Source organism: Stenella coeruleoalba (assembly GCF_951394435.1).
Source record: "Stenella coeruleoalba genome assembly, chromosome: 8".
In the NCBI taxonomy this organism is placed as follows: Eukaryota; Metazoa; Chordata; class Mammalia; order Artiodactyla; family Delphinidae; genus Stenella; species Stenella coeruleoalba.
The window spans coordinates 94,645,202-94,713,363 of NC_137154.1; the positions used below are offsets into that span (position 1 = coordinate 94,645,202).

The following is a 68,162-nucleotide window of genomic DNA, read 5'->3' on the forward strand; positions in this document are numbered from 1 at the left end:
GTCTTCTTACTTGGCTTGTACTTCTCTCCAAGGCTGCAGCTGTCACACCTAGCTGACAACCTCCCTGAGCTCTAGATCAGGCATCCGACCACCTTCCATACACCTCCACCTGGGTGTCCTCCAGGCACCTCAACTCAGCAAGTTCAGTGATCTCCATCCCCTTCCCACAAATCTGCTCCTCCCACCCCCACTCATGCCCAGCTAGTGACAGTGCCATCATCCACCCAGCTGCCCCAGTCAGGACGCACCCTTAACGCTGCTCTCCACCCCCCTCCACAGCCCTCCCAGCCAAACCATCACCCCCAAATCTCCTCTTCTGTCATCTTTTGCCTGGAATCTTATCTCAACAGCATGTCAGAGACATCCAAAATACCTCCCAGCTGTTCACCCAGCACAATCTCTGCATTGCAGCAAAAACCATCTTTATAAGATACAAATTTGATCACGACACTCTCCAGTTTAAAACCCTTCAAGGGCTTCCTTTTAGCCTTAGGATAAAAATTAAAGTGCTTAAAGGGGCTTACAAGACTTTTCATCTGGTCCCAGCTACTCCTCCAGTGACTCCCTCAAAATCCACTCTAACCTTCCGATGGGCCCATTCTCTAATCTTGGTCCCTTACAGCCTAGAACAATTTCTCCTCTCCACCCCCACCCCCACCCCCACCCCCCTGCCTTCACGCTGCTAACTCCTACTCAAACTTCAGGTCTTCACTTATGCACCACTTCCTCCAGGAAGCCCTTAGGGACTACCCAAACCCATGTAAGTTGCCACTTCTGTGAGGAGCCTCTTTGGTGAGTCTGATCTTAGTTTCCTCATTAATAAAATGAGGACAATAATAACAGTACTCACATCACAGAGGTTGTCATGAAGATCAAGCAAGAAAATATACATAAAGGATTTAGCACAGCATCTGGCATGTTGTAAGCACTCAGTAAATAACAGCTGTTATTATTACATCTTCTACTAAAATCCTGATGCAATGAGTAGTGACCTCTTCAGTATCTCCCACTGGGCCATAATTTCAGGGAGAACAATGTCTCGTTCACATCAATGTCCAGCACTTAGCACAGTGACTGATGCAAAGGCATTTAATAAACATTTATTGAATAAATTAATTCGGGCCATCATTATTTCTTGTACGGATTAGCTCTCCTTCAGCCTAAGGAGAGGCTTAATTACCCCGCAGTCAAGCCTCCACCTACTCTTTCAGTAATTTTTCTACAACTAGATTGAATTATGCGACTTCCCTACTCAAACCCTGTCGGAGATTCCTCCTGTCTGTGGAGATCACAGGGCGATTGCTCCTTCACTTCTGTACCCCACCCCTTCCACAGCAAACCCTCCTGCCCAGGGTCCTGGCTGTGCTGAACCCCTTGCTGCTTCCACACCCTCCAGCCTCTATGCCCTCAGCCTCAAATATCCTTCCAACACCGTGTCCCAGATGACACAGCTGGGGATCCGAGGGCAAAGCTGGCCTCGAAGATGTATATTGTTTGGCTCACAAAGTGCATTTTCCTAATATATATTTAGTTTAAAATTTGAAAATAAGATCATTTTACCAAAAAATTCAGATTTTTGGCTTCTCGTGAAAAAGCGAGGAGGCGTGGCCATACTAGGTCCCCACCTTCCACAAGGCAACTCTTCCAGAGCTGCATGGGGTGGCCCGGTAGATGGAACTCGTGCTGCTACAGTCTTTCTAGTTGGCCCAGTCTCACTCACCTTGTTTTACTACTTTTGTTATCTGCCTGGACCCTGGAGACACCGGGGTCTTCAGCCCCTGCCGGCCTCACAACTTTTTTTTTGGCTACACTGCGAGGCTTGTGGGATCTTAGTTCCCCGACCAGGGAATGAACCCAGGCCCTCCGCAGTGAAAGTGCCAAGTCCTAACCACTGGAGCGCCAGGGAATTCCCAGCAACATTTTGATCCCATCCAGCTGCAGTGAGGATCTTGGCTTTGTCTCCTTAGCAGCCACCTAGATGGCCCCCACTCCTGCTCCTCTACCTCTCCCACACCTTTGCTCTGCCTTGACCTCATTGAACACCCGCTCACTCAGTCCTCTTTCCTGTCACATCTATCACTCCTTCTCAAAACTAGCCTAGACCTTATTCTCCATCCCTTGAATCTTGTCAATACCCTCAACTTTCCCTACCTTGGAAACCCTGAGTCAGTACAATGTGACAGTTTTATCATTTCTATGCTCTAGCTGTTGAGTAATTTGAACAGTTCCCAAAATGTCAAGGTCAGTAGGATGGTTAATTTTATGTGTCAACCTGACTGGGCCATGTTGTCCAGATATCTGGTCAAACTTTATTCTGGATGTTTCTGTGAAGGTGTTTTTTGGATGAGATTAACATTTAAATCAGCAGATTTTGAGTAAAGCAGATTACCCCATAATATGGGTGGGTCTCATCCAATCAGTTGAAGGCCCTAATGGAACAAAGATGACCTCCACCCTCTCCCCATGAGAAGGAAGGAATTCAGCCAACAGACTGCCTTTGGACTCAAAAACTGCAACTCTTTTCCTGAGTCTCCAGCCTGCCGGCCTCCCCCATCAGATTTTGGATTTGCCAAGCCTCCACAATTGCATGAGCCAATTCCTTAAAATAAATCTGTCTATATATACACATCCTGTTGGTGCTGTTTCTCTGGAGAACCCTAACTAATACAGTCCGTGCCCCTGAAGACCAGTAGTCCTCACGCTGAGCTGGGCTGTCACCTCCAAACACAGCCTTCCTCAGGGCTGTTTGTAGCTGTGTCTTCCTCTCCCACAACAGCTAGGCCCCAAACCCTTCTCCCCACCGAGTATCCTACTTCCCAGGGAAAGCAGAGACATTCAGGAGGGAGCTCCCTTAACTTACTTCTCTCATCCCCCAACCTTTCCCAACACAATCCCCCCCCACGCAAAGTATAAGATTTCTCTGCACCATTGCCCCCATTCTTCTCTATCTGGAAAGTGTCATTCCTACGGCCAAAGGCTAATGCCTCCACCTCTGATCTGAGTCCCATCTTCTCCCTCCTCCAGGAGCCTCCCCATAAATTATACCTCCCTCTCTCCTGTATCTTTAACTTTAAAAACAAAACAGGTGAGACTTTTCTGTACCCCCAATTCCCTCCAGTTATGTCTCCTTCCCTTCCCAGCCAAGCTTCTTCAAAGAGCAGTCTACACAGTTCTGACTCTCCCTCCTCCCACTTATCCCTGGACTCTCACAGTCTGGCTTCTGCCCCCCTCACCTGCAGGAACCTGCCCTGAAGGACACACACACCCCTCAAGATGCTAGGCTCAGGGACATTTATCAGTCCTTGCCTTCAATCCTGACCTTCATACCGTTTGACACCTCCTTTGCAAAACCTTCCATCCATTTTCTACTGGTTCTCCTCCTAATGCTCATTCCTCCTTCATCAGCTTCTCGCCCTCCATCTGTCCTCTAGACACTGTGTTTCCCAGAATCCTGTCCTTGGTTGTCTTGTCCTTCCCTTCCACTACTCTCTTCAAGGACTCTTTTCTACATTTATGATTTTAACCATCGCCTGCCTTCCCTCTCTTCATCCCAGACCTCCCCGCTGTGCTGCAGCAAATGTCATTTTCATCTGACTTGCCCAAGATATTGGTATTAGTTATCTATTACTGCATAACAGCTTATCCCCAAATTTAGTGGCTTATAAAAGCAAACATTTATTCTGAGAATCAGGAATCTGGGAAAGACTTAGCCGGGTGTCTCATGAAGTTGCAGTGAAGATGCCAACCTGGGCCACTGTCATCTGAAGGACTGACTGGAGCTGCAGGCTCTGCCTCCAAGCTCGCTCATTCACTGGCTGTCGGTTGGAGGCCTCAACTCCTCTCTGGGTCTTGGCAGGAGGCCTCAATCCCTTGCCACGTGGACCTCCCCATGGAGGTGCTCCCATGCCCTCCAGGGTGAGCAATCCATGAGAGCAAGGAGGAAGATGCAATGCCTTTTAGGACCTACTCTCAGAAGTGACCTACCATCACTTCTGTCATATTCTATTGGCCACATAGACCAACGCTGACACAACGTACCAGTCTTTTACCCACTGCCAATTCATTCTCCACACTGTTTCTAGAATGATCTTTAAGCAAGTAAAACACCTCAAAGGCTTTCTGTTTTCTTCAGCCTAAAAACCAAGCTCCTTAGCATAACATACAAAGCCATTGGTGACCCAACCGGGTAGCTAGTGCTCTCACCAGGTCCATCCTTTAATACTTCTTTCTAGCCAAGATGTATGGTTCACAGTTCCCAGGAGGTGTCAGGATAATTCACTTCTGAGCCTTTTCATGTGCTGTTCCCTCTTTTTGGAATATCCCACTTAGGAAGGCTAACTCTGAAACTCTCCAAAATTCAGCAACTTGAGAACAGGAATTGTGTCTTGTTATCTCTGTATCTCATCACCTAGCGTAGTACCCACCATAGAGGAGTTGTTCGACAAATGTTTACTGAATGAATAAGTGTGTGAGAAGGCAGTTCCTGCATGCCTAGTACCCCTGTGGCATTTGTGGTATCCAAGAGCAGCTTGTCCACCTCTCAATCACTCTCCCCTCTCAGACTAACTTTCCTGCCCAACCATCTCCCTGTGCTTCAATGACATGGTTGGAAAACACATTCTGAATTCTAACCCACCTCATTTCTTGCTCACTCTGTGACCTTGGGAACATTATTTATTGCCTCTGAGCCTCTAGTCTTCATCTGCACCAAGGGTTAATAAAAAGGAGAGGATAAGATAAATTACTTAAATTAATATTAATTGAACTAGATACTGTGCTAGGCACTCTTAAATAAATTAGCTTGAGCGATAGTCATAGTATCCTGGTGAGACAGACTTTATACCCTTTCTACAGAAGAGGAAACTGCAGCTCAGAGTAGTTATGTAGGTAACTCAGCCAAGGTCAGAAAACTGGAAGATTTGAGGCAAGTGGTTGTATCATAGGCAACATTAGAAAAAAATAAAGAAGCATCCAGTTGTCTTCCATCACTGAACAACTGAGATTTTCTTACTCTCACAGCTTTTTCCAGCCTAGTATCTCAAGGATAGAGGCTCTGACATTTCCCACCAGAACAACATTTGGTGAGCACTGCATCTTACCCCCAGGTTCAAGTCGCCAGGGTTTCCCCCGGTCTGCTCCTACAGATTCTGACAATGATCTCAACATTCCTTCTGCACCTTTATTTTAGAGCATATTTACACCTGTCATATCTTACTAGATAGATGGGAAAGACTGAGTCTTCCCATTTTACAGGTGAGAAAATTAAGGTTCAAAGTAACTCACCTAAAGTCATATGGTATCACTCCTCAACAGGACAGTAGTCCCCATCAGAAGTTGACATGCCCATGGAACCAAGGGGACATGTTCTAATTGACTGGGAAGCAGAAGAGTGGCATTAGGGAAGGAGAACCATTAAGTATATCAGACAGACCTGAGTTCTGATCTGAGCTCTTTTGGTTGCAAAACTACCATAGTTCAATTTAAAAAGAAAGAAGGAAGGAAGGAAGGAAGAAAGAAAGGAAGAACCACAGTTTAGAAAGAGTAGTTCTGTTTTAGGAGCTAATCTTTGTGGCAGAATAGAGAGATCAGGAGCTCCTTGAGGGCAAAATTTTATCTTACCTTCATATCCCTGGTGCTTAGCACAGTTCCAGGGACATAACTGGTATTTAATAAATGTCTGTTGTCTTGACTAGGGGATTTGGAAGGAAGGAGGCAGGGGAGGGAACTTGAGTGAGTTGAGAATCAAGAATCCAAGGGGGAGACAGCCTAGAAAGAGTGGGTCCAAGAGAGAGACTCCAGGCATTTGTGGCCCTGGTTCCCTTTCTCCAAGCCATGAGGAAATCCTCCAGAGGAAGAGGGTGCTGTGGCTTTAAATGACTTCAGCGTTGTCAATGAATCTGCTCTGCTAAAAGAGTTATCCTCTTGCTCCTGCGCTTGAGCTCCCCCTTCTCTCAGCTCCCCAAACCCTTCTCGGCTGCTATGATGGGATAATTAGATGCGAGCGCTCAGCACAGATGATGCTCCAGTTGCTTAGCAACTAATGGTTTCCATGGAGACCGCAAAGCACAGCCTCCAGAGCAGCCAGTGAGCAGCTCGGCAGGGCAGGGAGAAGACGCAACTCTCAGCTCCTCCAGAAACCTGGGGAGGGCCAGGGGTGGGGAAGGGGGGGGATTGGAGGGAGAAAGGAGGGTTTAAAGGCACAGGCCCCGCTTATCCTTTTAAAATCTGGTCAGAGCTCTGCCCTCCCCTACCCAACTCCATCCCCCTCATAATTTCAGATGGGGATGGGGGCTTAGGAGTGGACCCAACACGACGCACTCTGCAATAAACCCAACCTCTTCTCCTTTCTCCTCCTGGTTTGTGACTGAAATGGGAAGGAGTCTCTTCCAAGCCCAAGTGTAAACATCCTCCCAGTTGGTGATGGGATTTGAAGAGTACTAAGAAGATCCTTCACCCCTGGAATTCCACCATTTAGTCTGTTCCCGCTCTCCAAAGTTCTCAATGTGCAAAAGATCCTCTTTCAGTTTGTAGAACGATGATAAGATCTGATCTAAAAGGGGACAAAAGCCAAGGTGCAGGAAAAACAGGATTCAGTTCTTCACCCAAAGGCAGCCTGTCCTGGGAGACTGGGGAAAAACACCTGCTCCTGATCTCCATCACAGGATCCAGAGCGTGTGTGTGGGAGGGGGGAGGCAATACAGAGCATCTGGCGACTCAAAGTGTGGGTCTCCCAGACTAGCATCAATCAACGTTACCTGGAAGCTCGTTAGAAATGCAGAATTTCAGGCTCCATCTCAGACCCACTGAATCAGAAACTGCACCTTAACAAGATCCCCGGTGATTCATATGCACATTAAATTTGGAGAAGCGCTGGTCTGAGGCCCTCCTACTCTGCTTGGGTCCATGAGTCCTATCTTTATTGTCACCGCCTGCTTACACCCCAGGCCTTGAGCCTACCTTCCCACCGTGGGGGTAAGGACACAACCCCACCGGCCCCTTACTTCCCTACCAGGACCCCGGCCCTCTTCCAGGACTGGGGAAGCTAGAGTGGCTCCTGGAGCAGAAAGACACACATAACACTCTCTGAGGAGGTCTACGACCTCTCCTGACAAAGTATTCCATGTTCCACAAGTGGTTCTGCTGCTGAGTCTCAGTTTCCACATCCACAAAAGGTAGCCAATGACATCTACCACCCAGGATGGCTGTGAGGGTAAGTGTGGAGCAACCAAAGACCCTGCCTGGGGCTCAGGGTAGGTGCCTTCTCCTCTTGTCTTCTCTCCACTCACAATTCCTCCTTCACGTCTCTCTAACGCTGATGGTGCCATCAGAGAAGTTGTGTCTCTTTTTCATTTTCTCCTACCAGGTCTCTCTTCTTTTATATTTTATTTATTTATTTATTTATTTATTATTATTATTATTTTTGCGGTACGCGGGCCTCTCACTGTTGTGGCCTCTCCCGTTGCGGAGCACAGGCTCCGGACGCGCAGGCTCAGCAGCCGTGGTTCATGGGCCCAGCTGCTCCGCGGCATGTGGGATCCTCCCGGACCGGGGCACGAACCCACGTCCCCTGCATCGGCAGGCGGACTCTCAACCACTGCGCCACCAGGGAAGCCCCTATTTATTTATTTTTAATTTATTTGTTTTATTTATTTTTGGCTGCATTGGGTCTTCGTTGCTGTGTGGGGGCTTTCTCTAGTGGCGGTGAGCAGGGTCTACTCTTTGTTGTGGTGTGTGGGCTTCTCAGTGCGGTGGCTTCTCTTGTTGCAGAGCACGGGCTCTAGGCATGCGGGCTTCAGTAGTTGTGGCTCGCGGGCTCAGTAGTTGTGGCGCACGGGCCTAGTTGCTCCGCGGCATGTGGGATCTTCCCGGACCGGGGCTCGAACCCGTGTCCCCTGCATTGGCAGGCGGATTCTTAACCACTGCGCCGCCAGGGAAACCCCTCTCTCTCTTCTTTACTCTCAAACAGTTCACAAAGGTTGCTGACCAAGGCTGACTGTGCCCACCCCCACCCCCACTGGGTGGGTCAGTGCCCACCTCTCCGAACACTGGAAGTCCTCCCCGGCATCCTTGGTCCCACTCTCCAGAAGAATGGGAAGCCCTGTGCGCTCCCGGGCACCCACACCCCTCTGCCTCTCGCAGAGCTCAGGGCCTGGGCCTCAGTGGATGCCAAGAACTGGAACCCCTGGCTCTGCTGCCCCCACCCCCTACTACCTGTTTCTCTCAGCTTCTCTCCCATTCCTACCCAACCAAGGCCCTTTCAGGAGCCCCTCAGGGTTATTCTCCTCTCCCTGCACACCAGGGCAAACTCAGAACTTGTCGTCCTCCTAGGAAGAGCCCCGCACCACCTGAGGGGAACGGTCCTCTACAGGCTGGGCTCCAGATGCACGTGAGGCAGGGACACTCACGCCCTTACACGTGGGTGCCCCAGAAGAAGGGGTTTTCCTCCCCCCACCTTAGTTACCCTGCCCCTCTGCAGGTGACTAAACCACCAAGATCCAGCCAGGGCCTCCCCCTTCTTGGCCTGAGGGTTAGCTCCCCATCCTGAAAAACCTGTCTGGGGGCCTCCCCTGAGGCTGTAGGGTCCAAGGGGCAGGTTGGACAGGATTCCCCTCTAGCCCCTCCTACCCCCAGGACAAAATCAGAAACCCCGGGGGAGGGCTGCACTTTCCTTAGGAAGCCACAGCCTGCCAGCACCCACCACAGCTCCAAGCTATGGCATCTCCGCTGCCTGTCCGGACCTTGTCCTTGATCCTGATTCTGCTGGCTGTCCTGGCCCCCAGGGCTGCAGGTTTCTACCATCTCTGGCCGGGGTGGGGAGGGGCTCAGGGGTCTGGAGAGGAGGGACTGTGCCTTCCAGGGCTCTCAAAGAGGGCTGGTCTGGCCAGTTGGGGTTGGGGGACTGGTGATGGCAGTGACCAGGCATCAGTCACTGGGGCCCAGGGCACACTCCTGGTCCCAGATCCAGGAGGCAGGGAGGTGTGGGGAAGAGTCCAAGGCTATGGATATGGGTGGGGTTGGGCTCTGCCCGCTCCTGGCACCCAGGGTCTAGCGGCTTGGTGGAGCACCTAGCTTCTGCAGCTCAAGCCTGCCACCTGGTGGTCGCACAGGCAAAAGACTCGTGTTCTGCAAACGCACTGCAGAATAGGACTCTTCATCCTTAGAGAGGACCTCCAGGGGTGGGGGGCAGATCTATTGATGAGAGGGGGATTGATCCTCACCTGTATCCCCTCCTTGCCCCCCAGCCGACTTCAACATCTCAAGTCTCTCTGGTCTGCTGTCCCCAGCGCTGACGGAAAGCCTGCTAGTTGCCCTGCCCCCCTGTCACCTCACAGGGGGCAATGCCACACTGATGGTCCGGAGAGCCAATGACAGCAAAGGTCTGCTACCCACTCCCAGGCATACCCTAGTCCCCAGAGATCCCTTCCCAGGACACCCGGCATCCCTCCTCCCACTCATCCCTTCCTATTGACCCCCTTCTTGGGCCACCCATACTCTAAATACTGCCCTTCTCCTTGGGGTCTCCAGAAACTTGACCCTGCCTCACACCCCCAATTTCCTGCCCAGTGGTGAAATCTAGCTTCGTGATGCCTCCATGCCGCGGACGCAGGGAGCTGGTGAGCGTGGTGGACAGTGGGTCTGGCTTCACGGTCACCCGGCTCAGCGCGTACCAGATGACAAACCTAGTACCAGGAACCAAATACTAGTAAGTACCGGACCCTGGCCTGGGGCATCTGTGGGAGGGCCTACAGGAAGAGAAGCTGGGTCCTGACTTTGGTGTTGGTTGTGGGAGGTGGTCAGCATGGGGGAGAGTGAGGGCACAGCTAAAGGGGTCAAGAATGCACCTCTCCTGGGCACAACAGGAGGCATAGCTGTGAAGGGGGAGGCCTGGGCTCCCTCTTACCCTAAGTCCCAGATACTCACTGAGGATTCTCTCCTCTCTACCCCAAATCTCACCACAAAAGCATTTCCTACCTAGTGACGAAGGGGGCATCCACTGAGTCCAGTAGAGAGGTCCCAATGTCCACACTTCCTCGTAAGTAACATCTCAGGGCCCCCAAAGGCTTTCCAGGCCCCTCCCACCCCATCCCGCAGCTGCCCCTCCCTGTGCTCCCTTAGCTCCTTTGCTTACCTCTACCTTCACACTGAGCCCTTGGCATTTTAAGTGGCCGTTGACTCATCTGGCCGCACCGCTAAACTTTGTGGGTAGCGACTGTGTCTGATTAATTTCTGTATCCTCAGTGCCTGACACAGGAGATGCTTCGTAAATGTGTTTTTGATGGATGTCTGGATCCCTCCAACGAGTCGTTGGTTGGTTGGGTGAATAAATGACTGAAGGGATGGCTGGTTGGATGAATGGATGAGGGACTAGGCTGGGAGCCTTGGGAAGGATGGGGGCCGCTCCTGACCACAACGGCCTCCCTCCTCTCTTCTGACAGGAAGGAAGGCAGAATCTATTGGGCTGGGAATGGCCCGGACGGGGGGCATGGTGGTCATCACGGTGCTGCTCTCTGTAGCCATGTTCCTGCTGGTTCTGGGCTTCATCATCGCCCTGGCACTGGGTGCCCAAAAGTGAGGAGGACAGCACCAGGCAGCAGGCTCCTCCAGGAAGTCCAAGGCACCGTCCATTCCCCCAGCTCAGGGCCCTGCTTTTGCTCCTGTCTCCTCTGCTGAAAAGACTGCCTGCTCCCAGGCCACAGGTGTCAGGCTCTGGCTCCTCTGGTGCCATCAACTCCCCTCCCTGCCCCCTCTCCACTGCAGCTCTTTCCTCCCTCTGTCCCCCTCCTTGTCCCCTAAGGCCTCACCTTGGCCCAACACTCCCTATTATTCCCCTCATCCCACTCGTGTCAGAATTGGTTTTCCTCCCATTTCACCTCTTTAACCAATCCCTACCCCTGACAGACAGGAATTTTTCCTTCCCTCAGTGAAATTAGTTCCTACAATAAAACCTGATGCCATGTTGCTGTGTGTGTTTCTCTTCAACGCGCTCCACTTTGGGGTGAACCTACAGAATCTGTGTCCAGGCTGCAGCTGCTCCCAGTCCTCTCTCTGCCCTGGAACCCCAAAGCTGCTTTTCCCAGGAGGCAGGAAGGGGTGGATGGGATAAGAATCCAAGAGTCAGGGACTTCCCTGGTGGTGCAGTGGTTAAGAATCTTCCTGCCAATGCAGGGGACATGGGTTTGAGCCCTGGTCCGGGAGGATCCCACATGCCGCGGAGCCACTAAGCCTGTGAGCCACAACTACTGGGCCCGCGAGCCACAACTACTGAGCCCGCGAGCCACAACTACTGATGCCCGTGTACCTAGAGCCCGTGCTCCACAACGAGAGAAGCCACTGCAATGAGAAGCCCGCGCACCACAATGAAGAGTAGCTCCCACTCGACACAACTAGAGAAAGCCCGTGAGCAGCAACGAAGACCCAACACAGCCATAAATAAATAAATTAATTAAAAATAAAAAAGAATCCAAGAGTCAGGGTTCTCAGACTCATACCTGGGCTGTGGGTTTTGCACCTTCCAGAGCAGGCCACCCAAGCAGGGGCCTGGGGTGGGGGTGAGGCCGAGGCTGGTGCATCACATGGGGCCCTGAGGGCCTTTGTGGGGACCAGCAGAGCAAGGGGAAGCGCTGGGGGAAAGAGAGGCTCTGACAAGGAAAAGACAGAGGGCCACTAGAGTGAGACCCAAGGACAGGGTGCTGGGGGCAAGGGGAGTGGAAAATAGACGAAAGAGTCTCTAGGAGGAGAGAGCAGAGGTGGAAGAACCCTGCCGGAGGGGGCAAGAGTGGTACTGCGGGGTAACGGAGGGAAAAGACGGGGAGGGCTCATCCTCATTCACTTGTGTCCTCGCCAATATATATTCCTTCTAAGGATCTTTCCCTTGCTCTTAGGGTAAAGACCAAAATCTTTGAGGTGACCTTCAAAGACAGCCCTGGGTCTCTCCCCTAACTGCCCCTCTGGCTCTCACCGTGTGCCTTCTAATGTCCTGTGTTTCCTCTTGCCTCAGCACCTTTGCACAGACTATTCCTTAAGCCCAGGCTGCTCTGAAGACTGCCCCCACGCCCACTCCATTCTATTTGCATAGTTAAGCCAGCTTCCCCAGGGAAGCCTTCTCTGACCTCCACCCCCCATTAGGTTGGGTTCTCCTATCCCATCTTTCATAGCATTACTATGTTTATTATTATGTTTATGTGATTATTCACTTGTCTCCCCACCAGACTTTATGTTCCCTGGGAGTTGTCGCTTTGCTCCCAAGGGCCTATAGTACCTTTGCGGTGCCCGGGACACAGTGGATACTCAATAAATATTGTTGAATAAGGGAACGAAAGAATGAATTAACAAGCCCCTGAAGAGAAGGCGGGGGCTAGGAAAGTGACAAAAATTCTGCAAAAACAATAAAAAATGACACAGAGTTAGAAGATGCTGGAACAATGGTCTAATGATCCCTTTCTAGAGTAATCCAGGAGCCCGGGAGAGGGAGGCAATGGAAGAGAAGAACAACAGTATCTATTAATTCCACAAACACTAACTTAGCTTTTTTTTTTTTTTTTTTTGCTGTATGTGGGCCTCTCACTGCTGTGGCCTCTCCCGTTGCGGAGCACAGGCTCCGGACGCGCAGGCTCAACGGCCATGGCTCACGGGCCCAGCCGCTCTGCGGCATGTGGGATCTTCCCGGACTGGGGCACGAACCCGCGTCCCCTGCATCGGCAGGCGGACTCTCAACCACTGCGCCACCAAGGAAGCCCGATACACTAATTTTAAAAGGGCTATGGGGGTGGGGGTGTGATGAACTGGGAGATTGGGATTGACATATATACACTAATATGTATAAAATAGATAACTAATAAGAACCTGCCATACAAAAAATAAATAAATAAAATAAAATTCAACAAAAACCAAAAAAGGGCTATAGGGGACTTACTTCCCTGGCACTCCAGTGGTTAAGACTCTGTGCTCCCAACGCAGGCGGCATAGGTTCGATCCCTGGTTGGGGAATTAAGATACCGCATGCCACACAGTAATAGCCTAAAAAATAAATAAAAGGGAAACTAAATAAAAATAAAAAATAAATAAAAAGGGCTACAAAAGAGTGGATGCATTACAATAACATTTTTTATAAGACAAAAATGAAACACTCATAAGGAAAAAGATTGGAATAATATACATCAGAATGTAATTAATTATTATCTCTGGTTGATAACAAGAATGATTTTTATTTTACTGTTTTTTCTTTGTGCTTTCTATACTTCCAAGTTTTATGTATCAAACATGTATTATTTTTATCATTAGGCAAATTGTCATAAAAGTTATTGTTATTATTGATATTAAAGGTAGAGTCCCACTAAGTTTTTTAAAAGAAAGCTGTTGTTTTCACCATAGTTAAAACAATATTTATTGAGGGTCTCCTATGTACCAGGTACTACTCTCAAAATTTCTGGTTGGGACTTTCCTGGTGGCTTGGTGGGTAAGAATCCACCTGCCAGTGCAGTGGACACAGATTCGAGCCTTGGTCCAGGAAGATCCCACATGCCACAGAGCAACTAAGCCCGTGTGCTGCAACTACTGAAGCCCGCACGCCTAGAGCCTGTGCTCCGCAACAAGAGAAGCCACCGCAATGAGAAGCCCGCGCACCACAACGAAGAGTAGCCCCCGCTCGCCACAACTAGAGAAAGCCCATGTGCAGAAACAAAGACCCAACGAAGCCAAAGATAAATAAATAAATTATTTTTTAAAAAAATCTGGTCTAGTAGACAAGCAACAGGCAACACAGTATAGGGTGGATGAGCTCTGATGGGAAAACCCAGTATGCACAAAGGAACCAGAGGGGGCTGCCCCACCCTCTGGCCAAATCTGAACAATTTAAGAATTAAAACAAATAATTACAGTACTGAATTATGATCCACTCTGTAAAATAAGAATCAATCCTTTGGAAAAAAAAAAAAGAATCAATCCTTTGAGTCCATACTGATAACAAATAAACAAAATGAGATAAGGAAAAGCTCTTCTTTACAATAGAATGCCAACTAAATAAATGGAGATGGAATGATTGATTTAGAAAAATCAGGGAATTCCCTGGTGGTCCAGTGGTTAGGACTCAGTGCTTTCGTTATGGTGGCCCCGGGTTCAATCCCTGGTTGGGGAACTAAGACCCCACAGTCAAAAATAAATAAATAAATAAAAATCCTCATTTCAAGTCCATGATAGTAATGATTGATTTAGGCAAGAATCGTAAATAGACACTAGAATCTGTGGGTCCAAACTTGATGAGAAACAGGATTTCAGATCACTTTAAAGTATCTCCCCACAAATTGCTTACTAATTACAAAAGAAAAAAAAGGTAACTTCACAGTTGAGAAACATGATGGATACCACAAATAATGAGTCAAACTGACATCATGGGCCTCTTGATGTGATGTACTAAGAAGGAAACAACATCACTTCTCTGGTATTGTTGCCAAAAACACATAATCTAATTATGGGGAAATTAGGGACATTCTACAGAATAAATGGCCTGTACTCTTCAAAAATGTAAATGTTATGAAAGATTTAAAAGTCTGGTGGGAGGGTGGTGGGATGAATTGGGAGATTGGAATTGACATGTATACTCTAATATGTATAAAATAGATAACTAATAAGAACCTGCTGTACAAAAACTAAATAAATAAAATTCAAAAAAAAATTAAAAATAAAGAAATAAATAAAAGTCTGAGAAACTGCTCCAGATTAGAGACTAAAGAGACATAAATATTAAATGCCCTGCATGATCCTGAATTGGATTCTAGACCAGAAAACAAATTAAATAAAGGACACTATTGGGACAATTGGTGAAATCTGAATAGAATGTGTATATTAAACATAGTATTGAATCATTGTTAAATTTTGATGATTTTCTTGTTTCTGATTATGTAAACCAATATGTTTTTAGGAAATACACATTGAAGTATTTGTGGGTAAAGGGACATGACGTCTGCAAATTACTCTCAAACAGTTCAGAAAAAATAATGTATGTCTTACATACATGGAGACAAAAGCAAAAATGTGATGAAATGTTAGTAATTGGTGAGTTACAGGATTTAGGTGTACTGGATTTTTTTATAGTATTCTTGGGACTTTTCTGTAAATTTGAAATTATGAAAAACAAAATTTAAATATCACCATTCAAAAAAATAAAATTATAAAAAAAATCACCATTTAATCCTATCTCCACCATGTACTTACAGATGTAACCTTGGATAAACCATGAAATCTTCCACACTTCTAGAAAGTAGCTATTAATACCACCACGGGATCATTCTTCAATGGTAGACTGATTTACTAAATAAAAGAGCTTGGTGCAAATGTAGAGGGGAAAGAGGGCCTGGGGTACCTCCCTTCTGGACCCCCAAGGTTCCCAAATGAAAGCGGCGTGGGGGGGGGCTTGCAGAAAGACGTGGCAAGAAGCACTCCGTGGAGGCTCGAGAGCAAGGGTGTCAGCTGGACTGGGCACACCTGAGCGGGCTCCGACCCAAGTCAATCAGAGCGCGGGTATTTGAGGAAGTGCTTCCCAGGCCTCAGCCTCAGTCTCTCCAGACTCTCCCACCCTGTGCCGGCTCTCCCTCCTCTAGCTAATCGTGGACCTGAAGCTCCAGCACCTAGACTTCTGGGCCAGCCTCCATGGCCAGGTCCCGGGATTGCTGGACTGGGACATGGGGAACGAGTGCTTTCTGGCCTTCACCACTACGCACCTGCCCTTAGCGGAACAAAACCGTGAGTGTCCGAGAGGGGGGTCGTGGGGGATGGGCGCGCCGCGGAGGGTCGGAGGCTCGTGGGCGCGCCGGGCCGGAAGCTCCCCGGCCTTTGACTTGCTCGCCACTCGCCCCCGCGAGCCCCGTGACTATGTCGCGTTCGGGGCCCCGTGCCCCCTTTGTTGAGCTCTGGAGCTCCCACCCCACCCCAACTTTTTCCGGGCAATGGAGTCCCCGCCTCGATGGAAAGCCCAGGGAGGGCAGGGGTCCTGCCTGAACACAGCCTTTCAATCCTACCCCACCCGCCCCGGCTAAATCCCAGAACTTTCTAGGCCTCTTCTCGGCCTTTTCTCCGTGGCGCCTACGCCATCGGGGCACACTACGTTTTCGTTCATCTTTCTCTTAAAATCTTTTTAAAATCGGTTTTGTTCGTGGCTGTATACCACCTCTTAATACATTGTCTGACACCTAGAGGTGCTCAATATTTGCTGAATGGATAGTTGACCGTTGTCTTTTAAAAACTTTTTTGTTTGGTCCTCAAGTGTTGAGATTTGAGGTAATCACCTCCTACATTCATGGTACATGATTGCCATCTGTTTGGGCAAAGTACTTGGATTAACTCATTCAATCCCCACCCACTTTTGTCACCTCCCACACTCCCATGTATCAACCCTAATCCATTTAATGTCTTTAGATAGGTGTATCTTTGAAAACTGTTTAGCATTATTTTGCTTTTATAGGTGACCTTAATTTACATAAACTCATTGCTTTTTTTTTTCCTCATTCAAATTGTTTTTGAGAGTTATTTCAGTTGCTAAATGCAAATCTGGTTCATCATTTTTTTTTTTTTTTTTTTTTTTTGCGGTACGCGGGCCTCTCACTGTTGTGGCCTCTCCCGCTGCGGAGCACAGGCTCCGGTCGCGCAGGCTCAGCGGCCATGGCTCACGGGCCCAGCCGCTCCGCGGCATGTGGTGTCTTCCCGGGCCGGGCCACGAACCCGTGTCCTCTGCATCGGCAGGCGGACTCCCAACCACTGCGCCACCAGGGAAGCCCTGATTCATCATTTCTGATTGCTGTGTGGTAATCTATCATCTGCATACATTACTTTTTGCATTTTAATTCTCCTTACTGATGGAGACAAAACTCCATTGGAACTCTTTGCAACCATAAGTAATGCTGACAAACATTCTTGTATCTTCACTGATTCAAGAACTATTTATTGAGCACCTCCAATTTGCCAGGCACTGTTCTGGACACTCATGTGATACATCATGAACAAAACAGACAAGTCTTCATGGAGCTGACATTCTACTGGGGCCACACAGGCAATCCACATCAAAATAAATAAACAAACAAACAAACAAACAAATAAATGGTATGTTATAAGGTGATAACTGAGATGGGGGGAAAAAGGACATGGTAAGAGGGCTCAGGAATGGGGGCTGGGAGGTGGTGGCAGCTACAGTTTTAAATAGGGTTGGTCTTCATTGGGAACATTGTATATGAGGGTTGGTCTTCATTGGGAACATATGAGAAGAGCAGAGTTGAAGGAGGTGAGATAGTGAGCCGGAGGATACTTAGAGGAAAAGTTTCCCAGGCAGAAAAAATAGCCAGTGTAGAAACCCTCAGGAATATGTCTGGAGGAACTGGTAAAGAGGCCAGTGAGGCTGGATCAAAGTAAATGAAGAGGAGAGTTCAGAGGGTGTGGGTCGTGGAGCGGAGATCAGGAAGAGCCGTCTTCCCCTTTGAGGGCGTTAGGGTTGATTCCAAGTAAGATGCAGCATGGTTGAAAGGTTTGGAACAGAGGAGTGACATGATCACCAGCTTAGTGAGTGACCTGTGCTATTGCATAGTGTGCCTATACTTGGTTTAACGTCCTGCTATCACTGTCTTAAGATTTTTAATAATTTTTGAACAAGGAGGCCCACATTTTCCTTTTGCACTGGGCCCTGCAAATTATGTAGCTGATCCTGAATGATCTATAGTCTGAAAAGATCACTGTGGCTGCTGGGTTGAGGGTACACTGTAAATGTAGAGCGACTGGGAAGCCAGGAGACTAGTTAGGAGGCTACTGTAGTAATCCAGACAAGAGCCGATGGCAGACTGCACCACCAAGGTGGTGGCAGAGGATGTGGTGAGAAGGTAGAACCAGGTGGATTCGCTTGATGGATTGGATGTATGGTGTAAAAAAGAGAGATTAGAGGATGACTCCTCCAGAGTTTTTGGCTGGTCAAGTGCAAGGATGGAGTTTTCTTGTAGTGAGATGGGGTAAGCTCCTGATAGGATATTTAGGGAGGAAAATCAGGAGTTCTGTTCTGAACACTCTGAGTTTGAGATATTTTTTAGATATCCAAGTAGAAATGTTGAGTAAGCTGGTGGATATATAAGTCTGCAATTCTGGAGAGAGGTATGCAGATATAAATTTTGAGAGTCTTTGGTACATGCCTGGCATTTAAGGGGTGAGAATAGAGAAGAACCAAGGATGAGCCCTGGGGGGCATTCCATTCTAAAGAGATTGGAGAGGAGATAAACCAAAAAAAAACTGAGGAAATGACCATTAAGAATCAAAACTGGTATTGTGGTTTCCTGGAAACCAAGTGAAGAAAGTGTTTCAAAGAAGGAGTGGTCACAGGACAGAACACCGCTGTGAGAGATCAGGTCAGAGGTGGGCTGACTATTGGATTTAGCAAAGCAGAGCCTTGATTATATGGTTTTGCTGGAGTGCAGCCTTGATCATAGTGGTTTTGGTGGAGTGGTGGAGAAGAAAGACTGATTGGCAAGGGTTTAAGTGTGGAAGGGAGAGGAAGTGGAGACAAAGTACAGGCACTTCTTTCGAGGAGTTCTTCCTCAAAGGAAAGCAAAAATATGGAGTAGTGGCCTGGCACAGAAAGTGGGGACAAAAGAAGTTCTTGTTTTTAACAAGATGAGAGAGTTAACAGCATATTTGAATGATGATAATGGTCCAGAGACAGAAATTTATAACAGAAAAGAGAGGAGACAGGAATTCCCTGGCCGTCCAATGATTAGGACTTGGCGCTTTCACTGCTCCCTGGTTAGGAAACTAAGATCCCACAAGCCTCCCGAGGCCAAAATAAATTTCAAACACTGTCCTTGAGGGGCCACCTGTGTCAGAGAGAGCAGGGGAGGGAGATGGACAGGGGCACTATCCTTTGATCCCACTGAGATCACCCATCTGTTGATCCCATCACCCTTCCCCTGCTCTCAAAGAGCAGAGTTAGAGGGGATGTCCTCTCTGTAACTAACCTGGAATCCCCCAAACAGGCTCACTCTCTTGCATACACCGTTGACTCCTTTGGCTCTCTATGGCTTTGGAACACTTGCTTGGCCAAACCACACCCTGATTAAATCCAACCAAACAAGTGCTCCAAAGCCATAGATCAATGGATTGGGGTTATCAGTTGGTATCAAAAGAGATGGCTGGAAAGAGGAGGTGGTGCATTTTTACATGGTGCAAAAATGAGGTTATGGAGAGGTTGCAGTTATTGGTTTAGGTTATGACAGTGAGGACTGTCTACATTAGGTTGGAAGGCAGAATTCTGGGAGGAGAAGAGTTCAAGAAACTAGAGCCCAGGTTATTAGGATAATCATCTATGTATCTATTGAAATAGCCAAGATTTAAGGCAGGAGTAGCACTAGTGACAGTGAGCCAGGAACTAAATTCCTCTAAATGAGGGGGAGTGGCCGAGAATTTGGTAGATGATGGTAGCAATGAAAATTAGTATATAAATTCTTCTATTAACTTGAATAGACACACCCAGGATTAGACAGTAAATTGTAGTGCTGCCTGATTATTCTTCACCAGCACCAGTTGCTATTCAGATGTAATAAAGGATCCTATTTCACTGCATCTTTGCCAACACTTGGTATTACCTCTTTTTATAATTCTTGTCAGTTTGATGTAAAGTATTATATCATTCTTTTATTGTGTTCCTATTACTAGTAAGGCTCAGCATCTTCAGGTAGCCCCTCCTTCTGAATACTGATTCGTATCTTACCCATGTATAGATTTGTCTTAGCCTTTATTTTTTGATTTGTAGGAGCTGTCTATCAGAGAATTGAGAGTTCTGGAAATGATTTTTTTTCTGGTTTATTGTCTATTGATTTTTTTTTTCCCTTGTGAGTTTTACTGTGCAGAAGCTTTCAATCTTTTTTTTTTTGTGTGGTACGCGGGCCCCTCACTGTTGTGGCCTCTCCCGCTGCGGAGCACAGGCTCCGGACGTGCAGGCTCAGCGGCCATGGCTCACAGGCCCAGCCGCTCCGCGGCATGTGGGATCTTCCCGGACCGGGGCACGAACCCGTGTCCCCTGCATCGGCAGGCAGACTCTCAACCACCGCGCCACCAGGGAAGCTCACCTTTCAATCTTTATGTGTTATAATATCTGCATTAAATGTATAGGTTAATTTGAGGATAATTGGCATCTTTATAGTATGTATTATATGTCTTTGTTTATTGAAGTTTTTTAGGTCCTTAAGTAGTAGGTACATCTTTTTCACATAAAGGTCCATTCTTTGATGAGTTAACCCCTAGATACATTATAACTTTGGTTGCTATTGTGAACAGCACCTTTTTGAAAAAAAAAAATATTTTCCAGTTTCTTAATGCTGGTATAGAGGAACAGTGGTGATTAGTATGTTGGTCTTATATCCAGCAAACTTGCTGGACTCTTATTGGTTCTAATAATTTATATATCGATTTTGTATGGTTTTCTGTTAATCTATGTTTTTTTCTGTAAATAATTATAGTTTGGCCTTTTTCTTTCTTATATCTCTTACTACTTTTTCCTTTTTAGAATACTGTGTTGAACATTAACGATGTAATGGGCATCCTTTCTAATTACTGAGCTCTCTAATAAGTATATCATCATTTTCCAGACAAAAACCTAGATTCATCTGTAATATGACGACACTCATGGGGACAATGATAGTTCCCCCTAACTGGACCAGAAGCCAGCTTCATGTCGAGCAGCTAGCTCTAATATATACCTGATTTACTCTAAGCCCACCATGTATTCATTCATCCAGTTAAGTTGAGCTCCTCCCATGCACTAGGCAGTGAAGGAGACAGACCTGGAGATAGACACTAAGCAGGTAGTTACAATAAAATGTGTGCTATGGGAGTGTTTGGACAGGTAGTCAGAGAAGGCCTGCTTCAGAGAGAGGTTTAAACAGAGACCTGATGGGTGAGTAGCAATTAACTAGGCAAGCAGGAAGAGGGAAGAGTGTTTCCAGCAAAGGGAACAGCTTATGGGAAGGCAGAGGATCTAGATGTGGTCTGTTGGAGATGGGTGGAGAGCCTGGGAGGAATGACTCAACACTGATGAGGAGCCAGGGCCTTGTAGACTATCTCAGGAATTTAGATTTGGCCCAAAGGCAATGGAAAGCCATCAAAAGGTTTTACACTGAAGGGTGGCATGATTGGATTAACATTTTGGGAAGATCACTCAAACTGCAATACGGTAAGTTAAAGAAAAGAAGATAAGCAGACCTTTTAGGTTATAGGCTCGGACTAGGATGGTAGAACTTGGTGATTGATTGGGTGTGGCTGTACGGGAAAGAGGAGTCAAGAATGATTTCCACTCATGGACACAGAAAACAAACTTATGGTGACCAAAGGGGAAGTGGGGGGGGCGTGGGGGGATAAATGAGGAGTTTGGGATTAACAGATACACACTACTGTACATAAAATAGATAACCAACAAGGGCCTACTGTAGAGCACAGGGAACTATGTTCAATATCTTGTAATAACCTACAATGGAAAAGAATCTGAAAAAGAATATGTGTATATATATGCTTGTGTGTGTGTGTGTGTGTGTGTGTGTGTATAAAACTGAATCACTTTGCTGTACACCTGAAACGAACACATTGTAAATCAACTATACTTCAATTAAAAAATGGAGAAAAGCTTCTCTGGTGGCGCAGTGGTTGAGAGTCCGCCTGCCGATGCAGGGGACGCGGGTTCGTGCCCCGGTCCGGGAAGATCCCACATGCGCGGAGCGGCTGGGCCCGTGATCCATGGCCGCTGCGCCTGCGCGTCCGGAGCCTGTGCTCCACAACGGGAGAGGCCACAACAGTAAGAGGCCCACGTACCGCAAAAAAAAAGAATGATTTCCAAGTATCTAGCCTGGACAGCTGGTTAGATGGGGCCATATGCTGAAACAAGGAATGCAGGAGCAAGAGCAGGAAAATGCAGTTGAGTTTTAGAAATGTTGTTCAAAATGCCTGTGGGTTATCCCATGGGCAGTTCTAGTTAAGGGCTAGCAGAGAAGTCTGGGCTAGAGATAAAGATTTGTAAGCCTTGAGTTTATAGATGGTGACTGACTAAAGTAACAGGCATTAATGAGATGGTTTAGGGGCCGTAATGTGGGGTGAGAAGAGAAGAATGCAGAGGAGAATGAAAAGGTCAGAGAGGTAAGGGGAAACCAGTAGAATATGGCATCATAACTTCCCAGGCAGGGCCCATAGCCACCTCCCAGGGAAGCTTCAAGGGGCCGAAATGAAAATCCTAGGATGTTTTGACTCTCTTCTTTTCTTTTTGCTAGTTGCCAGATATAAACTCCGAATAGTTGAGCCACCAAAACTACCTCTGGAAAAAAAACCCAACCCTGATAAAGATGGTGAGTAGATGGGAGTGAGTTCTCTGACATGGCCCTGTGGCCTGGGCGGGACACCCAAAGCCCATGACCTATGGCCCTCAATCTCCTTTTTCTCTGCACAGGTCCAGATTTCGAGCCCAACCTGTGGATGTGGGTAGACCCCAACATCGTGTTCCCCCCTGGAAAGCTGGAGGTCCGAGAACCCAGTAAGGGGAAGAATCTGACAAGCATAGTCCCTTCCCCTCAGCCACCCCCAAAAGAAGAGGACTTTGCCAAATGCCCACAGGCCACAGTGGTGGAGTCACCATCACTTTCTGGAGACCAGTATCCCCCTCGGAAGCGGTTTGCCTCTTCCAACAGCAACTGGGAGGTAGGGATTTCTGGGCTGTGGGATGGACTTGGCATGTAGGCAGGGTGGGCACAGGGATGATGCAGCAGAGAGTTCTGTTTTCTTAGGGTTAACGAAGGGTTAATGGGTTCAGAAATTAGCTGTGCCCCTGGGTTGGGGAGAAGCCCAGATGGTGGCCCTAGACCACCACCCCTTCCTGCCACTGCACCCCTGGAGTAGAGGCTGTGGAGTCAGGACCAGTTCCTACTCTGTACTCCTCTAGCTCACAGAAGAGAAGGAGGCTGAGGACCAGGATGACAGCTCCTCTGTGGCTCTCCAGTCCCCTCACAAAAGGGCCCCCCTCCAGAGTCGGAGGCTTCGGCAAGCCAACAGCCAGGAGGGGGGGCTGTGGTCCCGGCCCCCTCTCAATTACTTCCACCTAATTGCACTGGCATTAAGAAACAGTTCCCCCTGTGGCCTCAACGTGCAACAGATCTACAGTTTCACTCGGTATGTGCCGGGGGCCCTGTGAGGAGGGCGAAGGGGAGGGGGCAGGGCCCTGCTCTGATACCTTCCAGGCCCTGGGCTGCTGCTTCAGTTCCCCCATCTGGGTCTGAGAGGATGCTTCTCCTTTCCCAGGCACTGGTTCTGGGTTGCCCCCGACTGTGTGTCCACACCTCACATAGACAGAAAGATAGTCACCCCACCCCCTTTCACATCTAAGAAACTCCACCCTTTTTATACCTTAGTTCCTTAACATATAAAATCACCCAGGTCATAAATTCTCCCATCTTCCCTCTCAAGAACACCCAGTATAAAATCTGGTTTCCCCAACAGTTTCTCACATGCCTTCCCTTTGGACTGAACTGCCTGGCACAGCCTGTTCCCCAAGGACCCGGGGAAGCCGGGCTGAGAAGGGATTTACATTGAGCTTTGAGAGTCGGGTACCCATGAGTATGATGAGTTTCTCGGACCTTTTCCCTCTGTTATCAGAAGAGTCGCAGAGTATTAATCCTCAAGAGGCGTCCTCCTTGACCAGGATTCCTCTGACAGGAGCTTGTTGGCCTGATTTCTGCTCTGTTCCTGTTGCAAGTCAAACTCCTGAGCCCTCGGAGGGAGGGAGGAAAGCGAGCCAGGGAGTGGGGGCAGTGAACTGGGTCTTTAAGGTGAGGCTCTGCACAAGCACTGCGCCAGGTGGAGGTCTGACACATGCTTAGTCGGCAGGGTGCGTCGTGGGCCAGCTTGCCCTTCTCCGACGTGAGAGAAGGGCTGAGGCTCCTGGCCCCCGGGGAGAACATTCTCCAGGGTAAGGCATCTCCCAGAGAGACCACACCTCTCCTTACTATTCCTCCCTGTCTGCAGACAGCATTTCCCCTTTTTCCGGACGGCTCCTGAAGGCTGGAAGAATACCGTGCGTCACAATCTCTGTTTCCGAGACAGCTTTGAGAAAGTGCCGGTCAGCATGCAGGGTGGCGTCAGCACACGGCCCCGATCCTGCCTCTGGAAGCTGACCGATGAGGGACACCGCCGCTTTGCAGAGGAGGCCCGCGCCTTGGCCTCCACTAAGCTGGAAACTATCCAACAGTGTATGAGCCAGCCAGGTGTGAGGCCTCGTCACACATGACCCAAGGCCGAGCGTGCAGGGAAGGAGCCAGGGTCCCATGGGGGGCAGGGCGTGGGGAGGGGGTGGCACCTTCTGTAGGAAGGGGAGAGAACAGCAGTGCTCTGAGACCCTGGGGTGGTACCTGCCTCAGGGGTCCCCCCACGCACAAGCACGGAACCTGAGGTGCTGGGAGCTGATGGAGAAACAGCTAAGGTGTAGCTGGCCCTACTCACAGCCCCGCAGCCTGGGGAAATGGTAACCACACAATGTGAGAAGCATGGTATAAAAGGTTCTCTGCAAAGGGGGCTTTTTATTCTCCTGGAGACCAGGTGGCATTTGGGCCTTGAGAGAGGAAAAGTAGATCATTTGCCGTGAGAGAGCTTTCCAGGCTTAGGGAACAGCGTCTGCAAACGGCAGATAGATCCCTTTGACTTCTTTCCTTACAGGTGTGATGCCCTCCCTCTTCGACCTTTAGTTCCACAAACCATCGGTCAGCCCATGCCTTATTAAAGTTATCTGCAGCATCCTGGTGTGTCTGCGGTCCGAGGGTGGGGCAGGAGTGGGGGCGGAGGCGGGCTCTGAGGTTGGAAATGGGATGCCCTCAGAGCTGATGGGTGGGGCAGTTGCCTGGTGCACAGCAAAGGGAGCCCATGCTCTTCTTTCGTCAAAGGAACAAAACACTCAACCCTCTTTAGGTCCCATTTTTCTTGGGAGATGCTAGCATAAAGCAGCCAGGCCCGCAAAAGGCCCCCCCAAATCACCACCCACTCAAACGAGTGGATGTAATCAGCTGGGGACAAAGAGGAGAGGCCTAGGGAAGCACATCATCTATGGAACAGTTGAAGGAAAGACCTTTGGAGGAGGCCATGAAGGAGCAGTGAGGAAGGTGAAAGGAAAGAATTTCTTGAGAAAAGGAGTAGCCAGGCTTAAGTCTCATTTCCCTCATTTAAGCATTGGGGGTGAGGGGTGGGAACTCAGAGCTGAGAGGCATGGCCCTTCGATACTTCCGGTTTCAGTAGAAACCAGAGCACTTGTCCTTAGAGGCTGCAGATCACAGCTGGGCTGCTGTGGCTTCCCTGGTTGCAGGAGACCGTGTCCAGGGCAAGGCCAGCTGCCAGCCTCAAACCTGAGGGATAGGGAGAAGCCAGGGGGACAGGTAAGGAAGGAACGAGATTCAGAGCTGTGTCGGGGTGCCACGGCCATTTCCACAGTGCTTGAAGTTCCTTCCTGCTGGGTTTCCCACAGGGCTGAGATGACCCTTCTCATTCCCTCTCCTGCTCTTCCCTCACCCCACGACAGGCCTGTACAGAAACATGGCTCCAGCCTCAGACACTGTCCCAGGGGACTGGGCATCGCTACTCCCCAGAGGTAGCAGTGGGTGGTGTGTGAGTCTCAAGAAGGGCACTGGCTCTCAGCTCTGATGTAGCTGCTGGCTGCTCCTGCATCCTCGTTCTAGGAGAGCCTGCCTCAGGCAGCCACTTGCTCTTCAAGCTTGAGTGTCTTGATCAGGAAAATGAGTTAATGATGGCTCTTTCTTTTTTAAATTTTTATTTATTTTTATTGTTTTTGGACACACAGCATGGCATGTGGGATCTTAGTTCCCCTACCAGGGATTGAACCCGCGCCCTCTGCGGTGGAAGCGTGGAGTCTTAACCACTGGACTGCCAGGGAAGTCCCTGATGGCTCTTTCTTAGTACTGTACCAGCATGGAGATGGGGGGGGATGGAGTAGCGTGCTTCATACCAAACCTGGCTCCCAGTTCTAAATAAATGGTAGCTGTGTTTTTGCTTCTTGTGATGTCTAGTTAGGACCCGCCTCCTTCCTCCAGGATGCTGGTGGACTAGTAATGGCCTGGATTTACTTTCAGCACTTGGCAACTCTCAGTGGGAGCCGGGATCTTGCTCCATCTCTGACTCTCCGCTCTGCTCCCACTCAGCAGATGACCTGTCATCTCTCACTGTATCTTCTTTAGCACAGTTTTCTTAACATTTCTAAACTTGTTTCTTTTGCATGCAAATTGGGGATAATAAAAGTACACACAGATTTGATTTGGGAACTAAATAGGACAATGGAAAGTGTGTAGTCCTGTGTCTGGCATATTAACATTGAGTGCTTACAATTGGACCAGACATCATTCTAAGTGCATTTGCAGGTTTAATCCATATAGAGGCCTTAAGGAGTAGGTACTGTTATTCTTCTCAGGTAGTTGAGTGTGATAGCTATTTAAGGAGTTGCCTTCATTTCTGTCCACTTATTCAGCCCTTAATCCCTTGCAGTCTATAGCACTATAAAATCAGACTGCCTCCTCCCTAGTCTCTGAAACATGGTATTCCTGAAAAGCATGGCCCATGCCCTATCTGACCAAAATCTTTACCTTTGAAGAAAGGCCCCGGTTCATCTGCTTGGTTTGCACGTTTTTGGTAACAGACATGCAGTCTCGCCCTGGTCACTTGTCCATCACCACAGCCACCTCTGCTCTACCCGCTCCAGCTTTGCATTCATTCTGGAATATGCACCCAAAGCAGCGCTAGGCCAGGGGCTCTCACTGGCCCTGTGGTTGCCGCAAGGATGTGGGGGATTGGCGGGCCCAGGAGTGTCAAGTGTCAGTGCAGGAGGCAGTGTCTCACCTTAAAGAGCTGAGCCTCATACCAAAGGCCATTGAGAATGAGCTGAGCCAAGAACCTAACCCGGTTTTACACCTAAGCAGAAAGTATTTGTTGTGTTGTTTTATTATATACTAAATTTTCCAGGAATGCAACTCTTATGTAAAGTGAAGGAAGACTGTACTTTTTTTAGTTTGGAAGTTTTCTGAGCGTTGTTTGCCATTTCGGAAAATCACTTCACTGACAGCAAAGTTGCTCTGGTATTTAACTCACCAATACCACATGCCTGTATTGGTCTGTTTGTATTTGTTGTAATCATCGGGATTCTACATGTATAAACAAATATTTAGCTATTTCAAGGTAGCCAATATACAGAAAAAAGTATTTTCAGGACTGCCCTGGTGGCACAGTGGTTAAGACTCTGCACTCGCAATGCAGGGGGCCCGGGTTTGATCCCTGGTCAGGGAACTAGATCCCACATGCATGCTACAACTAAGGAGCCAGCGAGCCACAGCTAAAACCTGGCGCAAACTAATTAACTAATAAATTAAAAAATCAGAATAGCTCTATATCCATTTTTTTAAGTATTTCAATAATCATTTGAATGACATCTCTTTAAGCTATTCACAATAAGTATCTACAAATTTTTAACTGTCTCATATTTTCAAATATAGTTTATCAGACTTCCCTGGCAGTGCAGTGGTTAAAAATCCACCTGCCAGTGCAGGGGACATGGATTTGAGCCCTGGTCTGGGAAGATCTCACATGCCATGGAGCAACTAAGCCTGTGTGCCACAACTACTGAGCCTGTGCACTACAGCCCGTGAGCCACAACTACTGAAGCCCGCGTGCCTAAAGCCCGTGCTCCACAACAAGAGAAGCCACCTCAATGAGAAGCCCGCGCACCGCAACGAAGAGTAGCCCCCGCTCGATGCAACCACAGCCATGTGCAGCAACGAAGACCCGACACAGCCAAAAATAAATAAATTTATAAAAAAGAATATATATAGTTTATCCACTAGAATACATTTTTATACATTTCTCTCCCTTTATTTTTCTGTTGTATTACCGTTAGAGCATTACAGTTTGATTTTTTTTTAATTGTATGTGTAGGTAGGTTATTTTATCAGTATGGTTCATTTCAGGATGGTAAAGACGGTCTTACAGAGTATTTGCTCCATTCCTAGGGTGTTAAGGCTGATGAAGTAAAAAACCACCAAACCAAGCAACATATAAGATATAGTCTCTGGGGCTTCCCTGGTGGTGCAGTGGTTGAGAGTCCGCCTGCCGATGCAGGGGATACGGGCTCGTGCCCCAGTCCGGGAAGATCCCACATGCCGCGGAGGGGCTGGGCCCGTGAGCCATGGCCACTGAGCCTGCGCATCCGGAGCCTGTGCTCCGCAACAGGAGAGGCCACAACAGTGAGAGGCCCGTGTACCACAGAAAAAAAAAAAAAAGATATAGTCCCTGTCCCAGAGGCACTCATCCTCAGTGACCTTGGCAACCACTGAGGACAATACAATGGAATAAGTCCCGTTCATGTCCAAACCCCAGAGCCTAGCATGGGGCCCATTAGGTAGTTAGAATGCTCTGTTTGCTAGGACTTGTCACTAGTAACTTCCCTAACAGGCAGATTCCTTGGTCTCTGGAAGCACAGAGAAGAGGGCAATTAGCGTGAGAGGAACTGGGGAAGACTTCTCACAGGAGAAGTTAGTACGGGGTCTTTTTTCCAGGTCTGGAAAACAACAGCTAGCTCTTCTACGGAAGTGATGTCCCCTGCATTGGAAAGCAGATTCTTAACCACTGTGCCACCAGGGAAGTCCAACTCCCTTTTATTTTTTAAATGATGCTTAGCCACTCATTGAAAGTGGCTTGGAGGGGGCAAACATGGAAGCAGGAAGGCCTGTAAGGAGGTGACTGCAGAATCCAGGTGGCAGTAGAAATGGAGAGAAGCAGCCTGATTTGATGATATAGCTTGGAGGCAGAATCAACACGTCAACAGTATTGACTAGATGCAGAAGGAGAAAATAATGACTCTGAGGTTTTTGGTTTGAATGATTGGATGAATGATGAGGAGGGGAAGCCTGTGTAGGAGCAGCAGGTTTGAGCAGTTTTGTGTTTAGAATGTGTGAGACATCAGGGTGGTTACGTCAAGTTGATAATTGTTGTAAGTCTGGAGTTCAGAAGATAAGCCTGAGCTGAAGACGTAAATACATTTGAGAATCAGGGGGATATAGACAGTATTTAAATCATACTCAAAGTACTGGTGTAGAAAGATATTCATAATACATTTTTAGGGCTAAAAAAACAAACAGTAGCAGAACAGTATGTTCGATATGATTCCAAATGTGACAGAAACTATGTTTTTATATATATATAAGTATGTTGTCTACACACAGAAAATGTCTTAAAGAAAACAGGTATTAGTAATAGTCATCTTTGGGGATTGGCGGGTGGCAAAAAGATATGGAGGCCAATCCCTTTTTATTTATTTATTTAAAAAATATGTATTTATTTGGCTGTGCTGGGCCTTAGTTGCAGCACGCAGGATCTTTAGTTGCGGCATGCAGACTCTTAGTTGCAGCATGTGGGATATAGTTCCCTGACCAGAGATCGAACCTGGGCCCCAGGCATTGGGAGTGCAGAGTCTTAGCCACTGGACCACCAAGGAAGTCCCCCTTTTTATTTATAGCTTCGGTACAGGTTTTTTTTTCTTTTTTAATAAGAAATTACTTTTTAGAATTTTTAAATAAATAAAGCTATCCACTAGCCTGTTCTGTAGTTTGATACTCTAATTGTTAGGGAACCATTGACTGATACCACCCACCTTGGCCAGGCACAATGATAACCACTTGCATGAGTTGTCTCACAACAGGAGTTCCCAATAAGGAACATGGTGCTGCCACCGAAAACTAACCAGGAGAATCCGGGAGGGGCCAAAAGGAGGGAGGAGATGCCAGCCCATAATATTGTCCTACCAAGCCCTCAGAATCCTTTGCACTGGAATCCATATTGGCTGAGAGATGCATGCGCCACCAGGAAGGACACTGGGTCAGAGCAAATATAGGCCAAGAAAGATGATTGGCCAGAGACAACCCTGAAAACTAACCCCATTACCATGAAACCTGAGACTGCGAGCCACATGGCAGAGCAGTTCTCCTGGGTTCCCTTACCCTGCTGCTCTCCACCCGGGTGCCCCTTCCCTATAATGTCTTTTGCTTCGTCAGTACGTGTATCTCCTCAGACAATTCATTTCCGAGTGTTAGACAAGAGCCCACTCTTGGGCCCTGGAAGGGGTCCCCCTTCCTGCAACATAATTAGCAGGCTGTTAGCTGCACGCTTCTGAGGCTCCTTCCCAGCACAGACTCCCACCCCATGGGCATGTTAACACCAGGGTGCCTGGAGTTTTGATGATTTTAACTCAACTTGACAAATATTTATAGAAGATCCCTTTCTGCTAGTTCTACTGAGTCAGGTATGATCAAGACACAGTCCCTGCACTTGAAGAGCTTTTTAACTATTGAGTTTTCAACTGACTAGACTACTAAACAAAATGACAAGAGGATGAGCAAAGGACCTTGGAATTGAAAAATTAATTCTGCAGGATCCACTCTGGTAGGCTTCACAAAAGGGGTGACATTTCATTCATTCAATCATGAATTGATCTAAGAGCTTATGAATAGATTGAGAGCTTACCATGTTCCAGACAAAGTCACCAGCCTTGTGGAAATTCCATTCTAGTTCATATTTCAGAGCCCTATATAATAGAAAGAACTTATCAGGCAGAGCTGGAAAGAAGTAAATTCTAGGCAGAGGGAACCAAGGGCTAGAGATGCTAAAGTGCATAGGAGCAACAGGACTGCAGGAATATTGCCTGGAGGAGCAATAGGTGGGGGGGAGGGTGGGGGGGGAGTGGGGGAGTGTGGGACACAAGACTGAAAAGGAGGTTAGGAAACTTAGTGTAAAATTCATGTTGTGAAATTTAGGTATTTCCTGAAGGCAACTTAGAGACATTAAATTAATCAGGAAAGTCATTTTAGAGACTACCTTAAGACCAGCGTGTGGAGGATAAATGGAGGTGAAATACACCAGACACTTGGAAACCAGTCAGAAAGATTTTACATGAATCTAAGCAAGAAAGGTAGGGAAATGAAATAAGGTATGGTCTATGAGTATAAAAGGTGGAGAACAGATTTTAGACATCTCAGAAATCCAGTAAGACAGCTTGCACAGGGTGGATGTGGGGACTAAGTGAAAGGGAGAATCAAAGATAACTTACTGTAGGGACTTCCCTGATGGCGCAGTGGTTAAGAATCTGCCTGCCAATGCAGGGGACACCGATTCGAGCCCTTCCCTGGTCTGGGAGATCCCACGGGCCGCGGAGCAACAAAGCCCGTGCGCCACAACTACTGAGGCTGCACTCTAGAGCCCACGAGACACAATTAGTGAAGCCCGTGCACCTAGAGCCCATGCTCCGCAACAAGAGAAGCCACTGCAATAGAAGCCTGCGCACCGCAACGAAGAGTAGCCCCGCTCGCCGCAACTAGAGAAAGCCTGCACACAGAAACGAAGACCCAACACAGCCAAAAATAAATTAAAATAAGTTAAAAAAAAAGATAACTTACCCCAAAACTCCAGGCTTTAGTTTAGTGGTTATCATTCACTGGGAGGATGTAAACAGGATGATCTGAGGAGGAAGAAATTGAGTTCCATTCACACAGTCTAGTTCAGATGGCAGCCGAATGAATACTCAGTAACGGAAGACTTTAGGGAAACAGTTTCAAAAGCCAAATTGCAGAGGGCTGAAAAGTTAGGAGTTTAAGCAGATGGTATAGACTACTCTAAAGCAGCTTTGGGACAAATGACGGAAACAGATGGGATGGTTGGGGTGTGACAGAATGAGAGGTCTTGGTAGGTCAAGTGAAGTAATATGTTGCCGTGAGAGTGTGGTGGAAGTATTCCTGGGATCCAATGGGTAAAGCGAAGTCAAGAGGACCTCAGACCTAGACCACTGATTCTCAAACTTGACTGAGCATCAGAATCACCTGAAGGGCTCATTAAACCACAGATTGCCCGGACCCACTCCGGCGTTTCCTATTCAGTAGGTCTGGGGTGGGGCCCAATAATTTGCATTTCTAACAAGCTCCCGGATGCTGATGCTGCTGACCAGGAGGCCACACTTTAAAGGTTTTTAAATTTTTAAACCTGGCCTAGAGCAAAGCATTCAGTAGCTGGCATACGATGAATAATTTTCCAAGTGAATGGATAAGAGTACTCATATTCAGGAAAGGAGGTCTCCCTGCGGTTAAAGACCAGATGGAAGGTAAGTCCACACAGGAGGATGGAAGACGGTGGTCAGAGTAGAACTTCAGAGTTTGAATTCAGAGAAGGAGCAATTTTTGGTGGACAAGGTCCAGGATTACCCCTGCCAGGGGAGTGATGAGAGGTCAAGGAACTGAGAACTGCAAGGTCATCAAAATACATCACATCTGGCAAAGGCCTGAGTCTAAAGGGACGCTCCGTCAGGAAGTCAAGGTCTGGAGGGGAGTCTGGCTACTTTCTGGGTCTGAATTCTGTAGAGTTGACTGGATATGCCCACAGACATTGTCACCCATCCAGGTTAATGCACCAATACAGGTAACAAATGTAAGGGAAGCTAGGGACTTTGTGCCAGCTCTGTTTGCACATCCTATAAGTTAAGGTGTGGGCCAGGCCCCAGGCTTTTTGGAGGGAGTTCTAGGGTGGAGATCACAGTCTGGGGATTTCAGCCCTGGGAGGGAGCAATTCACCTTAGGTGCTAAGGGAGCAGGACAGACAGGAAGGCTGTTGACTCTGGGAGAAATGGCTTGTAGAGAATAAAGTTCCACTAGTTTAGCACGTTTACAGATTAAACACGTCTGCTAAGCCTCAGCAATGACTCTGCACCCTTTATAGCTTTCCCTTTACAGCTTTCCAGGAGCAACGTTCGGATCACCCCTGGGGGGTATGAGCATGATTAGGTCATAGATTAGGCCTTCAGCTTGTGTTCCCTACAGCCTGCTGGCAATGCCTCTGCCGCTTTATACCTGAGCAACCTTCCACAAACTTACCTCCTCCTTCACGCCTCAGTTTCCCGCTTGTAAAATGCCAGTAATAACAGGATACCACACAGGGCTATTGTGAAGATTACCTGAGGTAGTTAAGGTAAAGCTCTGGACCCCCACTGAACACCCTATAAATACTCGTTACGATTTGTTACATTGTCTCTACGGGTCCTTGTCAGTGTCCAGATACGTGCGCGGTCCCCCCTAACTGTTGCGTGCGCTCCTTCCCCTCACCTTTTCCAGCCAGAGTGCATTTGGCGGTACTGGCGACGGGCTGGATTTGTGCGCAATGAGGGTTCCCAGAGAAAAACCCGCGCAACCGTAGTAGGACTTGCAGTGGCGCCTGCCGGCCGCTGGGGGCCGCGGGGGCCGCTGGGGCCGCTGGGTTCGCCCCGCCCCTGAGGGGTCAGAGGTCACCAGACGGCGAAGGAGAGGCTGCGCGTCGCGGATCCCCAGTCCTGGGTAGATGGCGCCGGCGGAGCGCTGCCCTGTTTGCCGCCAGACCTTCTTCTGCGGCCGCGGACACGTCTACAGTCGCAAGCACCAGCGGCAGCTGAAGGTGGCTTTGGAGCGGCTTCTGCCTCAGGTGCGGACGGGAGGCTGGAGGAAACCCTGGACAGGACGGGGCGGGAATGGGGGCGGGGCTGTGAGGGCCCGAGGGGGTGGGATCTGGGGGTCCCGCCGGGGTCCTACTTAGCCTCTTCCCCTTGGTACCCTCTCCGCGGCAGGTGGAGGCCGCCCGCAAGGCCGTCCGCGCCGCTCAGGTGGAGCGTTACGTGCCCGAGCACGAGCGGTGCTGCTGGTGCCTGTGCTGCGGCTGTGAGGTGAGGAAACACCTGAGCCACGGAAACCTGACCGTGCTGCATGGGGGGCTGCTGGAGCATCTGGCCAGGTGAGCGCCGGGCCGGGAGCCGCATACAACAGTCGTGTACATTTGTGGGAGGGAGGGTTTAAGGTGGGTGAGAGGAAGAACGCTTTTGTGATTTGATTGAGTCGTCTTGTAGGCATTGCCAGCCTTGAGGGTAGCGGGCTTACGGCTGCCATGGTCCCACTGGTGTTGGTGGTCTAGCTGGGAAAGTCAGCTGGGCAGGTTCAATCAAGGTTCCCTCCCATCACTTCCTCTCAGATTCTCACATTTTTATTGGAAGGGGGAGACTGCAGATCTTGAAGAGACTACTATCAGTATTCTCTCAGCCTTGCCCAGAGACAGAAACCCAGATGTCAGTTTGCATTATTTATCTAATGCCTAGATATATGTGTAATATTCTGCAATCTATCATTGAGATTACTTGTCCTTTCCATTCTCAGTCCAGAGCACAAGAAAGCAACCAACAGATTCTGGTGGGAGAACAAGGCTGAGTTCCAGATGAAAGAGAAGTTTTTGATCTCCCCCCAGGATTATGCACGGTAAGTCACTACTTCACATGATGAAGTAGCAGAGTGTGGATTCTCTGGGCCTGTGTCAGGTACTGGAGCTTCCTCTACTGCTTGGGAAGTTTAGTAAGGACTTCATTAGTAACCATTGTCTTTGTAGCACTCATTATCCTAGGCACCATATTGGACACAAAAGAAATATGACAGAGTCCTTGAAAGGTTTATAATCTAGTTGCGGGGGGGGGATTTACAATGTATTTAGCAAGTAGAGAATAGTGTATAATTAAAGCTGACCATAATCAACTACTTAAATGTATGACACAGAAACTACTAAGGTTCTTTAGGAGCAGAAGATGCTTTTTATAGTGTGCAAGAAACTGGTGCTCACCCAGTGCCCACTTTTAATAGTTTTAGACTCTATTTTAACTGGCCTCGGAGGACCCCAAGGAACCGGATTGTAGGAAGCTGGACAGCACAGAGAGGGAGTGAGCCCTGACTGCCTCAGGAAGAGGACTCAGGCAGCCTCACATCATCACTTTTATTGGGACCATATTGAGATTGTGGAGTGTGGAACCCAAGGGGATCCCAAAGCCAAAGTTAAGAAAACACATGGTGTTTGTTATTTCTTTCTACCCAATGTGGAGAATAATGAGGAAATAAGAAATGCCTAAATCCCACCACCTTGCCTTAAAATCTGTGGTTCAGACTGGGAGGAGATAAGAAACTGAGGCCACTCACTCCTCACACCCTGGCTCAGCTCCATATGGTTTTTGGTGGGTGAATAAAGGATAGTTGAGCAGCAAAGGTTATAATTGAGAATTATGAGGATGGACTCTTTGAACTTTTTATTTAAATATAATTTGACTTTTGAGCTTTATAAATTTCAAGCTCACACAAGACAAGGCCAGGCCAAGCCTGACTGATTTGACCAGTAAAGATACAATGAGCCACTTTTATTATTTTTTAATCTTTTTTTTTTTTAATAAAAAAATTTATTTTTGGCTGCGTCTGGTCTTTGTTGCTGCGCACAGACTTTCTCTAGTTGCGGCAGGTGGGGGCTACTGTTCATTGCAGTGCATGCACGGGCTTCTCATTGTAGTGGCTTCTCTTGTTGCGGAGCACAGGCTTTAGGTGTGCAGGCTTCAGTAGCTGTGGCGCACAGGCTCTAGAGCACAGGCTCAGTAGTTGTGGCTTAGTTGCTCCGTGGCATGTGGGATCTTCCCGGACCAGGGCTCAAACCCGTGTCCGCGGCATTGGCAGGCGGATTCTTAACCACTGCGCCACCAGGGAAGTCCTAATCATTATTTTAAAAGATTAGTCTTTTTATTTGGCTGCATCGGGTCTTAGTGCCGGCATGCAGGATCTTCACTGCAGCGTGCAGGCTTCTCTCTAGTTCTGGTGCGTGCAGGCTCCAGAGCACGTGGGCACTCTAGTTGTGGCACGTATGGGCTCAGTAGTTGCAGCGTGTGGGCTTAGTTGCCCTGTAGCATGTGGGATCTTAGTTCCCCGACCAGGGATCAAACCCAAGTCCCCTGCATTGGAAGGGGGATTCTTAACCACTGGACCACCAGGAAAGTCCCACAGTGAGCTACTTTTAGGTTCAGGCAGTTTGTTACATAAGCAGTGAAAAGAGTAAGCCCGAAGTGCCAGCCTCCCAGGTTGTCCAACACACCCAAAAGGACCATACTGATACAAACAGGGCTGGGTGACTGCAGTGTGAGCTGTGCGATACTTTTGCTGGGGAGCCAAGTCTAGACTGCAGCTACGTGCTTTTATATCTACAGCTCAAATCTGAGAGCACAAAGTCCCATACCCCATCAGAACTGGGAGTTGATGAGAAACTGTTTCATAATGGTCTCCCATGAGAGATAGGGAGACGAGTGGGAGATGGCCTCCTAGCAGTTCCTTTCAGGCCTCCTGTCCTCTTGTGTTCCAGGAGGATCACGCAGACCTTCAGCCAAAACTCTGATAAGCTGCAGTTCAAGGCTTTGCCTGTAAGGATACGTGCAAGGCTGCCAGGGCACCTTGATAGAGCCATTCCCCTACATAAATGTTTTACATATTAAAATTAGGCAAAAAGGCTATAAGCTCGTGTGCGGTGGCGGAGTCGGCAGAGTAGTCGGCAGCGGCTGCAGCAAGAGTTTGGCGACATGTCTCACACCATTTTGCTGGTACAGCCTACCAAGAGGCCAGAAGGCAGAACTTATGCTATGAATCTGAATGAATGCATGGAAGGTGTTTGTATAATGTACGAAGAACATCTGAAGAGAGTGAATCCCAGCAGCCCCTCTGTCACGTATGGTATCAGTTATTTGATTTTATTGATGACCTGGAAGACCTCAGCTGCCTTGTTTACCGAGCTGATACCCAGACATACCAGCCTTATAACAAAGACTGGATTAGATTTATACATAGCTCCTTCATCAAATAGTTGAGTTTGGAAGCATCAGGGGGATGGGGGTGGGCTTGGAACACAGGTGTGTACAGAGTGATGTAGAAGAAGTTTTTATTATAGTAATCCAGTTTCCATTTTGGTATACGCTGGCCAGGGTTGAATGTATTAGATGAAATGTGAGGATCTTGTTCAATCTGAAACCCCTTTTGCCCCCTTCTCCCCCTCCCTTTTTAACTTAAAACATTTTTATGATGATTTAGATGGAAGTTGGTTTTTGTCAGTTACTGTTGGTTCCAGTCCTTCAAACTGTTCGTATCTGAACATTCACTGTACTAATAACCCTTCTTCAAATCGGGGTGGGGGGTGGTGACGCAGTTTAGTTATGTCCTCAAGACAAAGTCTTAGTGAAAATCAAAGAAATGTTCTCTAGTTATATTTTCAAAAAATAATAATTAGGCAAACAAAGACAGTTATATTAATTATGTATCAATTGATAACGATGAAAGAATAAGAATTCAAGTAACATTTGAACACAAAAATCTGACTGTACACCCTTAGGTTTTCTGAGGACTAATGAACTGCAAAGAAACCTTGAGCTTTGCTTAGTAGTCTTATTGCTGATAGCAGCATTGATGTTATTCAGATACCTTTGTATTGTAGGATAAAAACAACTGCAAATATATTGTCCCAAATATGGGACAATTTGGACATCAAGAAAGGGAAATTGATTTTCTTAAGTATGGTAATGGTTTCATAGGCTGTTCCTGTTCCCAGGAGATGTATGCTGAAAAATTTAGAATTAAGTCTCATGTTCTTGGCAGAAAGGCAATGTGTTTATAAGCAAACTGGAGCCAGTATGGCAAAATGTTTACAGTGAATCTGGGGGAGAGGTACATGGGTGTTCATTGTACTATTTTGTTTCTGGGAGTTTGACACTACCCAAAATTCAGAGAAAAACGATCTACTGAGGATCTTTTCACAACTGACCGGGACTTGCCCTTTTTCTTTTTAGATTCAAGAAGTCCATGGTGAAAAGTCTGGATTCCTATGAGGAAAAAGAGGATGAAGTGATTAAAGAGGTGAGTTAAAGGAAAGGCCTCTGAAGGACCCAGGCCCCCCCCCCCCCACCATTTTGTACCTATCTAAGCAGCCTCTCCCCCACAGATGGCAGCTCAGATCCGTGAGGTGGAGCACAGCCGGCAGGAGGTTGTTCGGTCTGTCTTAGAGGTTGGTTTCCCTCGGAGGAGCCAGAGCAGTATCCAAATCCACTGATTCCTGCTTCTCCCAGGTCCAACATTTCACCTACCAGCTCTTCTTGTGAGAATTCATGGACTCCATGCTTTACCTGCTCGGCTTGAATTCCCTTACCTGCCCACCAGGGTGCAGGCCTTTGTCAGTGGAGATGATGTGGGCCAGGCTGGGGGAGGGAGGCAGGGAGGGAGGGAGGGAAGTTTGCAAGATATGGGCAGTACCCTCAATATGTCAATTTGTTTACTTCTGGAGGGTGGGAGCATGGCCTAGGCAAATTCTTAAGCATCCTAGACACAATTATTTTTCCTGAATCAAACTCAGCCTCAGACAGTGCCAGACCCAGAAGAGGGCTCTTCGGCACCTGGAAGCTGGAAAGGGACAAACAGGTAAGACTGTTAGGAAACCTCTTATTGGGAGTTCTGACATCTCTTAGAACATTCTGTAACTTTGGCTGGGAAAAGGGAACAAATGTCATCTTTGCTATCCTCATGGCTCAAGGACCTTGTCTGCCAGCCTGTTTGTCTTTTTCAGCCAAGTAGCCTCCACCTCACAGCAGCCCTCATATGTGGACCTGCCACCAGCCCCGGAGCTTGACTGGATGGAGACAGGACAACCGCTGACATTCATTGGCCATCATCAGGTACAATGGATACGAAAGTTGGGAAAGGGCCAGTGCCCCCTCAGTTCCCAGGACACCCATCTCTCCTGGCTTTTCTGTATTCTGGCCATTCCTGTCTTAGCAGGCTTTTCCCTCTTGCTGCCCTGTCCCATAGTATCATGTTCTTAGACTTTTTTGTCACCCTCCATGGTGATCTTATCCACACACTGCCCCAGTTGCCACATAGAAGTACCAACTCCTAAATCTCATCCTGTGCAGAATCCACAGTTCCAGCTCAATACGGGACATTTATAGATACCCCACAGGTACCTGAAGCTAACCCCTACCACTCCTGTGTTTCCATTAACTGTAGATGCAGATTCTTATCTCCTCCTTTCTTTCATTTTTCACATTCCCTCAATGAGCATGTCTTATCTATTTTATCTCCTGAATACAAGCTGGTCTCTATTCCACCTTGGAACAATTCCTACTACTGCAATCTTGTCCCAAACACAACAGAAAATAATCGCATCACCTGCTATCTTACATTCTATCCTCCAGCTGCACTGTGCTCCTCCTTGCTTTTGAACATGTAATTGCCATTGTCTTAAATGATATGCTTTCCTTCCCTCACCATCTACTTAACCCTCACCTTCCTTCAGCTCTTAGCTTGAATGTCACTTTTTCATGGAAAACTGTTATAAATGTATGTAGCCCCATGTAAAAAGCTGTGAATGTAATTTGTGTAATTCATACTTCTCTTTCCCAGTAGTATGTATGCTCTGTAAGAAAAGGGTTTCGTTTACCTAACATCTAGTAGGCACTTATTTTTGGACATCTCTGCTACTAAGACCTTGAGTCTGGTGAGGGCAAGACTGTCTTTCAGTGATTTGCTGTGCTTTGTAAGATTTAACATCAACCCAGTGCAGAACTAGCATCATGGCAGTGGTTCCATCCACCTCCAGTAAAATTTCTTCCTCTAGGCTATGAGTATCCTATCATCTCTTGGCTTTCTTATGATTTTTTCCCATTTCCAACTACAGGATACACCAGGAATTGGTAACATCCACTCAGGTAAGACCCATGGCAATGTTTCTCAAACTGTAAGAACCTTTTTTTTTTAAAGAATAAAGTTGATTAAGATACAGCAGTGAACTTGGGATCTTTGAGACACACCTGAGTTCTAGGCCTTTCACTGGTAGAAGGGTATCAAAGACACATATGTCAAATGTGTCTGAGTAACTCAGGAAAGTAACAGATGTACATTCACCTGTTTACCGGATTTTTTTTTTTAAACTTTCAGATCTAAGGTGTTTTAAACTTAGAAAATGTCAGACATGGTAATTCTTATAAGGGTTTTTTGTTCAACCACTATATGAGTGTGTGTTAAAGTGTTTTTTAAAATAATACACTTAATAGTGAAAATAAAGAGTATAAACAACAAGGTCCTACTGTATAGCAGAGGAAACTATATTTAATATCCTGTGATAAACTATTATGGAAAAGAATATGAAAAAGAATACATATATAACTGAGTCGCTTTGCTGTACAGCAGAAATTAACACATTGTAAATCAACTATACTTCAATAAAATAAATTTTAAAAATAAAACTCATTGCAACTGAGGGCCAGAGAAGTCTCTATACCGTACACAGTGCCCACTATGGCATTAGCCATGCTACAGCCACTCGTCTTCTTGTATTTCAACTAAGGGAAAAAGTACTTTGCTTGAAAAATGGAAGATTACAAACTTTAGCATAACAACGTTTTTCCAAAGTAAAGCAGCATCTGATGAAGGATGTGTATTCTCAATATATGAAAACCTCTCAACACTCAGTAAAGGCATATAAAAAGATGCTCATCAAAATGGCTGAAACTAGGACTTCCTTGGCGGTCCAGTGGTTAAGGCTCCGCACTCTCAATGCAGGGAGCACGGATTTAATCCCTGGTCAGGGAACAATACCACATGCCACATGGCGTGGCCAAAGAATTAAAAAAGGCTAAAGACTGACCATTTATATATGCAGCAACTCTCATGCACTGCTGGTGGGGATGCAAAATGGCATCACTACTTTGGAAAACAGTCTGGCAGTTTCTTTAAAAGTTGAAAAAAAATCCCAATGTGCCTCAGCCAATGAACACTTCAAAAAATACTCAATAACGAAGGAATGATTGAAAACATGCGTAACACAAAAACCTCAAAGTAACTATGCTAAAAGGTACACAAGGGTACATAATATATGCCATTTATACAACATTACGGAAAACGCAAACTAACCTGTAGCAACAGAAAGCACACCAGTGGCTGCCTGGGAAGAGGGGTATAAGGGAAGTGTGCTAGAAAATACTTTAAAGGGGCACAAGGATACATGGTGGTGGTGATTTCATCCCAGACATTTCAAATTGCACACTTTAAATGTGTGTAGTTTTTCAGGCATGTATTGCTGTATTGATACAGCTATTAAGTATCAGCACCTTTTAAATTAGCCTAGGCCCCTCAACTTCCCATGGTCCAGAATTCCTGGGTTTTGTTTACAAACATTTATAATTTTCAATTAGGTAGGAACTTATAGCTAGCTATGTTCCACAACAGCCTGAAGGTTAAAAACTTTTTTTTAAGTGCTTTCATTTCTGCTTAAAGGGTCTTCCTTTTCCAGGTGCCACACCTCCCTGGATGGTCCAAGATGAGGACTGTAGCTCTGGGAACCAACAAATAGGACCCTCCTATGAAGAGTTTCTCAAAGAAAGTAAGTTAACTAATTCAGAAATGGTGATGGGTTCTTTAAGTCTTCCTACTCACGTAAAACTGCTTATTGTAGAGGAAAAACAGAAATTGAAGAAACTCCCACCAGACAGAGTTGGGGCCAACTTTGATCATAACTCCAGTACCGGTGCAGGCTGGCTGCCCTCTTTTGGCCGGGTCTGGAATAATGGACGCCGCTGGCAATCCAGGTATGGGCCCAGTGTCCGGACCCCAACCCACTCCCCCTTGGAGATCTCACCCTTCGTCCTGCTAACCCTTCATTTCCTTTCAGGCATCAATTCAAAACTGAAGCCGCAGCAAGAAACAAACAGCAGTCACATAAAAAGAAAAGTTAATGGTTTCCTAATACATTTTCAACCACCATAATGCTCAAAACCAAATCAACAAGCCGATACCTACTATTATCCTTTGTAACTGCCTTTCTTAGGAAACAGACACGCCCATTTATTTGATTTAATAAAGTTTTATTTTTCCAAATATACAGCTGGTGGGACCTGTAAAAAAAAAAAAATCCAAGAATCAGAACTATAGAGCCTTGTGAAGGGATGCATACTTCCTACACCATGAACCCCTGGGTTCTTGCTCACCTGTTCATGCATCTTCACCAGCAGCTGGAGCATCTCCACCCTTAGTATTTCTGGTGTAAATTACTTGAGCTCTGTGCTTTGAAACCAGTTTAATAAGTCCTAGAAAGAAAGCATAAAATTTTCACACAATAGTACTATGAAATACTTAATAAGACACTAGAAATATCTGTTTTATATTCCATCCCAAAAGAGAAATGCTGAATTTAAGCATGAGTTTAGGAGGCATGCCTACATTTCTTGGTTATAATCTAATTTGACTTACCCTTTTAAAACAAGGGACTAAAAAAAAAAAAAAAAAAAAAACAAGGGACTGACCACCTGCTCTTGGGATGGCCACCTTCACAGCACTTTACTATAACTTGAAAATCACTGTTTCCATTATTGGGCACTAACCAATAACCTAGATAACATGTTAGAATTACATTACTAACAACCACCTATTGCATTTAAGATGGCTAGCACGGTCAGGCCAATTTAAGGTGCAAAAGCATACAAATCAGTACAACACACCCCTCTCACCTTTACTAAGCAGCTCCTGCAAGGCTGCCCTGGCCAGGGAGCCACGAATCTTCAGTCTCTCAGAGACGACAGCTGGAGTTATAAGCTTATAGTTGGGAACTTCTTTACAGAGTTTGTCATATGTTGCTTTGTCAAACAAGACTAGGTTATTGAGCTTGTCCCGAACTTTGCCTTTGGACCACTTCTGCTCACCAAAAAAAAAAAAAAAAAAAAAATCAGTGCTCCAGTTCTTCCCTCCTCTGGAACAACCTGCCTCAAAGAACTGTTACTTGCTTGTACGGCTATACTGAGAGTGGCTCTATTCCTTGGCCTGCAGAAATCTATGAAATGCAGAATTTGCATAAACTCTGCAAATTAAGATTCAAATAATTAGAAAGCCAGAATTCAAAGCAAAAAGAGACCCTGGTTGTCGTTAAGGGCATCAAAGACACATCTGGTTGGGGGCGGGGGGGGGGGACCTATTATTGAGACTTTCGGATACTGACTGAGCCCCACGGAACCAACTAAAATAACACTACGTGCTGCGTATCCAAATAAATGCTCTGTACACATCTAATTGCCAAACAGCGTATATGACCCCAAATAACGAAAAAACAGAATGCTGATAACAGCATAAGCTGTAATAACCTGACTCTAGACCCCACAACCTTACAAGCCATCTGCTAGGTGTCACTTAATATATCGATAAGGTACGGGTGCCCGAAGCCTCCCTCAACGTTCAAGCGACTGACTCCTACCTTCTTTTTGGCCTTGCCCCCCGACTTGTTCACTGGGTCTTTGTCTTTCTTGGCCGACTTTCCGGCATCTTTCTTCTTCTTGTCATCCTTGGGCGGCTACAGAAGAAAAGCGGGAATACTGCCAGGTCTCAAGGCAGCCCCACGCTCCCCCTACCCCTGCGCTCCACCTCAACCCCCGCCCAGACTCCACTGACGGAGCACATGGGGGAAGCAATAGCCCGCCCGCCTCGACACGCGGCCCGGCAGTTCTGGGAGCCCTCCTCCGATGCCGCCCCAAATGCGCGCCGGCACCGCCGGCTCCAGAAACCACGCCGGCTGTCCCCAAACAGAGCTCTCACCATAGCGAAGCCGGGAGAGCAACTGCTACCACCTCGCCTCCCTAAGATGTCGGACAAAAAGGAAGTGCGTTTAGCGAAGAAGCCCAGAAACCTCCGCCTGCACCGAGTGCTTCCGGGGTAAGGGGCGGGACCGCGCGGAGAAAGTCGGGAGGGGCAGGCCTGACTCAGGCCCGGAACTGGCTGCGGGCAGTGCGAGCTTACCCTGCAGCCGGAGGCACTCGAGGCTGTCCCTACCTTTTGCGCTTTGCGACTAGTTGTGAGGCAGTCACACGTTGCTGTTTCCTGACACTAAAAACCTGGGAAAAGGGACGGAAAACAATTTTCTAGATCCCGACAGCTAACTTCCCAGCGTTACTGACAGCCAGGCGTGCTCCAAGTGCGCAAGCGCCGCAGTGCGCCGCGCTCCCGGGTCGAGAGGGAACGCGCGGCCGGGGCGCCGGGGGCAGGTCCTGTGCTGCGGTTCCGGGGCGGGGCCGGGAGGGGGAGCCAGTCCCGCAGTAGCGGCGGCAGCAATGGCGATTTTCAGTGTGTTTGTGGTGAACAAAGCTGGAGGCCTCATTTACCAGTTGGACAGCTACGCGCCACGGGCCGAGGCTGAGAAAACTTTCAGTTACCCGCTTGATCTGCTGCTCAAACTGCATGACGATCGTGTGCTGGTTGCCTTCGGCCAGCGCGACGGCATCCGGGGTGGGTTAGGCTCGGGCCTGGGGGGCGGGGCCCGGTGCCGCCGTTGTGGGCAGGTGTCTCTGGGCGGGGGGCGGAGGGGGTGAGGAGTTGGGGCCGGGTCCATTGTCGCCTTGGTGGGATCCCCAAGCTGAGGTTTCGTTGACGCCTAGCCTCGGCTCTGCAGTGGGCCACGCAGTGCTGGCCATCAATGGTGTGGATGTGAGCGGCAAGTACACGGCCGATGGGAAAGAGGTGCTGGAGTACCTGGGCAACCCTGCTAACTACCCGGTGTCCATTCGATTCGGCCGGCCTCGCCTCACCTCCAATGAGAAGCTCATGCTGGCCTCCATGTTCCACTCGTAAGTCTCACAACCCTTCCTAGATTTTGTCGGTCCGCACTTGGCTCATAGGCTGGCTGGATTAGTGTGGTTCTGCCCTCAGAGACTTCCTGAGCGGCGGTGCTTACCTTCCTCCTTCTAAATCCTCAGTTCTTGTGTCATGAAAAGAATTGATCCAGTATGACTAGGCTGTAGGTAATGCTGGCAGTGGTGTGATTTTTTTTGCCTAAGTCACCTTCTCTTTTCTGAGTCTTAAGTTTTTTCATCTTTAAAGTAAGGCAATTGAACTAAATGATCTTTAAGATCTTTTCTTGCTGTCAATTATGGAATGAGATGTGCTGGATATGCATAGTCACGGGGTGAGTAAACGTGGCACATAGTCCCAGAGTGTTAATTTCACCCAAAGTTTTCAATGTACAATGTTTTATAGCAAAGTATGAATGTAGAATACATGCAGAATTCAAATAAATTTTTAAGTAATTTTGATACTGCTGCCAGGCAGTTCACACTGCTACTTCTGACTATCTCAAGCTGTAATTTGAACTCTTCAGAAGATAAGGGTCATTTCAGCGGAAAAGTTCGAGAAGCACTTCTCCCTTATAGCAATGAGGTGCATTCCCAACTTTGCCTCCTTTGCAAATAGGCTGTTCGCAATCGGCTCCCAGCTGTCTCCTGAACAGGGCAGCTCAGGCATTGAGATGCTGGAGACAGACACATTCAAACTGCACTGCTTCCAGACATTGACAGGTACGCATCTCTAGATAGGTCAAGGGGATGCGATGGGGCAGGTTGGGAGAAGGGATTGGCCCAAGTTGGGTTTGGTAAGCAAGGGAGTGTTGGTCAGCCTTTTCTGGGACAACTGCACAGACAGTTACTTGTTTTGTGAATCTAAAGGCAATATTTAATCTGACGCCAGTTTTGTCCATGCCACTGAGCGTTATCCTGTCCACAGATAAACTCATCTTAATGTTATCTCACGTTGCACACGTTTTGGAAGGTGTGTTGTTCCAAAATGAAATTTGAATGTGAAATGGAAATGACCTTTGGATCGTGACTGTCATTGCATCACTCGCTGAAGGCAGATCATTGAAAACTGCCTGAGTTTGTTCCTTGCCTGGCACTTTCTGCTGAGGGGCCCCCAGGCCAGAAGTAAGCGACAGAGCTAGGACCCAAAGCCTGGTCACTCAGTCAGCTGGGTGATGCAACAAAGTCATTTCACTTCTCTGCTCTCACCTGTAGATTCAAAATCTTGCTTTTCGTGCTTTATGTAGCAATAAGGATAACATTTAAGTGGGCATATGAAAGTGCTGTACAAACAAAGGACAGCATTATTTGCTGCATTCTCTACCCTTTGGTAATCATTACTGGTCCCTCTCCAGGGATAAAGTTTGTGGTGCTGGCGGATCCTAGGCAGGCTGGGATAGATTCTCTTCTCCGAAAGATTTATGAGATTTACTCAGACTTTGCCCTGAAGAATCCATTTTACTCCCTGGAAATGCCCATCAGGTATGTGGTCCCACTTCCCAGATTCTGGTCAAAGCCTCCTTGTTCCCCCTCCCTGTGTGCTTTTCCCCAATGTCATTTTGAAGTGTAATAGAGGTTGTTTTTTGGTTTTTTTTGCGGTACACGGGCCTCTCACTGTTGTGGCCTCTCCCGCTGCGGAGCACAGGCTCCGGATGCGCAGGCTCAGCGGCCATGGCTCACAGGCCCAGCCGCTCCGCGGCATGTGGGATCCTCCCAGACCGGGGCACGAACCGGTGTCCCCTGCATCGGCAGGCAGACTCTCAACCACTGCGCCACCAGGGAAGCCCTAGAGTTATTTTTAAATAAAACAAAAGTAACTAGCCTTTTACTTACTTATTTTTTGGAGAAACCAAAGACTTTCCTTGGGGTTTATGTCCTTCTTCAAGCAGAGTTTCCACTGGCTCTGCCTCTGCACCCAAGGTGGGGAGAGAGCCAGGCCTCACACTTTGTCCTTATTTGTGCTTCCTGGGTCTGGCCTAGGTGTGAGCTGTTTGACCAGAACCTGAAGTTAGCCCTGGAGGTGGCAGAGAAGGCTGGAACTTTTGGACCTGGGTCTTAGGCTGAACCTGCAGTGGACCCCCCCCCACCACTCCCCGCATATTCTTGAGAGATCCTGCAACAGGGGTCCTGCTGTTTCCACTCCGATGGCGAGCCCAGAGGCATTTGTTAGTGCACTTGAAAATGGGAGGTTGCTGAGCCTGATGACATGCACTGATGCCCGAGCCTTAATACCATGCTCTCTTTTCTCCTGTATCTGTCATGGTCCTACTTCCCAACTCTGTACAGATTATTTATGGAGGAGGTAGGCCCATAAATGCTATAATAAACATTCCTTTGATCTCAGTGTTTGCTATCCTAATTGATGGTTTGGGGGAAAAGCCTCAGGAGGGGAGACAGGAATGATAAGGGAATTCTGGGAAAATGAGATACTATGTTCTAGTAGAAAACAAAACAAATATATGTTCATTAAGTGAATGAATGAACATGGGACTTTGAATCAGGAGCCTTGGTCCTAGTTCCAGAATCGCTACTGACTTCCTAGGTGGTGGGTATGGTGGTGATGATGATAATGATGATGGAATATTTATCAAGTGCTTACAGCCACGTTTTACTGCTTTATCTCACTTAATCCTCTCCCTTACCTCAGCGGGTACATTCTGTTTCTATTACGGATGAGCTTCAGCAAGCAATGTACAAACTCTCTGCCTCAAAATCTCAAAGCTAGTTACCGGCAGACTGAGTTTGAACCCAGGCTTTCTGACTACACTGTTATCTCCCTCCATCAAATTACTTAACCTGCCTGGCACCCAGTAGTTTCATCTTCAAAATGTTCATTGAATTATGCAGTATGAAGTTGAAGGCGGTAGAGACATGAGCTTAAAGGAGTCCATCTACACTTTAGCTTTCCCTTCCAGGGGAATGAAGTCTCTCTCTTCTGGGTTGGAAAAAGCAGGTATTAAGGGAGTATTTCCCCAAAAAATCTATCTCTGGCTTGTATTACCTCCACTTTTTTTTTTTTTTGAGAAGTACTCTGTTTTTTTAAAAATATTTATTTTATTTATTTATTTCTCTATTTGGTTGCGCCAGGTCTTAGTTGCAGCAGGCGGGCTCCTTAGTTGTGGCATGCAAACTCCTAGTTGCAGCATGCATGTGGGATCTAGTTCCTTGGCCAGGGATCGAACCCGGGCCCCCTGCATTGGGAGCACAGAGTCTTAACCACTGCGCCACCAGGGAAGTCCCTGTACTACCCTTTTTGAAAGAATGACTCACTGACAGGGTTTAGTATCAAATCTAGTTTTAATTTTCTATAACAAGTCTTTATACTCTCCCATCCATACCCCCCTACTGTACCCTGGGTATTGGTGAGAGTGACCCTCTTCCCCTGGAGTCCAAGGTATTGGCAGGAGCAGCTGCCCCCTGCTGAGAGGCCTCAGGGCAGAAGTCCTGGGCCATTGCTGCCCTGCTGCTGCAGGAGGAGCCTCACCTCAGGTGAGGATGGGGTGGGATGGGGACAGGGCAGGGCCCAAGAGAGGGAGAAGGATACAGGAGACTCCCTGAGTGCAGGGGTTTCCTCTTTGAAGCCAGGAAATAGGAGCTAACGGAGTCCAAGAACAAAGGTTGTCCTTTAAATAGAGATCAGATGGGAAGCTGGTGCCTCATTAGCCACTGATAACTTCCAGCGCCACTTGGGTGAGGGAAAAGGAGCAGAAAGGGAAAGTCAAAGGTGCTAGTCAGATAGTCCCCTCCCTCCCTTCCCCCACCCCAATGGAGGGGAGAGGCCACAAGTGGGACAGGACGCTCCAGAGCCTGCACTGTCTTCACTCAGCCTTCTTGGGCACTCGGCCCATCTTGGTGCGGATGTTTCGTAGAAGGAAGAAGGCACCTGTGCTGGCTGCACAGATCACTTCAGCCACCCAGAACGCTGTGCTCCAGCTGTAATGCTTCGCAATGGTGCTGAAGGGCAACCCAGCCAGAAAGCCGCCCACTGTCAGGGAGGAGGGGAAGAGCCTGAGTCATTGTGAGGATAGAGCCAGTGGGGCTTGTTCCAGCCCCTAGCTGGCTTGTGTGCGAGGCATCAGTGGGGGTATCACTTACCATTGGCCATGAGTCCCACAATGGCATGGGAGGTGCCACACAAGTTGGGAGGGGCACTCTCATTGGCTATAACTCCGAACAAGGCAATGGGACCATAAGAGGAGAAACCAAACACAGCTCCCAACACCAGGATCCAGAGCTGCAAGGGCAGTGCAGGGTAGCATTTAAAGTCTGAGAAGGCCTCCTGCCTACCTACCCCTGCCATTGGATAGAGGAATGCTTGGCCCCAGGAACAAATAATTGTAGTAAAAGCAGACAGTAAGTGACTCCCACACACACCACTTCCCAGCACAGCTGACTGCAGAGCTAGAGGAGTGCGGGCCACATTCAGCCAACACAGGGGCCTGTGCAGGTAGGGGAGGGAGGTTCAGGAGCCATCCCTCCAAGTGAGATGCTGTCTCCTCAGGATTTGTACAAGCTGGATTGGCTAAGGGCAAGGCAGAGGCGGTAGGACAAAGGTGTGACACAACAAGAGGAAAACCAGAGATAAAGATAGGGCACCTCATGCTCTGTAAAGCCTGTGAGCTCAGCGAGAGGGTGAAGAGCCGGAGTCCAGAAAGCAACATCCTAGAGGAGCATAGGGAGGAGAAGAAACTAGGCCCAGAGTCAAGGAGGGGCATCAGAGTACAGAGGAGGGGAATGGAGGTACAGACAACTGAAAAGGGCAATCAGAAGCAGAGAAAGACCAGGGAGAGGGAGACAGAGTCAGTGGCCCTTGCTTTCTCATCCTTGTCCCTGACGTGGGCCAGTCCCTGTTTATTTACCTTGGGGGAGTCACTGGTCACAGTTACCCGGAAGAGGTACATGGACACTGTCATGCCAGCCATCATGAACAGCAGCAAGCCATGGCGGGGGCTCCCGTACATGGACAGCCGCGCCTGTGGACACAGTCGGGCAACATCAGGCCCCAGGAGCAGCAGAGAACCCTCACCCCTGGACGCTGACACGGCAGACCTCTGCTGACAGGTCTTTGGCAATCCCGTTGCAGTTCTTGGCCCAAGGCAGCTCTGGGAGGTCCTGAGACCTGCTTATTATGTTCTGAGGCCAAACTCCACAACATCCCTTCCTCCACTTGGGGCAGGCTTGGGGACACGTGGTGGCAGGCTGCATCCAGTCCTTCCCCAGCCCGTTTCCCTGGGGCTGTGGAGAAGCTAGGCAGAGAGAAACTCTGGCTCTCCTTGACATCAGTTAAAACCCTTTCCCCCAAGAGCCTCATCTCTACATCCCCAGCAAAGAAGAGTAGCCTGGAATCATTCCCACCTCACCCAACCTAAACCAGCATATGCCAAGCTGCCTGTGCCCCAGGGCTCCTACCTCTCTGGTGCCTGTCCCAGTCATGCTGGGAAGATTTAAAGGGACCCTCCTCCTTGCTGTCCCTTCTGCCCACTCACCTTGGCCATGGCCCGGTCTGACAGGTAGCCAGCTGCGATGCTGCCTACAAGGCCCCCAACCTCCAGGGCACTCATGTAGGAGCTGCCTGCAGTGGGGAGTTGTGGTGGGAAGAGGGAAAGGAAGGGTGGAAAGGTGTTACACCTTGGGGTTGTCCCAGACTGACTTCAACCCAGAGAGGTACAAGGTCCCCAAGGGTGACTGGCCACAGCTGCCTGAGTACTGCCCGGCCTCAGGGAAAGAAGAAAGGATAAAGGGAAGCGGGTCTGAATTTCCCATCCCATGCATTGGCTCCTGCTCCCTAGGCCTGCCGCATCCCAACACTCGTCTCACCCACGAGGGCTGACTGTCCTCTCTCCTGGATAAGGAAGAACTGGCCCCAGTCAGTACAGCACGTCTTTACTCCAAACACCACAAGGTAGCCAGTGGAGAGCACCCACAGGTAGGGGGTCAGCAGCAGCTGCTGTAAGGTACTCTCCTCCTTCAGGGAGCCTGGGGGTGGGAGGAGGCCAGGCTTCAGGACTCTGCTCAGGCTGCCCTGCCCCCACCACACATTAGCTAGCCATAGGGGCAGAGTCCGTCCACATAGCCAAGGATCAGCAGCAAGGTCCCCCTCACCCACTGTTCTGCCCTCTCTTCTCCACTGCAAGTCTCAACGAATGAAAGAGAACCTGAGGACCAGCGGGGATGGAGGAAAGCACCCAAGCCACTTAAGCTTAGGATGCTGTCCACACAGGGAACTCTGGCTCTCTTGTAAGGAAGGACTAGGCTATAACATGAGTCATAGCATTTGTTGGCTCTGCCACTTGTCTGGTACTTAACTGCCTCTCAGGATGGAGTTTTATTTACTCCTCACCCACTCTCCATCACCATCCCGACATCCATTAGCTAGTACAGGGCCAGGCATACAGGCAGTCCTCAATGAAAGTCTGCCAGGTGAATGATGAATGAAGGTTCCCTAGGGGTCGGCTTTAGTGCGTACTCACCCTTCTTGCCCTTGGAGGGGGTGGGGTCCAGGTTGCGGAGTCCAACATCAGCAGGTTCATTGTGGATGAGCAGGAGACAGAGGAAGGAGACAACCACACACAGTGCCCCAGACAGGGCCAGCGTGCTGCGCCAGCTATAGCTCTGGGCGAGGATGGTTGCCAGGATGGGGCCCAGCCCTCCAGCCAGGTTCATGCTTGTTGATAGGACGGCCCACCAAGTGCCAAATTGAGATGGCTCAAACCACTGTGGGGCAGAGGGGGACAGAGTAGTTGCTCAGCCTACAGTCCATATTGAAGGTGAGGGTCAGGTGGGGCAGACCCAGAAGCTCACATTACAGGGATGAGGGAGAGGGCTCTTCTATTTGGCAGGGCCAATTCCCTCATCTGCCACCTGATCCCACCACGTTCAGCCTCCTAAAATATCTTGACAAGCAACAGGAGCTGGACTGGAACGCCTGAGGAACCTGCTCTGGTTGGGGGTGGAGGTGCCAGTGTGCCCACATGCTCTTTAGGTGTCCTCTCTGCCAATCTGAACCAGCTCCTTGGAAGCAGACACTCACCTTCCGCAGGACCTTGCCACATGGGGGCCAGCCCAGCCCCTGTGCCAGGCCATTGAGGAACCAGAGAGCAGCAAAGACGGGTACTGCGGAGCTCCAGGAAAAGACTACGTTGACCAGGCCAACCAGGAGAAGCCCGGAAGAAAAGAGCCAACGAGCACTCATCTGGTCAGACAGCACCCCACTCACAAACTTGCTGATGGCGTAGGCTGCCGACTGGCTGCTGGTGATGAGCCCTGCAGGGGAGGGGAGCAGGGAGCAGGACACCTGGGGGGTTAGGGGCCAGGGCAGAGGCAAAGGAGCGGGGAGGAAGGCATGGGGTCAGGTGTGTAGAGGTGCCTGGCAGGGTGAGACTGGTTCCTTCCGAGAGGAATAGGAGGGGCCTGTGTTGGAATCGTGACGTTCATTCATGGGGCCAGGCTACTCCTCCCGCCTCTCCATCAGCACTAGCCCCAGGCTGACCCATGACTTTTCAGCCTCTTGGAGAGTTCCAGCAGCAGCTGTCAGGGGGCAGGACAGCCCTCCTCCATGGGATTCTCATATGCCTGATTTCTCCCTCACCGTGGATGCCAACCCAGGGTCTCCGGCAGTTCTGTTGCCCCACCTCAGAACATGGGGCAAAAGGCTTAGAATTGGAGTCAGGGACCTTATTCCTCCCGAAGGGTAGCCTGCTAGGCCACATGGAGTCATTGCACCAACTCCCCAGTTCCCAGTGCTCACAATGTCAGTGGCCAGCACTCACCCTGTGGTCTTAGCCTGCACCCACACAGATGCAGAAACTGTGCTCAGAATCCCTCTAACACACAGTGCCTCTGGGGACACATGTTAGTCACAGGCGGGCGTGCACACACACACACACACACACACACCAGACAAGCAGCCCTCAGACATGCTTAGACCATACCCACAGTCCTTTACCTGTGCCCACAGACATGGATCTCAGAGCCGCCTCATCCGGCACATGCACTGTCTCCTGGCATCTGCTGTGCAGACACTCCACACACACACTGCATGCCTGTACCCACCACACGGCACAAACACCCAACTTGTCCTGCTGGTCCTGTGTTCCTGGGCCCACCCCTCCCTGCCCTGCCAGGGCTCACCCAAGTCATCCTTGTCCAGAGGGACCTCCTCCACCAGCGACGGCATGACAAAAGAGAAGGTCTTGCGGTTGAAGTAGTACAGGCTGTAGCCTCCAAACATGGCCGAGAAGATCACAGTGCGGTAATAGCTGTAGCCTCGGGCCGCCATGGTGGGAAAGAGCAGGCCCTACTGGCCGGGACACAGAGCCTCCGACCACAGCTCCTGATTGAGGCTCTCAAGTGCTCAGATCTGCTGAGTTGGGCTTTTTCTGCTCCCTCCTCCACCCAGCCTCCCAGGCTCCCTTTATAGGCACCTTCTGGACAATCATTAAGCCTGGGGCGGCTCCTAGGGAACCCGGTGTCCTGAGGGAGACAAGAAAACAGGAGATTACTGACGCCCAAGCTGTGGGGGCCTGGAGGGCGTCCGAGAGGGAGGCTGTGTCCATGAGCCAGGCCAGCACCGTGTGTCCCCAGGATTGCTGTCTTTCCCGGCTCTTCCCTGTCCTCCTGCCCGTGAAACCAGCTGTGATTAAAGGCTTAACCTAATTATTTTTGTCGTCTTGCGCTCAGGGGAGGCAGGGTTGGGATGAGTAGAGCTGCCCTCTCTAGCCCGGCTCCCTCATCCACCTACCTTCTCATTCATTCCGCGAAGGTTTATTAGGGCTTACTGGTTGAGAGGCACTGCACTAGGTTCTGGGTTAGTTTCTACACACGCACACGCACACACACACTCAATCAGACACCTACCCCCAACAACCTCACTTTCAAGTCTTCCAGAGCTGACCTCAAGCCCTGTAACTCCTGATGCTTAGCACACGGTAGGGTGTAACTGTTTATTGACAGTTGCAGAACTGTAAGCAAGGGGCGGGGAAAGGAAGTTCCCTGCTCAGGACCCACTTTCGGTTGCACACCGAAAGCCCCACTAGGGGCAGGGGTCCTGGTTGTGCCACTCAGATGCCTCTGGTCGCCTTTACCCTTGACGTCAGTATGGATTCCGGTCTGGCAGGCTGGGGCTTCAGGGACCGTGACCGGACGCCCCGTGGGCGGGAAGGCGCAGCGACGGACTCCAGGCACAGTGCTCATGCGCCCCGCTTCCCAGGGCCCCGGCAACACGCCCCCGGCTTTGCCGCTCGGTTGGGAAGGCAATTGGAACAGAAGGCGTGGGCGCAAGCGGAGCAGGGTGCCACACGTAGGCCCCGGAGGCCCCTCGCTTCCGGCGCCGAGTGGCTCGGCCAGGCGGGGTGGGGCCAAGCGGCAAGAAGGGGGAGGAGGGAGCGAGGCGGCGGGCTCTCGGCCCCTGCCCAGCCCCGTGTCCTCAAGCTACCCAGGACACCCGACTCCGGCTGCGAATGGACGGGGGCCCAAGTGCAGGGGAGACCCCTGGACTCGTGCGACATAAAGGAGAGGGAGCGTGCTGCTCCCGGACCCAGCAATTGCCTCCACCCCAGAACCGGCAGCCTCAGAAACTGCTCCCGGTTGGATTGGAAGTTGGGCCTCCAACAAAGGAGCCGCAACAGTTGAGACTCCCGCTCCAGCCCCGCCCCCAGGCGACGCCCCTCCCCCGCACACTGCCCCCCTACCTGAACTGAGGTGGGAGCTGGAGTGGCATGGGGCGGGGCCCGGCGGGCGCATGCGCGTGCGCCCAGAGTGGGGCGGGGACTCCGCCTGCGTCTTCCAGTCCCGAGAGCCGAGGCCACCCACAAACGTTTTCATATAAGACTGCGGGTCTCGCTGGTCGTTGGGCGAAGACAGCGCCCCTTAGGGGCTGGAGTCGTACGTTCCCTTCTTAACTGATGGCATTCGACAAACCAGATCAGTGAGTTCCTCCAACTATCAGTTACTGTTCCCGAGTTGTTCACGGTCTGGGAAACATCTTGTAAGAGAACACAGTATTTTCTGTAAGAAATTAATACAGTCCTCAGTAAGCACGATTTGTACATTTATCTGTGGTCAGACTATTGCGGACAGAGTTAAAACAAAATAGCCAGAGTGTTTAAAGTATGGGCCCTGAGTAAAACTTAAATTCGAATCCCGGACGCACTGCTTCTGACAGCATGACCCTGGGTAATTAATAATCTCTATGAGCCCCCAGTTTCTTACCAACCTCATAGGGTGGTTGTGAGGATTCAATAGAAGATTCAGATACAAGTTCAGAAAATTTAGATAATTGCTTTCACAGAGTCCATCAGAGAGTTGCTGAAATAAGTGCCTCAAAGTTGAGAGTAAAGCTCTTTTAGAGTGATGTTAAAAACACAACAGGTCGAAAATGATGTTGCTTATGCTAAGCCCCACATCACCAAAGGGAGACTTAATTACAGTTGTGGCTCTCCCAGAAGTGGAATCTTAAATAAGTCAATCAGGAATCACCTGGGACTTCCCTGGCGGTCCAGTGGATAAGACTCCGTGCTTCCAAGGCAGGGGGCCTGGGTTCGATCCTGGTTGGGGAACTAGGATCCCACATGCCATGTGGTGCCGCCAAAAAAAGAAAATAAAAAAGGAATCGCCTGCTCAGCACTAATTATCTAGTTATGTCATCTACCTCTAGACCCCCCTGCTATTCCCTAAAGCGAAGTAACCTGGTAATAGCCAATCTGCTTTTTGCCTAGTTTAATTCCTTGTTCCTGTTCCCTGCTATCTATAAAAGGCTTTCATTTTGTACAGCTCCTCAGAGCGCCTTTCTAGCTGCTAGACTGGACGTGTCCTGATTCATAAATTGTTGAATAAAGCCAAAAAGATTTTTAGAATTTTCTCAGTTGAATTTTTTTAAATAAATTTATTTGTTTTTATTTTATTTATTTTATTTTTGGCTGTGTTGGGTCTTCCTTGCTGCACGCGGGCTTTCTCTGGTTGCGGTGAGCGGGGGCTACTCTTCGCTGTGGTGCACGGGCTTCTTATTGCAGTGGCTTCTCTTGTTGGCGGAGCACAAGCTCTAGGTGCGCAGGCTTCTGTAGTTGTGGCTTTCGGGCTCTAGAGCACAGACTAAGTAGTTGTGGCGCACGGGCTTAGTTGTTCCACGGCATGTGGGATCTTCCCGAACCAGAGCTCGAACCCCTGTTCCTTGCCTTGGCAGGCGGATTCTTAACCCCTGCGCCACCAGGGAAACCCAGTATTATACTTTTTTTAAAGGCCCTTTTAAATAATTACAGAGTGTTTGCTTTCGGATGCCATGGGTGTGACTTTTATAGGTGTGACTATAAACATTGTTATAAAGAGTAAGAGTTGTATAAAATAAGAAATAAATACAATACTGAATTTCTTTTCATATTAGCATCAATAAACCTCTAATTGCACTTTCTGCCCCTTCAAATAGGGTTATGGGGGAGACACTATTTTTTTGTTTGTGGTAGCTGCTTAATCTTTTTTTGTTCCTTCATACTTTTCTGTTATAAAAAGTTTATCTGATACTGTGATGTGTTCATGATAACTATTCTTTAATTGGAAATTCCTGGCAGTCCAGTGGTTAGGACTCTGTGCTTTCACTCCTGTGGCCCGGGTTCTATCCCTGGTCGGGGAATCCCACAAGCCGCGCGCCGTGGCCAAAAGAAAAAATTCTTTTATTTTACTTTGTTATAGTAGAACTAGTCATCATGGACATTTCTGCTACCAATAGCAATCTAAACTAATGTTGGCGAAAGACTAGGTATGTTGACTGAAAAAAAATGCACAACACAAAAGGTGAGAATTGCGTTTTATTCAGTAGACTTGCTGAGGACTTAAGCCCGGAAGACAGCCTTCTCAGATAGCTCTGAGGGACTGCTCTCAAGAGGTAAGGGAGGAGCCAGGATATATGGGCAAAACCCAGGTTGTCAGAACATCAAACGATTACTGTTAATTAAAGAAAAACCAGACATCTCAAGTTAATGAATATAGGACTTTTCTATGTATTGGAAGATGCAAGAGTCTGGGCTCATTGAAATCATTCCTTTCGTATGCACATGAATTCTTTGGGCCAGTATCCTATTTTTCTCCTTTGAATCCCCTCAGAATGCACAGTTGGTGGTGGCTGCATGAAGCTGAGGGCTTGATGGCTGCAACATCTTTTGTTTACGAATACGACATTCTTCGTCCACAGGTACTTACTTTATTCTTGCAGATTCAGCTCACCTCTTTTGGACCAAAGCCACAGGAGAGCAAATATTTTTCACACCTATTAGAATGGAATTGCAACTGTCATACATTCAGACTGTTATGATCCCAAGCAGTCTTTATATAATTTGAATTACATTGTATGTTAGATTTTTTAATAAAGTTTGGCCAGTTTTTACAGAAGAAATTATTTCTCTGATACTTTGGTCCTATCTGTGTAAAACTAGATTCTTTTTCTTTTTTTTTGGCCACGCCACTCAGCTTGTGGAATCTCAGTTCCTGGAACAGGGATTGAACCTAGGCCATGGCAGTGAAAGCCCAGAATCCTAACCACTAGACCACCAGGGAACTCCTGAAACTAGATTTTTAAAAAAGTAATATGTGACCAAATTTAATTGTCTTCCTAAGGCCTAAATAAAGAGAAATCAGTTTCCCATTAAAGGAAGGAAGGAAAGGAAGGAAGGAAGGAAGGGAGAAAAGAAAGAAAGAAGGAAAGAAAGAAAGAAAGAAAGAAAGAAAGAAAGAAAGAAAGAAAGAAAGAAAGAAAGAAAGAGAAAGAAAGAGAAATCTTTCATGATTTTAATATTCTTCAAAAATCCAGGTCAGTTGTTCTGCAGAATGTCCCTCATATGGATTTGTCTGACTGTGTTTGCAATAGGGATCATATTAAATAATTTTGGCAGAAGTACTGTATAGATGGCAATGTGTCTTTCTCAGTGTACCACATCAGGAAGCATGTGATGAATTTGATCATTTAGTTAAAATGGTGTCCACCTGATTTCTGTACTAGAGGAAACTTTTCCTCTTTATAATTACTAATCTATAGTGGGACCATACTTTGATACTACAGATATATCCTCCTGTTTCAACAGTCTTTCACCCAGTGGTTTTATCATCTATTGATGATTCTTTCCTGAGTCATTTATTAATATGGTGGTTGCAAAGTGGAGATTTTTTCACTCTATCATTCCTTATGTATTTATGAGTTGGTATTCTTCTTTTTATTTATCTATTTATTTATTTATTTATTTATTTTTGGCTGCGTTGGATCTTTGTTGCTGTGCGCGGGCTTTCTCTAGTTGCGGCGAGCGGGGGCTACTCTTCGTTGCGGTGTGTGGGCTTCTCATTGCGGTGGCTTCTCTTGTTGCAGAGCACGGGCTCTAGGCGCGCGGGCTTTAGTAGCTGTGGCACACGGGCTCAGTAGTTGTGGCTCGCAGGCTCCAGAGAGCAGGCTCAGTAGTTGTGGCGCATAGGCTTAGTTGCTCTGTGGCATGTGGGATCTTCCCGGACCAGGGATCGAACCTGTGTCCCCTGAATTGACAGGCAGATTCTTTTTTTTTTTTGCATCTTTGTTGGAGTATAATTGCTTTACAATGGTGTGTTAGTTTCTGCTTTATAACAAAGTGAATCAGTTATACATATACATATGTTCCCATATCTCTTCCCTCTTGCGTCTCCCTCCCTCCCACCCTCCCTATCCCACCCCTCCAGGCGGTCACAAAGCACCCAGCTGATCTCCCGGTGCTATGCGGCTGCTTCCCACTAGCTATCTACCTTACATTTGGTAGTGTATATATGTCCATGCCTCTCTCTCGCTTTGTCGCAGCTTACCCTTCCCTCTCCCCATATCCTCAAGTCCATTCTCTAGTAGGTCTGTATCTTTATTCCTGTCTTACCCCTAGGTTCTTCATGACATTTTTTTTTTTCTTAAATTCCATATATATGTGTTAGCATACGGTATTTGTCTTTCTCTTTCTGACTTACTTCACTCTGTATGGCAGACTCTAGGTCTATCCACCTCATTACAAATAGCTCAATTTCATTTCTTTTTATGGCTGAGTAATATTCCATTTTATATATGTGCCACATCTTCTTTATCCATTCATCTGATGATGGACACTTAGGTTGTTTCCATCTCCGGGCTATTGTAAATAGAGCTGCAATGAACATTTTAGTACATGACTCTTTTTTAATTATGGTTTTCTCAGGGTATATGCCCAGTAGGGGGATTGCTGGGTCATATGGTAGTTCTATTTGTAGTTTTTTAAGGAACCTCCATACTATTCTCCATAGTGGCTGTATCAATTCACATTCCCACCAGCAGTGCAAGAGTGTTCCCTTTTTTCCACACCCTCTCCAGCATTTATTGTTTCTAGATTTTTTGATGATGGCCATTCTGACTGGTGTGAGATGATATCTCATTGTAGTTTTGATTTGCATTTCTCTAATGATTAATGATGTTGAGCATTCTTTCATGTGTTTGTTGGCAAACTGTATCTCTTCTTTGGAGAAATGTCTATTTAGGTCTTCTGCCCATTTTTGGATTGGGTTGTTTGTTTTTTTGTTATTGAGCTGCATGAGCTGCTTATAAATTTTGGAGATTAATCCTTTGTCAGTTGCTTCGTTTGCAAATATTTTCTCCCATTCTGAGGGTTGTCTTTTCATCTTCTTTATGGTTTCCCTTGTTGTGCAAAAGCTTTGAAGTTTCATTAGGTCCCATGTGTTTATTTTTGTTTTTATTTCCATTTCTCTAGGAGGTGGGTCAAAAAGGATCTTGCTGTGATTTATGTCATAGAGTCTTCTGCCTATGTTTTCCTCTAAGAGTTTGATAGTTTCTGGCCTTACATTTAGGTCTTTAATCCATTTTGAGCTTATTTTTGTGTATGGTGTTAGGGAGTGATCTAATCTCATACTTTTACATGTACCTGTCCAGTTTTCCCAGCACCACTTATTGAAGAGGCTGTCCTTTCTCCACTGTACATTCCTGCCTCCTTTATCAAAGATAAGGTGACCATATGTGCGTGGGTTTATCTCTGGGCTTTCTATCCTGTTCCATTGATCTATCTTTCTGTTTTTGTGCCAGTACCATACTGTCTTGATTACTGTAGCTTTGTAGTATATTCTGAAGTCAGGGAGCCTGATTCCTCCAGCTCCGTTTTTCGTTCTCAAGATTGCTTTGGCTATTCGGGGTCTTCTGTGTTTCCATACAAATTGTGAAATTTTGTTTTTTGTTTTTGTTTTTGTTTTTGTTTTTTGCGGTATGCGGGCCCCTCACTGTTGTGGCCTCTCCCGTTGCGGAGCACAGGCTCCGGAGGCGCAGGCTCAGCGGCCATGGCTCACGGGCCCAGCCGCTCTGCAGCATGTGGGATCTTCCTGGACCGGGGCACGAACCTGTGTCCCCTGCATCGGCAGGCGGACTCTCAACCTCTGCGCCACCAGGGAAGCCCAAATTGTGAAATTTTTTGTTCTAGTTCTGTGAAAACTGCCAGTGGTAGTTTGATAAGGATTGCACTGAAGCTGTAGATTGCTTTGGGTAGTAGAGTCATTTTCACAATGTTGACTCTTCCAATCCAAGAACATGGTTTATCTCTCCATCTATTTATATCATCTTTAATTTCTTTCATCAGTGTCTTATAATTTTCTGCATACAGGTCTTTTGTCTCCTTAGGTAGGTTTATTCCTAGATATTTTATTCTTTTTGTTACAGTGGTAAATGGGAGTGTTTTCTTGATTTCACTTTCAAATTTTTCATCATTAGTGTATAGGAATACCAGAGATTTCTGTGCATTAATTTTGTATCCTGCTACTTTGCCAAATTCATTGATTAGCTCTAGTAGTTTTCTGGTGGCATCTTTAGGATTCTCTATGTAAAGTATCATGTCATCTGCAAACAGTGACAGCTTTACTTCTTCTTTTCCGATTTGGATTCCTTTTATTTCCTTTTCTTCTCTGATTGCTGTGGCTAAAACTTCCAAAACTATGTTCAATAAGAGTGGTGAGAGTGGGCAACCTTGTTTTTTTCCTGATCTTAGTGGAAATGCTTTCAGTTTTTCACCATTGAGGACGACGTTGGCTGTGGGTTTGTCATATATGGCCTTTATTATGTTGAGGAAAGTTCTGTCTATGCCTACTTTCTGCAGGGTTTTTATCATAAATGGGTGTTGAATTTTGTCGAAGGCTTTCTCTGTATCTATTGAGATAATCATATGGTTTTTCTCCTTCAGTTTGTTAATATGGTTTATCACATTGATTGATTTGCATATATTGAAGAATCCTTGCATTCCTGGAATAAACCCCACTTGATCATGGTGTATGATCGACAGGCAGATTCTTAACTACTGCACCACCAGGGAAGCCCTGTGAGATTTTTTAAAAGTGTTTTTCTATTGGGTCCTCAACACTTAAATAACCCATCCCTGAGGATGGACTATGGCCCTTTTACCACTGTACCCAGCTAAGTGTTTGGTACAAAACACTACGGTAATAGTAAATTGCTAGATGAACAATTATTCACACCATCTAAATACTTTTATATCTTGATTTTTTTTCTATTATAGCATAAACATGTTTTATAGAGTTAAGGATTTTGGGCTGAGGGGCATGAAACACTCAAAGAACTGTTTGGTAAGAATTAGCTTGCTGTTGAGGAGCAATAGATGGAAGGTGTAGAAACTGGACAGAGTCATAATTCCAATGGGAAGTGCTAAAAGTTCCTACCAGAGAGGGAACCATGGGGATTCAGAGGCAGAGGTAGGCACAGAATCTTGCCTGGGCCACTGCTGATGCAGCTAGTTGGCTCGGAGGGGAAGGGAATGGGTCTCAGAGGTCAGCCAGAGCTAGAAAGTCTGGGCAAGGTTTGCTCAGCCACATATGTGAGGACAGAGACACCTGCCAAGAGCTCTGAAAATGGCCCAGAAATAGAGTTTAACAGGCCTTCAATGCCTGCAGCACCAACGTAGCTACTACAATTCTCAACCTCCTTTCAGCCAGGGGTCATGCTAAGTTATTTCCCTGCCTTCTCCCATTTCAGTTCCCTCATATAAAACATAGACGATCTAACCCACCTCAGCATCACTGTGGGAATTAAATGAGAAAACATTGTAAAGCATCTTATGGTCAGGACATTGTAGAGACGTAAACGCTAGTCTTCTCACTCTTTATTTCCCAAGAAAAGTAAGGAAAGGAAATAAGACGATGACATCCCCCAAAAGTAACCAGGCTTTGCTACAGGATAATAAAACCTAACGTGAATAAATGCAAATTATACTACATGCCTGAAAAAGAAACTATGATTTTGATACTGTAAAAACATCAATCCTTTCCAAATTCATCTGGAGTTTTTTGTTTTTCAGCCACGCTGCTTGCGGGATCTTAGTTCCCCAACCAGGGATTGAACCCAGGCAGTGAAAGCGTAGAGTTCTAACCACTGCACTGCCAGGGAATTCCTTTCATTTGGGGTTTTTAAAGCAATTCCAATCAAAATCCCAATAGGATTTCTTGGAAATTGGGCAAAATTGTTTTAAGGATCATCTGGGAGAATAAGTAACATCAGAGTAAGAAACTTGACGAATTAAAAAAAAAAAGAGTAAAGAAGAGAATTTCTACTGCCAAATATTAACAATTGTAAGATTATGGTAATTATGTGGTTTAGAGCATAGCCAGGCATTTAAAAGGAGCAAGAAGTACTAGTAGCAGACCTTCACATGTATAATTTAAGCCATGATAAGGAAGACATCCCAAATCAACTGGGGGGGGGGTAATTAATTAATGGTGTAAGATAATTGTTTAGCTATTTAGAAAAAAATCCGTTTAGATTTCTATTGCATACCCCACAAAGAATAAACCCCAGATAGATTAAAGAGTGCCATTGAAGAAAATAAAACCACTAGATTAGTCTCTGGAGGAGGCAGTGTTTTCCAATCTTAAAAACAACTGAAGAGGGACTTCCTTGGTGGCACAGTGGTTAAGACTCTGCGCTCCCAATGCAGGGGGCCCGGGTCCGATCCCTGGTCAGGGAACTAGATCCTACATGCATGCCGAAACTAAGGGTTCACATGCCACAACTAAGGAGCCCGCATGCCAAAACTAAGACCCAGCGCAACCAAATAAATAATAAATTAATTAAAAAATAATAATAGTGACTTCCCTGGTGGTCCAGTGGTAAAGAATCCACCTTCCAATGCAGGGGATGCAGGTTGGATCCCTGGTCGGGGAACTAAGATCCCACATGCCACGGGGCAAATAAGCCCAGTGCACCACAACTACTGAGCATATGCGCCTCAACTAGAGAGCCTGTGTGCCACAAACTACAGAGCCCACGGGCCCTGGAGCCTGCATGCCACAACTAAAAAAGAGAAAACCTGCACACCACAACTAGAGAGAAGCCCATGTACCACAACGAAGAGCCCACGCGCCTCAATGAAATATCCCTCATGCCTCAACTAAGACCCAATGCAGCCCCCCAAAATAAATAATAATAATAATAAAGATATATCTGGGACTTCCCTGGTGGCGCAGTGGTTAAGAATCCACCTGCCAATGCAGGGGACACAGGTTCAAGCCCTGGTCCAGGAATATCCTACATACCGCGGAGCAACTAATCCTGTGCACCACAACTACTGAGCCTGCGCTCTAGAGCCTGCGAGCCACAACTACTGAGTGCGTGTGCCACAACTACTGAAGCTTGAGTGCCTAGAGCCTGTGCTCCACAACAGGAGAAGCCACTGCAAGGAGAAGTCCGCACACCACAATGAAGAGTAGCCCCCTCTCGCCACAACTAGAGAAAGCCCGGGCGCAGCAACGAAGACCCAACACAGCCAAAAATAAAAATAGATAAATAAATTAAAAAAAAAAAAAAGAATCTGCCTGCCAATGCAGGGGACACGAGTTCAAGCCCTGGTCTGGGAAGATCCCACATGCTGTGGAGCAGCTAAGCCCATGCGCCACAACTACTGAGCCTGCACTCTAGAGCCTGCAAGCCACAATTACTGAGCCCGTGTGCCGCAACTACTGAAGCCTGCATGCCTAGAGCCCGTGCTCCACAATGAGGGAAGCCACTGCAATGAGAAGCCCGCGCACCGCAACAAAGAGTAGCCCCCGCTCGCTGCAACTAGAGAAAGCCCATGTGCAGCAACGAAGACCCAACACAGCCAAAAATAAAGAAAGAAAGAAATAGGAGGGCAGGTGGTGGAACCGTCAAATTAACATGAAAACATGGAGGCATTCCTGGAAAATGGATGATAAGGTCCTGTGTGTGTTTGGAGTAGGGGTGGAGGGTGGTAGAAGGCAGCCCAGAGCTACAGGGCCCATGAACTGTGGATAGGAGATAAAGTAGGGCAGAGATTTTAGGTCTGCTACTCACTCTCCCAACATTACCTGGGCCAGTCCATTGTGTGCCTCTGCTACTACTTAAGGGCAGAAAACAACAGCCAACTGGATATCAATAGGTTGGGGTGTCAGCTTTCAACACAGGTACAGGCAGACTAGCTGCATCCTAGCATTTACTCCACTACCTACCTCAAAACCTGAACAGCAAAATGGTTCTAAGTGAGGAAGGGAGCTCCCCAAAAGGCAGTTGTACTACCCTGGATGATTTCAACATCTCTGCTGTACATCTCATACCCTCCTCCATCTCCTCCAAATGCAAGTCTGCTTCACCTGGAGGGGCTCATGCTCTGAATGTTTGCCCCTGTTTATAACTCCATCCACCAAAGTGGCAAATATCCCTAAGGGAATATGTAGGGGAATATGTGCCCCAGGGGGAAAAGTCTAGGAAAGAAATCATTGTAAGAATAAATAAAACAGGGCTTCCCTGGTGGTGCAGTGTTTAAGAATCCGCCTGCCAATGCAGGGGACACAGGTTCGAGCCCTGGTCCAGGAAGATCCCACATGCTGCAGAGCAACTAAGCCCGTGCACTGAGCCTGCGCTCTAGAGACCATGAGCCGCAACTACTGAGCCCGTGTGCCACAGCTACTGAAACCTGCACACCTAGAGCCCGTGCTCCATAACAAGAAAAGCCACTGCAACGAGAAGCCCACGCACCGCAACAAAGAGTAGCTCCCACTGGCCACAACTAGAGAACACAACTAGAGAAAGCCCACGCACAGCAATGAAGACCCAACGCAGCCAAAAATAAATAAATTAATTAAAAAATAAATAAATAAAACAAATTGAACCGCCTATAACGGACAAGGCAGATTTGTGGGCCAAGAAGCTAAAATCAACATATTAAATATTCTCAAAAATATAAAGGAGACTCATGAAAATATGAGGAAAAGCAATAAGTCATCAAGGATGTTTTGCTTTGACTAACATCAGACTAGCTTTTTGCAGACCAACCCTCCCACCAATAACAAATAGAAAAGCTGGTCAGAATATAAAATTGGTGTTTGAAGGTGTCCAAGAGCTACCGAAGCAGCAAGTTATCAATTAGCTTTTGCAGTTAGCTATTATCTAAAATTATCTAAAATATCTAAAATCACCCCAAAACTTAGTTGCCTAAAACCATAACAAGCATTTTATTGTGGCTCACAAGTCCATGGGTCAGCTGGACAGTTCTGCTGATCCAAGCCAGGCTGCTGACGTGTCTGCAGTCAGGAGGTAGCATGGCTGGTGTCTGGTTGATCTAGGATGGATTTAGGTGAGACAGTCTCTCTCTACTCCGTGTGGTCTTGCATATTCCAGCAGAGTAGCATGGCAATTCTCATAGCAGGGGTCTGAGGCAGAACCGAAGCATGCCAGCCTCTTGAGGCCTAGTTCCAGAAATGGCACAATATTGTTTCTGTCATCTTCTATTGGCCAAAGCAGGCTTAAGACCACCCAAAATTCAAGGGATGGAGAAATAGACTCTACCTCTTCACAAAAGGAGTTGCAAAATCCATTGCAAAAGTTGTAGATGAAGAACTACAGTCATTTCTTGCAATCAATCTGCCACAGAGGTCAAGATCCCATAGTGAAGAGAAGCCCAAAGAAGTGAACACAACATTTGATGCTGTTTGCATCACGAAGGCATTTGCAATCCAAAAGAAAGAAGGGAAGCTCAGCACTGCTTTCAGAAGTCTAGGATTTGGGGGACAAAATATGAAGTTCAAGGCCATCAAGGAGAAGGCAGCATGAAAACCAGCCCAGGCATTAATTTAGGGCACCTGATGGATTGCACTCCGGGAATAAGGGTCAACATGAAATACCACAACCTTCACAAAGACGACAGTCCAACTGGGCACTGGTGGCGTAGTGGTTAGGATTCCTGGCTTTCACTGCCATGGCCCGGGTTCAGTCCCTGGTTGGGGGAACTGAGATCCTGCAAGCCACCCGACCCAGCCAAAAACAAAAAACACGACAGTCCAATCAAATCGGCTCAAACTCTGGGTAGACTTAAGGCAGTGGTTCTCAAAGTGTAATCTTTGGACCCTGCAAGATCTTTTGGGAGGGACAGGGAGGTCAAAACTATCTTCATAATAATACTGAGATGTAATCTGCCTTTTTTTAAAGCATATTAATATCTGCACTGATGGTGTAAAAATAATGGAAAATTAAGCTGCTGGCCCCTTGGCATGAATCAGGCAGTGACATCAGACCATATTAGTAATCATTGTTTTCTTCACCACCATACAAAGTTAAAAAAAAAGAAAAGAGAGAAAAAGCCACTTTCACTTAAGACTATCCTTGATGAAGCAGGAAAACTCATTAATTTTATTAACTTTGAACTCTTGAGTACACATTTTTGCTTCTTTTTTTTTTTTTTTGGTACCCGGGCCTCTTACTGTTGTGGCCTCTCCTGTTGCGGAGCACAGGCTCCGGACGCGCAGGCTCAGCGGCCATGGCTCACGGGCCCAGCCGCTCCGCGGCATGTGGGATCTTCCCGGACCGGGGCACGAAGCCGTGTCCCCTGTATCAGCAGGCGGACTCCCAACCACTGCACCACCAGGGAAGCCCCACATCTTTTTAATATTTGGTGTGATGAAATGTGAAGTATGCCTAAAGCACTCCTGCTGCTTATGCGAGTACCATGGTTGTCCAAGGAAATGCATCTTTGCAGTCTGAATTGTGAGCAGAACTAGCCTCTTCTTTCATGGAACACATTTTTTACTTGAAAGAACAACCCAGAGAGAGATGAGCTATGGTTATCCAGGCTTGGGTATTTGTCAGACATTGTCTCCAAAATGACCAAAGTCACCCTGTCACTTCAAGGAAAACAACTGATAGTGTTTGCTGACAATAACAAAGTTTAAACTTGACAGCTTCCCACTATCTTAACATGTTTCTAATGAGATCAGTGGTGTTATTACCAAATATTTTTTGGTATAGTGTAATGAAATGCATTAACATTTGGAAGATCTGTGTAATTCAGTGAACCAACATTTTCCAAATTACTAATGCATGATGTTAAAAAAAAACCACGCATGGTTAAAAGATCCATTCAAAGTGCAAGATAGACCAGTAGGTTTTAACTTGACAGGATATGAAAAGTTCATTGACTTGGTTTCGGATTCCACATTGCAACTAATCTTTAAGAAACTACCACCTGCTAATTTTGTGTAGTACCAAAAAAGAATATTCACAAATATCTGAAAAGGCTATTATTAAACTATTTCTCCCTTGCCAACCTCATATCCGTGTGAAGCTGGAGGTTCTTCATATACTTCAACCAAAACAACATAGGCAGCAGCTTGAATGCAGAAGCAGTTATGAGGATACAGTGATCTTCTTTTAAGTCAGACACCAAAGAGAGTCACAAAAATGTAAAACAATCCTACTGTTCTCACAATTCTTAAAATATAATTATTTTTCATAAGAATATATTATTTACATTGACATGTAGTAGTAGGTTTACTAGTGTCATTTTTTTTTTTTTTGCGTTACGCGGGCCTCTCACTGTTGTGGCCTCTCCCGTTGCAGAGCACAGGCTCCGGACGCGCAGGCTCAGCGGCCGTGGCTCACGGGCCCAGCCGCTCTGCGGCAAGTGGGATCTTCCCGGACCGGGGCACGAACCCATGTCCCCTGCATCGGCAGGCGGACTCTCAACCACTGTGCCACCAGGGAAGCCCCACTATCATTATTTTGAATTCTTTTTCTGGAACGTTGCCTATCTCCACTTCATTTAGTTGTTTTTCTTGGGTTTTATCTTGTTCCTTCATCTGGTACATAGCCCTCTGCCTTTTTATCTTGTCTATCTTTCTGTGAATGTGGTTTTGTTCCACAGGATGCAGGATTGTAGTTCTTGCTTCTGCTGTCTACCCTTTCTATAAAGAGCTCTTAAATAAGATGCTCAACCTCAATCATGAAATAAATTGATGCCACTTTTCTTTTCTTTTTTTTTTTTTTTTTGGCTGTGTTGGATCTTTGTTGCTGTGCGCGGGCTTTCTCTAGTTGTGACGAGCAGGGGCTACTCTTGGTTACGGTGCGCAGGCTTCTCATTGCAGTGGCTTCTCTTGTTGTGGAGCACAGGCTCTAGGCGCGCGGGCTTCAGTAATTGTGGCTCGTGGGCTCTAGAGCACAGGCTCAGTAGTTGTGGCGCACAGGCTTAGTTCCTCCGCGTTATGTGGGGTCTTCCCGGACCAGGGCACAAACCTGTGTCGCCTGCATTGGCAGCGGATTCGTCGTAATGACTGTGCCACCAGGGAAACCCTGATGCCACTTTTTATCTAT

The 68,162-nt window shown here is 47.5% G+C and overlaps 6 protein-coding genes across 13 annotated transcripts; 4 read left to right on the plus strand and 2 right to left on the minus strand.

Moving 5' to 3' along the window:
- Window positions 1-8,712: 8,712 nt before the first annotated feature.
- On the plus strand, window positions 8,713-10,573 carry UPK2 (uroplakin 2; the record flags this gene model as incomplete). The annotated part of the gene is made up of 5 exons (XM_079930150.1): window positions 8,713-8,788; window positions 9,243-9,377; window positions 9,565-9,703; window positions 9,963-10,033; window positions 10,437-10,573. 5 exons carry the CDS (start codon window positions 8,713-8,715, stop codon window positions 10,571-10,573), a joined length of 558 nt encoding a protein of 185 aa, XP_079786276.1.
- Window positions 10,574-15,611: 5,038 nt separating this feature from the next.
- FOXR1 (forkhead box R1) lies at window positions 15,612-24,564 on the plus strand. 2 transcript variants are annotated; one of them, XM_079930412.1, is made up of 5 exons: window positions 15,612-15,738; window positions 22,278-22,352; window positions 22,454-22,701; window positions 22,943-23,169; window positions 24,022-24,564. In XM_079930412.1, the coding sequence occupies exons 1-5, from the start codon at window positions 15,678-15,680 to the stop codon at window positions 24,281-24,283; spliced, it is 873 nt and encodes a 290-aa protein (XP_079786538.1). In that variant the 5' UTR covers window positions 15,612-15,677; the 3' UTR covers window positions 24,284-24,564. The 2 variants fall into 2 exon arrangements, with proteins under 2 accessions (XP_079786538.1, XP_079786537.1); XM_079930411.1 differs by having other exon boundaries at window positions 15,614-15,738; window positions 22,943-23,173; window positions 24,026-24,564.
- An 8,563-nt stretch (window positions 24,565-33,127) lies between these two features.
- CENATAC (centrosomal AT-AC splicing factor) lies at window positions 33,128-41,822 on the plus strand. Of its 2 annotated transcripts, XM_079930732.1 has the most exons (11): window positions 33,129-33,534; window positions 33,677-33,840; window positions 34,257-34,355; window positions 37,730-37,796; window positions 37,882-37,944; window positions 38,290-38,354; window positions 38,500-38,608; window positions 39,610-39,640; window positions 41,224-41,313; window positions 41,386-41,518; window positions 41,602-41,792. In XM_079930732.1, the coding sequence occupies exons 1-11, from the start codon at window positions 33,415-33,417 to the stop codon at window positions 41,663-41,665; spliced, it is 1,005 nt and encodes a 334-aa protein (XP_079786858.1). In that variant the 5' UTR covers window positions 33,129-33,414; the 3' UTR covers window positions 41,666-41,792. The 2 variants fall into 2 exon arrangements, with proteins under 2 accessions (XP_079786857.1, XP_079786858.1); XM_079930731.1 differs by having other exon boundaries at window positions 33,128-33,534; window positions 41,386-41,822.
- RPS25 (ribosomal protein S25) lies at window positions 41,774-43,663 on the minus strand. The gene is made up of 5 exons (XM_079930734.1): window positions 43,512-43,663; window positions 43,174-43,269; window positions 42,437-42,620; window positions 41,918-42,016; window positions 41,774-41,824 (listed from the first exon to the last, which is right to left on the minus strand). Exons 1-4 carry the CDS (start codon window positions 43,512-43,514, stop codon window positions 41,922-41,924), a joined length of 378 nt encoding a protein of 125 aa, XP_079786860.1. The 5' UTR covers window positions 43,515-43,663; the 3' UTR covers window positions 41,774-41,824; window positions 41,918-41,921.
- A 318-nt stretch (window positions 43,664-43,981) lies between these two features.
- On the plus strand, window positions 43,982-46,898 carry TRAPPC4 (trafficking protein particle complex subunit 4). The gene is made up of 5 exons (XM_079930733.1): window positions 43,982-44,198; window positions 44,362-44,536; window positions 45,159-45,262; window positions 45,895-46,021; window positions 46,520-46,898. Exons 1-5 carry the CDS (start codon window positions 44,024-44,026, stop codon window positions 46,596-46,598), a joined length of 660 nt encoding a protein of 219 aa, XP_079786859.1. The 5' UTR covers window positions 43,982-44,023; the 3' UTR covers window positions 46,599-46,898.
- Window positions 46,899-47,755: 857 nt separating this feature from the next.
- SLC37A4 (solute carrier family 37 member 4) lies at window positions 47,756-54,324 on the minus strand. Of its 6 annotated transcripts, none has more exons than XM_079929900.1 (9): window positions 54,229-54,324; window positions 52,670-53,011; window positions 51,570-51,802; window positions 51,010-51,253; window positions 50,357-50,515; window positions 50,026-50,111; window positions 49,399-49,512; window positions 48,635-48,773; window positions 47,759-48,524 (listed from the first exon to the last, which is right to left on the minus strand). In XM_079929900.1, exons 2-9 carry the CDS (start codon window positions 52,815-52,817, stop codon window positions 48,358-48,360), a joined length of 1,290 nt encoding a protein of 429 aa, XP_079786026.1. In that variant the 5' UTR covers window positions 52,818-53,011; window positions 54,229-54,324; the 3' UTR covers window positions 47,759-48,357. The 6 variants fall into 6 exon arrangements, with proteins under 6 accessions (XP_079786030.1, XP_079786029.1, XP_079786026.1 ...); XM_079929902.1 differs by lacking the exon at window positions 54,229-54,324 and adding an exon at window positions 53,623-54,016; XM_079929901.1 differs by lacking the exon at window positions 54,229-54,324 and adding an exon at window positions 53,560-54,016.
- Window positions 54,325-68,162: the final 13,838 nt, after the last annotated feature.

What these genes read in the sequence shown, in the direction of transcription:
- FOXR1 (XM_079930412.1), top strand. Translation starts at nt 15,678, where the DNA reads ATGGGGAACGAGTGCTTTCTGGCCTTCACCACTACGCACCTGCCCTTA. An exon ending in CTTCCAACAGCAACTGGGAG is followed by an intron (nt 22,702 to 22,942) that starts GTAGGGATTTCT and finishes GTACTCCTCTAG; the next exon opens with CTCACAGAAGAGAAGGAGGC. An exon ending in CAGATCTACAGTTTCACTCG is followed by an intron (nt 23,170 to 24,021) that starts GTATGTGCCGGG and finishes CCCTGTCTGCAG; the next exon opens with ACAGCATTTCCCCTTTTTCC.
- CENATAC (XM_079930731.1), top strand. Translation starts at nt 33,415, where the DNA reads ATGGCGCCGGCGGAGCGCTGCCCTGTTTGCCGCCAGACCTTCTTCTGC. An exon ending in CTGCTGGAGCATCTGGCCAG is followed by an intron (nt 33,841 to 34,256) that starts GTGAGCGCCGGG and finishes TTCCATTCTCAG; the next exon opens with TCCAGAGCACAAGAAAGCAA. An exon ending in AGGATGAAGTGATTAAAGAG is followed by an intron (nt 37,797 to 37,881) that starts GTGAGTTAAAGG and finishes TCTCCCCCACAG; the next exon opens with ATGGCAGCTCAGATCCGTGA.
- RPS25 (XM_079930734.1), bottom strand. An exon ending in GGGGCAAGGCCAAAAAGAAG is followed by an intron (nt 42,621 to 43,173) that starts GTAGGAGTCAGT and finishes TTTGGTGAGCAG; the next exon opens with AAGTGGTCCAAAGGCAAAGT. An exon ending in GCAGGAGCTGCTTAGTAAAG is followed by an intron (nt 42,017 to 42,436) that starts GTGAGAGGGGTG and finishes CTTTCTTTCTAG; the next exon opens with GACTTATTAAACTGGTTTCA.
- TRAPPC4 (XM_079930733.1), top strand. Translation starts at nt 44,024, where the DNA reads ATGGCGATTTTCAGTGTGTTTGTGGTGAACAAAGCTGGAGGCCTCATT. An exon ending in CCAGCGCGACGGCATCCGGG is followed by an intron (nt 44,199 to 44,361) that starts GTGGGTTAGGCT and finishes TCGGCTCTGCAG; the next exon opens with TGGGCCACGCAGTGCTGGCC. An exon ending in TCCCTGGAAATGCCCATCAG is followed by an intron (nt 46,022 to 46,519) that starts GTATGTGGTCCC and finishes GGTCTGGCCTAG; the next exon opens with GTGTGAGCTGTTTGACCAGA.
- SLC37A4 (XM_079929900.1), bottom strand. Translation starts at nt 52,817, where the DNA reads ATGGCGGCCCGAGGCTACAGCTATTACCGCACTGTGATCTTCTCGGCC. An exon ending in CAGACCGGGCCATGGCCAAG is followed by an intron (nt 49,513 to 50,025) that starts GTGAGTGGGCAG and finishes CTGTGTCCACAG; the next exon opens with GCGCGGCTGTCCATGTACGG. An exon ending in TGACCAGTGACTCCCCCAAG is followed by an intron (nt 48,774 to 49,398) that starts GTAAATAAACAG and finishes CTGCCCTTGCAG; the next exon opens with CTCTGGATCCTGGTGTTGGG.